This window comes from Oryx dammah, unplaced genomic scaffold (genome assembly GCF_014754425.2).
Source record: "Oryx dammah isolate SB20612 unplaced genomic scaffold, SCBI_Odam_1.1 HiC_scaffold_2, whole genome shotgun sequence".
In the NCBI taxonomy this organism is placed as follows: Eukaryota; Metazoa; Chordata; class Mammalia; order Artiodactyla; family Bovidae; genus Oryx; species Oryx dammah.
In genome coordinates, this window is record NW_024070186.1 from 32372048 (window position 1) to 32444136 (window position 72089).

A 72089-nucleotide genomic window follows, 5' to 3' on the forward strand; every position below is an offset into this window, starting at 1 on the left:
AAGTCTTTTCCAATGAGTCAACTCTTCGCATGAGGTGGCCAAAGTACTGGAGTTTCAGCTTTAGCATCATGACTTCCGAAGAAATTCCAGGGCTGATCTCCAGAATGGACTGGTTGGATCTCCTTGCAGTCCAAGGGACTCTCAAGAGTCTTCTCCAGCACCACAGTTCAAAAGCATCAATTCTTCAGGGCTCAGCCTTCTTCACAGTCCAACTCTCACATCAATACATGACTACTGGATAAACCATAGCCTTGACTAGACGGACCTTAGTCGGCAAAGTAATGTCTCTGCTTTTGAATATGCTATCTAGGTTGGTCATAACTTTTCTTCCAAGGAGTAAGCGTCTTTTAATTTCATGGCTGCAATCACCATCTGCAGTGATTTTGGAGCCCCCTAAAATAAAGTCTGACACTGTTTCTACTGTTTCCCCATCTATTTCCCATGACGTGATGGGACTGGATGCCATGATCTTTGTTTTCTGAATGTTGAGCTTTAAGCCAACTTTTTCACTCTCCTCTTTCACTTTCATCAAGAGGATTTTTAGCTCCTCTTCACTTTCTGCCATAAGGGTGGTGTCATCTGCATATCTGAGGTTATTGATATTTCTCCTGGCAATCTTGATTCCAGCTCGTGTTTCTTCCAGTCCAGCGTTTCTCATGATGTACTCTGCATATAAGTTAAATAAGTAGGGTGACAATATACAGCCTTGACGCACTCCTTTTCCTATTTGGAACCAGTCTGTTGTTCCATGTCCAGTTCTAACTGTTGCTTCCTGACCTGCATACAGATTTCTCAAGAGGCAGGTCAGGTGGTCTGGGATTCCCATCTCTCTCAGAATTTTCCACAGTTTATTGTGATCCACACAGTCAAAGGCTTTGGCATAGTCAATAAAGCAGAAATAGATGTTTTTCTGGAACTCTCTTGCTTTTTCCATGATCCAGCAGATGTTGGCAATTTGATCTCTGGTTCGTCTGCCTTTTCTAAAACCAGCTTGAACATCAGGAAGTTCACGGTTCACGTATTGCTGAAGCCTGGCTTGGAGAATTTTGAGCATTACTTTACTAGCGTGTGAGATGAGTACAATTGTTCAGTAGTTTGAGCATTCTTTGGCATTGCCTTTCTTTGAGATTGGAATGAAAACTGACCTTTTCTAGTCCGTGGCCACTGCTGAGTTTTCCAAATTTGCTGGCATATTGAGTGCAGCACTTTCAGAGCATCATCTTTTAGGATTTGAAACAGCTCCACTGGAATTCCATCACCTCCACTAGCTTTGTTCATAGCAATGGTTTCTAAGGCCCACTTGACTTCACATTCCAGGATGTCTGGCTCTAGATGAGTGATCACACCATCATGATTATCTGGGTCGTGAAGATCTTTTTTGTACAGTTCTTCTGTGTATTCTTGCCACCTCTTCTTAATATCTTCTGTTAGGTCCATACCATTTCTGTCCTTTATCGAGCCCATCTTTGCATGAAATGTTCCCTTGATGTCTCTAATTTTCTTGAAGAGATCTCTAGTCTTTCCCATTCTGTTGTTTTCTTCTATTTCTTTGCATTGATCACTGAAGAAGGCTTTATCTCTTCTTGCTATTCTCTGGAACTCTGCATTCAGATGCTTATATCTTTCCTTTTCTCCTTTGCTTTTCACTTCTCTTCTTTTCACAGCTATTTGTAAGGCCTTCCCAGACAGCCATTTTGCTTTTTTTGCATTTCTTTAATGTGGTCCACTGGAGAAGGTAATGGCAAACCACTTCAGTATTCTTGCCTTGAGAACCCCATGAACAGTATGAAAAGGCAAAATGATAGGATACTGAATGAGGAACTCCCCAGGTCAGTAGTAGGTGTCCAATATGCTACTGGAGATAAGTGGAGAAATAACTCCAGAAAGAAAGAAGGGATGGAGCCAAAGCAAAAACAATACCCAGCTGTGGATGTGACTGGTGATAGAAACAAAGTCCGATGCTGAAAAGAGCAATATTGCATAGGAACCTGGAATGTCAGGTCCATGAATCAAGACAAATTGGAAGTGGTCAAACAAGAGATGGCAAGAGTGAACGTCAACATTCTAGGAATCAGCGAACTAAAATGGACTGGAATGGGTGAATTAACTCAGATGACCATTATGTCTACTACTGTGGGCAGGAATCCCTCAGAAGAAATGGAGTAGCCATTATGGTCACCAAAAGAGTCTGAAATGCAGTACTTGGATGCAATCTCAAAAACGACAGAATGATCTCTGTTCGTTTCCAAGGCAAACCATTCAATATCACTGTAATCCAAGTCTATGCCCCAACCAGTAATGCTGAAGAAGCTGAAGTTGAACGGTTCTATGAAGACCTACAAGACTTTGTAGAACTAACACCCAAAAAGATGTCCTTTTCATTATAGGGGACTGGAATGCAAAAGTAGGAAGTCAAGAAACACCTGGAGTAACACGCAAATTTGGCCTTGGAATGCGGAATGAAGCAGGGCAAAGACTAATAGAGTTTTGCCAAGAAAATGCACTGGTCATAGCAAACACCTTCTTCCAGCAACACAAGAGAAGACTCTACACATGGACATCACCAGATGGTCAACACAGAAATCAGATTGATTATATTCTTTGCAGCCAAAGATGGAGAAGCTCTATACAATCAGCAAAAACAAGACCAGGAGCTGACTGTGGCTTAGATCATGAACTCCTTATTGCCAAATTCAGACTTAAATTGAATAAAGTAGAGAAAACTGCTAGACCATTTAGGTATGACCTAAATCAAATCCCTTATGATTATACAGTTGGTCAATAAGTTCTAGCAACCCTGTTGTTATTAATTAGATCACATTTGCTTTTACAGTATATTTTACTTATCTACAATTATTACACTTGTATTTTCTAAGAAGCAGGCAAATCTTCAAGGAAGCTTATTTATAATAAAGGAATATGTAATATTTCTAATCCTTTGATGTGATTTAAAATTTTAATTCTTGACTTTGACATTGAGCAGGATCCTGCTGGGCCCTCCTGGGTACAAAAGCCCCTCCATGTCTCCTGTTTCTTGTTTGCAGAAAAAGGTTTAATCTCCTAGGCCTTCCCTGAGTTCTAAAGAGCAGGGTCAAATAGTTACTAATTAGGGAAGTGGGAGAATACAGAAACAAAGGAAAAGCAGTAAAGCAAGAAAAGTAATGATAGTGGAAAAAAAAGAGACCTAGTTTTTCCTCAAGAGATACACCTAACAATCTGATGAATATCTTCCTGTTTATCTATACAAATTAAGATCCCCCTACCCAAATGGAAGAAGGTGACTACATACTGACCACAAGCACATAGACCCCTGACTGGTTGGAACCAGAAAGCTGAAGGTTGAGATTCCTGAAAGGTTATGCTGTTACCTCACCACTAACCAATTAGAAGAAAGTCCATGAGTTGAAACCCTCATCCCAAATGTTGCCTTTAGAAACCCTTCCATGGAAGCCACTGGGGGGTTGGGTCTTTTGAACACAAACAGCCCTTTTTCCCTGCTTGTGTCAGTTGCTTCCTCAGTCATGTCCCACTCTTTGCAACCCCATGGACTGTAGCCTGCCAGGCTCTTCTGTCCACAGGATTTTTCAGGCAAGAATACTGGAGTGGGTTGCCATTTTCCTGCTTCGGGGATCTTCTCAACACAGGGATTAAACCCGTGTCTCTTGTGTCTCCTGCATTGCAGGAAGATTCTTTACCTGCTGAGCCATCAGGAAAGCCCTTCTCCTTGCTTGTTAGTTGCTCAGTCATGTCCGACTCTTTGCAACCCCATGGACTGTAGCCCTGCCAGGCTCGTCTGTCCATGGAATTCTCTAGGCAAGAATACTGGAGTGGGTTGCCATTCCCTTCTCCAGGGGATCTTCCCAACCCAGGTCTCACACCTTGCAGGCAGATTCTTTACTGTGTGAGCCATGGGGGTTGGGGCCCTGAAAATAAATACTGTACTTTCCTTTACCACAACCTAGTGCCAGTAGGTTGGCTTTGCTACAAGGCAGGCAAGTGGACCCAAATTTGGTTCAGTAACAACTTCTCAAAAAATAACTAGAGCTTTACTATTTCCTAGAAGACAAGAGAAAGAAAAAAGCCCTCAATCTGTCAAATTGGATAGACAGGTCAATCAGTTTTATTTCTATTCTGAACTCATAGTTCTACTGGCCATACTATACAATTAGATTATACTAGATGATAAGACATCTCTTCAGTTAGTTTCTGTGATATAGAGTTTTATTTTTATTTTTATTTTATATGGAAGTACAGCTAATTAAGAATGTTGTGATAGTTTCAGGTGGACAGCAAAGGGACTCAGCCATATACATACATGCATTCATTCTCCCCAAAACTCCGCTCCCATCCAGCCTGCCACATAACATTGAGCAGAGCTCCCCGTAGGACAGCAGGTCCTGTTGGTTATCCATTTTAAATACAGCAGTGTGTACATCTCCATCCCAAACTCTGTAACTATCCCTGTCCCCCATCCTTCCCCTGGGCAACTGTAAGTTTGTGACTGTTTCTGTTAAATAAATAAGTTCATTTGTGTCATTTCTTTTCAGATTCCGCATATAAGAGACATCATAGGACATAATAAGAAATACATATTTGGCCTTTGGTTCCTGACCCAAAGTTCTAAACACTTGGAATTTCCTGAGCAGACAGCAACACGTGCACCTTTTGTTGTAACACTTGATCTCTTCTCCTCAGTTCCTTAAATCACTCCAGAGCCATCAAGGTGAAGATATCTTATTCATAACAAGCCCCCTTCCCCTACAGCTGGTTCTATGTTAATGAGGTGACTTTTGCAGAGCACCTAAGGATGCTGCCAGGGGAACCAATTCGAACAGAGAATTAGAACTTTCAGTCCCATGCTGTCCTAGGGGAGAGGAGAGAAGAAAGGGACTGGATGTTGAATCAATCATCTATGGCCAACCAAAAGTTTAATCAACTGTGCTTATGTAATGAAGTTTCCACAAAATTTTAACAGGATGGGTCAGAGAACTCCTAGGTTGGTGAACAGATAGAGAGTTAGGACAGTGGCACACTCAGAGAGGGCATGAAAACTTTGAGTCCTTTTCTGATACCTTGCCCTATGCATCTCTTCTATTTTGCAGTTCCTGAGTAATATCCTTTTATAATAAAACAGTAATCTAGTACATAAAATGCTTCTGAGTTTTTTGAGCCACTTTAGCAAATTAAACAAATCCAAGGACGGCACATGATGAGAAGCATAGGTGATAACCTAGACTTACAACTGGCTTCTGAAGTGGGAGTGGGAGTCTTGTAGGACTGACTCCTTAACCTATAACCCAAGGAGTGGGTCCTAGGAGCCTCTGATTTGCAGCTGGTCATCAGAAGCACAGATAATAACCTGGGCTCACAATTTTCTTCTGAACTATAGGGCGGTCCTGTGGGACTGAGTCCTTAACCTGTGGAATCTAATACTGTCTCCAGATACATAATGTTAGAATCGAGTCAAATTGTAGGACACCCAGCTGATGTCAGAGAATTGCTGAGGTGGGGAATGCCCTCCCACATACATACACCCCACACACAGGAATTAGTGACAGAATCTTTAGGTCCCCAAAATGGGACTTTTTAATTATTTGCCTAAAGGGTTTATAAACCCTTTTATAAGGAAAAAAACAAAAACATACATCAACCACATAAGTTTGAATACTAAATACACACTATGATACTCAAACACAAGACATAAATAGGCTTCCTCAGCTGTGGCTGATCTTTATACAATAGGCACAGCAATTAGGCTGGAGATCACGCATATATTTTACCTATACGTGTGGTTTCCATGAAGGGATCTTTACTTAGAAGTCCAAGCATTAGCTACCCAGAAGATGCTGTTGCTCTGAAAAGGGCAGCTGTGGTTCTCCCAGCTTTTTGGCTTGCTTGCTTAAGAGTGAGCATTGGGCTGCAGTTGTTATCATCCAGCAGAGACGGCAGGAACATCATCAGTAGATTCAGGGAGGTAGGAGACACAGAATGTGAGGCTTATGAGGAAAACAGACTATGAAGGAAAAAAGAAGCAAAATTAGTGAACTGTCCTAAAAGGAGTGCTATCAATGCAAAGATAATGTCTAGCTATAGCTATAGGAATTTCTTGTTTATGATCCTTTAATATTTGCTTACATCATATTTCTCACAAACACGTTAATAAAGTTAATATGTATGTACCTGTCTCTCCACAGGACTCTAAGAACCCCAAACCTCAGAATCTTGTACTTGGTGAAATTAGATAAGGGGCACTTCCAGTATGTATGCCAACTCCTAAAATAGAAAATAATATTAATTTATATAGGTTTTGGTTTAATTTTTCAACAGATCTTAATACAGGGTAGTATGTGATCTCTCATTGAACGCTGTTAATTTTTTTGTCTTTGTGTATCTTACTTTCTCTGCTGAAACAAACTGGGGTAATAAAAACCAGAAGTAATAAAAATTTACTAAGAGAAAATGTGCCTCTTTGGATTAGTCTAGTCAAGGCAGAAAACACTTATGGAATACTGCATGTTAATCAGAATTAATATAAATCAAGAATTATACATTACAGTTGCACTTGAGCTAATTTGAATTATTCTGACCATGTCAGAAAAACTATGATTCAATGTTCTCAAGCAAAATCATGGTTTTGATGTTTTTGAGTTTGAGAAGTCTATTTTTATCCATCAGAGCCAACTGTTTGATATTAAACCCATCCTAAAAAATACCTGTGTATAATGTCATTGATTTAAAATATAGTAAAATGAGATTAAGGAGAAGGCAATGGCACCCCACTCCAGTACTCTTGCCTGGAGAATCCCAGGGACGGGGGAGCTTGGTGGGCTGCCGTCTATGGGGTCACACAGAGTCGGACACAACTGAAGTGACTTAGCAGGAGCAGCAAAATGAGATTAAAACGTTATTGAAACACTGAACAGCTTTTAAGAATATACATAAATCAGATAATTAACATTAGTTAGTGGAAGAGTTATAGTTAACATCGTCAAGCATTTCAATTTTAGGTGTCAGAATTGAAAACAGGGAAAAGACCCCATCATTTTGTGATGACACAGGTCTTTCAATTAGACTAAAAGTAATAATTTTCATACATTGATAGATAACTACATGTTTCAATAGCTAAATTAAGCTTAGAAACACAAACGTGGCACTGAAGTAAATGGACATGGAAAATTTTACTTGTATTGAGTTGGCCAAAAATCTTGCTCAGGTTTTTCTTTTTGTATTTATTTTTAACTGGAAGACATTCAGGTTTTTCACAAGATGTTACAGAAAAACCCAAACAAACTTTTTGGCATATCTTTCTCATTCTTTTCCTCTTAACCTTCTTCACCTCAGTAAAATGGTAACTCTCCTAGTAGTTTAGGAGAAAAACTATGCATTGATAGCTGATGCTGCTCCTACTTTCATCCAAACCTTGAGTAAATTCTGTTAGATCTGTCTTTGGAATATATTCAGAATATTCTCATCAACTTTAACCTGGGTCTCCCGCATTGCAGGCAGACTTGTCTGAGCCACAAGGGAATAGCTATCAGCCACAAGCTGATAGCTTCTTTGCTATCAGTTGTCATTTCCAGCTTTGGACTATTACAATAGTATTTAATCCTAAAGTGTTCATTACTTCAATTGTTCATCCATCCACCTATACAACAACTATTAATAAACAATCACTTAACTCAGACACTATTTTAAGTACTTAAGTACACAGAATTGTCTCTTTGGCCTTTCCAGAAGGAATGCCTCTTACTCATCCTAAATTTATTATGATACATTGTTTCAGGCCATAACGATCAGGGGACTAAACAGTCAATAATGAGAAAATTAGTAACTCAGTAAGGAATCATTTTCTAAATCAAGATTATAATTGCTTCTAAACTGGAAAACCTAACAGATATGTCCATTAAAAATATTCTGATAAACCACTGTAAGTAATGATTTTTGGCATACAACATTGAAGGAATAAAAATTATTAAAGGACATTACTGTGTAACATATTTTAACTCCTCTCAAATAAACAAGACATTTTGGCCTTTACATCTCTTAAGTTGAAAAAGAGAAAAAGAATTATGTTGAACTCTGTCAGATTACAGCAATAAATAATACTCATCCATGAAAACTTTACCTAAATAATAAAAAATTCAATCTCTTCAGAAATGTATTTCAATAAAGTATTATTTTTATAATACTCAAAATTGTGACATTTATACTTTGAGCAGATGTATACTAGTAATAGCTGTAACGATACAAACTTTCTTTGAATTGACAATGTTCATAACATTATAATCACAAGATATGTAATAAGTGTAAATACACACACATTTTATGCTGCAGAAAAGAATGCTAAACAATAAAACTTTCATACCTAAAACCTTACTACCTAATAGTGGAATTTTGTAGGTCAGAATTTCTCAATAACACATCACTGTTGACATTTTGGGATGGTTAATTCTTTGTTGCTGGGAATTGCCTTGTACAGTGTAGGATGTTTTGCAATATTCCTGGCCTCTTCCCACTAGATACCAGTCCCTACTCCTTGGTTATGACACAAAAATTGAAACTGAAAGATGAGTCCCTAGGTCAGAAGGTGTACAATATGCTATTGGGGAAGAGTAGAGGGCAATTACTAATAGCTTCAGAAAGAATCAAGAGGTTGGGCCAAAGCAGAAACGATGCTCAGTTGGGGATGTGTCTGATGCTGAAACCAAAGTCCGATGCTGTAAAGAACAATATTGCATACGAACCTGGAATATTAGGTACTCAATGGACATAAATTTGAGCAAACTGCGAGACAGTGGGCTTCCCTTGTGGCTCAGCTGGTAAAGAATCTGCCTGCAATGTGGGAGACCTGGATTCGATCCTTGGGTTGGGAAGATCCCCTGGAGAAAGGAAGGCTGCCCACTCCAGTATTCTGGCTTGGAGAACTCCATGGACTATATAGTCCCTTGGGTTGCTAAGAGTCAGACACAACAGAGAAACTTTCACTTCCAGGAGACAGTGGAAGACAGAGGAAACCCAGTGTAATGCATTCCATGAGGTCGTAGAGGCAGCCACAACTTAGTGACTGAACAATTACAACAATGGCTATAGGGGATATAATAACAACATAATGTAAAACTGTAATTTTCTAAGACCAAGTTCACTTAAAAATATATATATGATGGGTATTCCATTCTATTGTTTTCCTCTACTTCTTTACACTGATCATTGAGGAAGGCTTTCTTATCTCTCCCTGCTATTCTGTGGAACTCCACATTCAAATGGGTGTATCTTTCCTTTTCTCCTTTGCCTTAAGCTTCTTTTAAACAACAGAAAACAATAGAATCGACACACTAGAGATCTCTTCAAGAAAATGAGAGATACCAAGGGAACATTTCACGCAAAGATGGGCACCATAAAGGACAGAAACAGAATGGACCTAACAGAAGCAGAAGATATTAAGAGAGGGCAAGAATACACAGAAGAACTGTACAAAAAAGAGCTTCATGACCCAGATAGCTACAATGGTATGATCACTCACTTAGAGCCAGATGTCCTGGAACACAAAGTCAAGTGGGTCTTAGGAAGCATCACTATGAATGAAGCTAGTGGAGGTGATGGAAATCCAGTTGAGCTGTTTCAAATCCTAAAAGATGATGCTGTGAAAGTGCTGCACTCAGTATGTCAGCAAATTTGTACAACGCAGCAGTGGCCACAGGACTGGAAAAGGTGAGTTTTCATTATAATCTCAAAGAAGGGCAATGCCAAAGAAGGTTCAAACTACTGCACAATTGCACTCATCTCACATGCTAGCAACGTAATGTGCAAAATTCTCCAAGTCAGGCTTCAATAGTACATGAACTGTAAACTTCCAGATATTCAAGCTGGTTTTAGAAAAGGCAGAGGAACCAGAGGTCAAATTGCCAACATCCACATAATCAAAAAAGCAAGAGAGTTCCAGAAAAAAAAAATCTACTTCTGCTTGATTGATTATGCCAAAGTCTGTGTTCAGTTCAGTTCAGTTCAGTCGCTCAGTCGTGTCCGACTCTTTGTGACCCCACGAATTACAGCACGCCAGGCCTCCCTGTCCATCACCAACTCCCAGAGTTCACTCAACTCATGTCCATCGAGTCACTGATGCCATCCAGCCATCTCATCCTATGTCGTCCCCTTTTCCTCCTGCCCTCAATCCCTCCCAGCATCAGAGTCTTTTCCAATGAGTCAACTCTTCGCATGAGGTGGCCAGATACTGGAGTTTCAGCTTTAGCATCATTCCTTCCAAAGAAATCCCAGGGCTGATCTCTTTTAGAATGGACTGGTTGGATCTCCTTGCAGTCCAAGGGACTCTCAAGAGTCTTCTCCAACACCACAGTTCAAAAGCATCAATTCTTCGGCACTCCACTTTCTTCACAGTCCAACTCTCACATCCATATATGACCACTGGAAAAACCATAGCCTTGACTAGATGGATCTTTGTTGGCAAAGTAATGTCTCTGCTTTTGAATATGCTGTCTAGGTTGGTCATAACTTTCCTTCCAAGGAGTAAGCATCTTTTAATTTCATGGCTGCAATCACCATCTGCAGTGATTTTGGAGCCCCCCAAAATAAAGTCTGACACTGTTTCCTCATCTATTTCCCATGAAGTGTTGGGACCAGAGGCCATGATCTTCGTTTTCTGAATGTTGAGCTTTAAGCCAACTTTTTCACTCTCCTCTTTCACTTTCATCGAGAGGATTTTTAGCTCCTCTTCACTTTCTGCCATAAGGGTGGTGTCATCTGCATATCTGAGGTTACTGATATTTCTCCTGGCAATCTTGATTCCTGCCTGTGTTTCTTCCAGTCCAGTGTTTCTCATGATGTACTCTGCATGTAAGTTAAATAAGCAGGATGACAATATACAGCCTTGACGCACTCCTTTTCCTATTTGGAACCAGTCTGTTGTTCCATGTCCAGTTCTAACTGTTGCTTCCTGACCTGCATATAGGTTTCTCAAGAGGCAGGTCAGGTGGTCTGGGATTCCCATCTCTCTCAGAATTTTCCACAGTTTTTTGTGATCCACACAGTCAAAGGCTTTGGCATAGTCAATAAAGCAGAAATAGATGTTTTTCTGGAACTCTCTTGCTTTTTCCATGATCCAGCAGATGTTGCCAATTTGATCTCTGGTTCGTCTGCCTTTTCTAAAACCAGCTTGAACATCAGGAAGTTCATGGTTCACATATTGCTGAAGCCTGGCTTGGGGAATTTTGAGCATTACTTTACTAGCACGTGAGATGAGCGCAATTGTGTGGTACTTTGAGCATTCTTTGGCATTGCCTTTCTTTGGGATTGGAATGAAAACTGACCTTTTCCAGTCCTGTGACCACTGCTGAGTTTTCCATATTTGCTGGCATATTGAGTGTGTAGATTACAACAAATAGTGGGAAATTCTTTAAGAGTTGGGAATACCAGACCACCTTACCTGCTTCCTGAGAAATCTGTATGCAGGTCAAGAAGCAACAGTTAGAACCGGACATGGGACAACAGGCTGGTTCCAAATTGGGAAAAGAGTACGTCCAAGCTGCATATTGTTACCATGCTTATTCAATTTTATGCAAATTACATATTACGAGATTCCAGGCTGGATGAAGCACAAGCTGGAATCAAGATTTCTGGGAGATATATCAATAACCTCAGATATGCAGATGACACTACCCTTTTGGCAGAAAGTAAAGAAGAAGTAAAGAAGCTCTTGATGAAAATGAAAGAGGAGAGTGAAAAGGTTGGCTTAAAACTCAGCATTCAAAAAACGAAGATCATGGCATCTGGTCTCATCACCTCATGGCAAATAGATGGGGAAACACTAGAAACAGTGAGTGGTTTTATTTTTGGGGGCTCCAAAATTACTGCAGATGGTGACTGCAGCCATGAAATTAAAAGATGCTTGCTCCTTGAAAAAAAAGCCATGACCAACCTAGACAGTATATTAAAAAGCAGAAACATTACTTTGCCAACAAAGGTCCATCTAGTCAAAGCTATAATTTTTCCAGTAGTTGTGTATGGTTGTGAGAGTTGGACTATACAGAAAGCTGAGTGATGAAGAAATGATGCTTTTGAACTGCGGTGTTGGAGAAGACTCTTGAGAGTCCCTTGGACTGCAAGGAGATCCGATCAGTCCATTCTAAAGAAAATCAGTCCTGAATATTCATTGGAAGGACTGATGCTGAGGCTGAAACTCCATATTTTGGCCACCTGATGCAAAGAACTGACTCATTTGAAAACACCCTGATGCTCGGAAAGACTGAAGGCAGCAGAAGGGGATGAAAGAGGATGAGAGGTTTGGATGGCATCACCAACTCCATGGACATAAATTTGAGTAAGCTCTGGGAGTTGGCGATGGACAGGGAAGCCTGGTGTGCTGCTGTCCATGGGATCTTAAAGAGTTGGACAAGACTGAGCAACTGAACTGAACTGAACATGGGTATCAAAATACTATGATGTTTACACCCATTGCATACATTTAAAAGAGTGAATTATTGTAGAATTACATTTATAATGTACTGGAAATTACATTACTTTTTAATTACTTAAACTTACGTGGAAGAACTTTGGATGTTAGCTCACAATCCATTAGCCAAAAACATTCAGTAGTTTACAGGATAGGTAGGTAATGTACATTCAGTTCAGTCGCTTAGTTGTGTCTGACTCTTTGTGAACCCATAGGCTGCAGCATGCCAGGCTTCCCTGTCCATCACATTACTATTCATTTACTGATTTCTTTCCCAAACCCTAACATGGCACTTCAAAACACTCTGAGTTTATCTCATATAGCTCTATTAAAAAAGCCTTTTTTCTTCCCCCTTGAGAAATGTATTAAGTTCTAGAAGACTTTCTTTCTTTGTAAAAGTCAGAAAATGTAACTGAAAAGAGTATCAGGGTTTTTAAATAAATGTAAAATATTTAATACAAAGCAAGTGCTTTTCAAAATTCAACCTATTAACAAAATTCAGCCTAGTAACAATTTTTTACTTCCACTCTACAAATGATGCCTCTACAATTTCCAAAGACATGGAAGCTGAGAATGGTCTAAGAACTCCAAAGATCTTTTCTATATGTAAAAACAGTACTTCCTTTATCCCTGATGAACTATGGATGGAGGTTCCTTACATTGTACAGGAGACAGGGAGCAAGACCATTCCCATGGAAAAGAAATGCAAAAAAGGAAAATGGCTGACTGGGGAGGCCTTACAAATAGCTGTGAAAAGAAGAGAAGCGAAAAGCAAAGGAGAAAAGGAAAGATATAAGCATCTGAATGCAGAGTTCAAAGAATAGCAAGGAGAGATAAGAAAGCCTTCTTCAGCAATCAATGCAAAGAAACAGAGGAAAACAACAGAATGGGAAAGACTAGAGAGCTCTTCAAGAAAATTAGAGATACCAAGGGAACATTTCATGCAAAGATGGGCTTGATAAAGGACAGAAATAGTATGGACCTAACAGAAGCAGAAGATATTAAGAAGAGGTGGCAAGAATACACTGCTGCTGGTGCTGTTAAGTCGCTTCAGTTGTGTCCAACTCTGTGCAAGCCCACAGACGGCAGCTCACCAGGCTTCCTCATCCCTGGGATTCTCCAGCCAAGAACACTGGAGTGGGGTGCCATTGCCTTCTCCAAGAATACACAGAAGAACTGTACAAAAAAGATCTTCACGACCAAGATAATCACGATGGTGTGATCCCTCATCTAGAGCCAGACATCCTGGAATGTGAAGTCAAGTGGGCCTTAGAAAGCATCACTACGAATAAAGCTAGTGGAGGTGATGGAGTTTCAGTTGAGCTATTTCAAATCCTGAAAGATGATGTGTGAAAGTGCTGCACTCAATATGCCAGCAAATTTGGAAAACTCAGCAGTGGCCACAGGACTGGAAAAGGTCAGTTTTCATTCCAATCCCAAAGAAAGGCAATGCCAAAGAATGCTCAAAGTACCACACAATTGCACTCATCTCACATGCTAGTAAAGTAATGCTCAAAATTCACCAAGCCAGGCTTCAGCAATATGTGAACCATGAACTTCCTGATATTCAAGCTGGTTTTAGAAAAGGCAGACGAACCAGAGATCAAATTGCGAACATCCGCTGCATCATGGAAAAAGCAAGAGAGTTCCAGAAAAACATCTATTTCTGCTTTATTGACTATGCCAAAGCCTTTGACTGTGTGGATCACAATAAACTGTGGAAAATTCTTCAACATATGGGAATACCAGACCACCTTACATGCCTCCTGAGAAATCCGTATGGAGGTCAAGAAACAACAGTTAGAACTGGACATGGAACAACAGACTGGTTCCAAATAGGAAAAGGAGTACGTCAAGGCTGTATATTGTCACCCTGCTTATTTAACTTATATGCAGAGTACATCATGAGAAACACTGGGCTGGAAGAAGCACAAGCTGGAATCAAGATTGCCGGGAGAAATATCAATAACCTCAGATATGCAGATGACACCACCCTTATGGCAGAAAGTGAAGAGGAGCTAAAAATCCTCTTGATGAAAGTGAAAGAGGAGAGTGAAAACGTTGGCTTAAAGCTCAACATTTAGAAAATGAAGATCATGGCATCTGGTCCCATCACTTCATGGGAAATAGATGGAGAAACAGTGGAAACAGCTTCGGACTTTATTTTGGGGGGCTCCAAAATCACTGCAGATGGTGACTACAGCCAAGAAATTAAAAGACGCTTACTCCTTGGAAGAAAAGTTATGACCAACCTAGACAGCATATTTAAAAGCGGAGACATTACTTTGCCGACTAAGGTCCGTTTAGTCAAGGCTATGGTTTTTCCAGTGGTTATGTATGGATTTGACAGTTGGACTGTGAAGAAAGCTGAGCGCTGAAGAATTGATGCTTTTGAACTGTGGTGTTGGAGAAGACTCTTAAGAGTCCCTTGGACTGCAAGGAGATCCAACCAGTCCATTCTAAATAAAATCAGTCCTGGGTGTTCATTGGAAGGAGTGATGCTGAAACTGAAACTCCTATATTTTGGTCACCTCATGCGTAGAGTTGACTCATTGGAAAAGACTCTGATGCTGGGAGGGATTGGGGGCAGGAGGAGAAGGGGATGACAGAGGATGAGATGGCTAGATGGCATCACTGACTCGAGGGACATGAGTTTGAGTGAACTCCGGGAGCTGGTGATGGACAGGGAGGCCTGGCGTGCTACGATTCATGGGGTCACAAAGAGTCGGACACGACTGAGCAAGTGAGCTGAGCTGAATCCTCTAGATAAGTCTTGGGTGCCTGCTCAGTCGCTTCAGTCATGTCTGACTTTTGTGACCCTGTGGACTGTACTGCACCAGGCTCCTCTGTCCATGGGATTCTCCTGGCAAGAATACTGGCGTGGGTTTCCACGCCCTCCTCCAGGAATAGTCTTGCATTATACTTCAATTCTCTCAGCTTAATCACTGGCAATAATTCCAGTGGAATCATTCACTCTAAATAAAAATATAAAATATATGTAGTGTTTTTATTGCTTTAAAGCAATTCCACATATATCCTCTAGTATTAATTGAACATTATCTAATGACAGGAAGAAAGTATGTTAGGGATAAGAATTTAACAGTTTAGTAATAACTAGCCCAGTTTACAAATCAGCAAAGACAGCAGCAGAGCTGACATCTCCAGACCAATCACATCAAACTCTCAATGAAATCCTAATTGGAGATATTGTTCATAATTCTACATTTCATGAAGTTATGGGATGCTCTGAAAGTAAGTTGTTACTGCCAAAGGCTTCAAAAAATCCTTAGCGTTATCAAACTTCTTCAGCAGTCACTTTGTACAAATTTGAAGAACTAAAACTGCCCAATTTGTTTGGAGTCAATGTAACATCATTTAATAGTCAATTCTACGCTGAATATATTTATTAATTCTACAAGTATGTTTTTTCCCCCAAAGTTTGAATTCTTGTATCAGGAAGGTCAAAACACTGACTACAACAGTACTTCTGGAGTATAGCTCTTCCTTTTACAAGTAAACAGTGTTGAGGACACCACAAAGAAACCAGTAGACTTTTCTCTTTAAGCCCTTCTAGAGTTGATTTCTATATGCCAGTGAATGGGTCTCCTAAACATCATCTCCTATCATTAACTCGGTTAAAACCCAGATGTTTTAACACCGCATAAGGAATCACTTGTCCATCAGAAAAACTACTCATTTTAATTACTTTAGCGCTATAACTGAAAAGCATTATAACTGCATATTTCAGCTACTGTAGAGTCTGGGTTCCCTTAAACTTCTACCAAAACAAGGCGCTGGAGCGAGTTATTTCCGAGTTATTTTTGCAGTCGTGGCGTGAAGCTGAGCCAAGGTGCAGGTGTGGAGCACCAGGCAGCTCGGGTCCCCATGGCTACTGTCACAGCAACGCGTCGCGGCTCTTGGGGCAGGCCTGAGTCCGAGGAGGGAAGTAAGGGCCCGCCCGCGCCTCAAGGGAGGCCCTGGGACAGACTCCCCGGAGTTGAAGAAAACGCCTTCAGTGGAAGGAAACCGGCTGGGGAAGCTGGCGGGAGCAAATTAGCTGCTAGTCCCAGCTCCTTCGCAGTAGCTAGGGCAGATTTCCCGGCGACGCCAGGCCGCGTCTGTTCTCTCTTCATCCTACTTTGCCATTTTTTATCACGCTGCCTCGCAGACTTCTCTTTTCTGGTTACCACTCAGCTTTAATTTAAGATGCTTTCACAGACGTGACAGATGCCGAAGGTGAAGCCCCTAAACAGTCCCGCCACAACTCACGCCTTCTCCCACGTTTTCCTCGCAGGCCCGCCCCCGGACTGAGCGGCGCGCGGGACCGGGGGGGAGGCGAGCTCCCGCCGCGGCCTCGCCTCGCCCCGCCCCCGGGCGCGCGCCCCCACCCATATAAGGCCCGGAGAGCCCGCCGCCCCGCCTACTCGGCCTCCACCCCAGGCGCGCCGTGCGGAGGGCAGGGGTTTGCAATGGGCTTCTGCGCCCCCTTTATTTTTTCCCCCTTAGGTGACTGTTTCCACAACGGCAAAAAACAGGTCCTAGGAAAAAGGCAACAATCTGAAAAGAGTAACTGTTACTAAAAGTATTAAATAATTTCACTACAGGAGCTCGCGAGTTTACCCCGCCTCCAAAAGCTCGAGCTCCGCCCCGTGGAGCAACCCTCCCCCCACCACAAAGCTGCCCCCGGGAGCCCACGCCGACGCTCTCCCGGCGGCGCGCTAGCTCCGCCCCGCCAGCCCCGCCCCCCCTGCCCCCTCGCTCTCCCTCTGGAGAGTCAGCGCGCACGAACCGGGGCGTGAGGCGTCAGGGACGCGCGGGCACCTCATCCTTCCCACCTTCCTACACTGTTGCTACTTTTCGGTGTGAGTCATTCCAACCTCTCTTCCCCTTCCGTGAGTGCCTCCTTTTCTCAGAGACCCCGCTTGTCCCGCAGGCGGCCACCTCCGCAGCAGCTCTCGCGCCCCCAGCGAGTAGTGCGCGTGCGCGCACGGCGGAAGCGGGCGCGCGGCCGTCGAGTCCCCGCGCTCCCTCCCTCCTCCCGTGGCTGTATAACTTGACTGGCTTGGAGGAGGCGCCGCCGGAGTCGGAGGGCGGGGAGCTCGGAGGAGGGAGCTCGAGAGTTGTGGAGACTAGTGACTGGGAGAAGTCGCAGCCTGCTCGGGCCGGCTGCTTCCCGCTCTCCGTCTCTCTTACACACCTACTCCGCTTCCCGCCCCAGCCCGCGCGCCTTGCTCCTTCTTTCGCTCGGGGGCCCCTGCCGGTCGCTCTCCGGCTTTCGGCGCGGCGGGGGCGCCCCGGGGGTGCCCTCGCCCTCCGGGTCCTGGCGGACGGGCGGCGGGCGGGATGTGGCGCTTGGTGCCCCCGAAGCTGGGCCGCCTGTCCCGCTCGCTGAAGCTGGCGGCGCTGGGCAGCCTGTTGGTGCTGATGGTGCTGCACTCGCCGTCGCTGCTCGCCTCCTGGCAGCGCAACGAGCTGGCCGACCGGCGCTTCCTGCAGCTCAATAAGTGCCCGGCGTGTTTCGGAACTAGCTGGTGCCGCCGCTTCCTCAACGGGCAGGTGGTGTTCGAGGCGTGGGGCCGCCTGCGCCTGCTGGACTTCCTCAACGTGAAGAACGTCTACTTCGCGCAGTACGGCGAGCCCCGCGAGGGCGGCCGCCGCCGAGTGGTGCTCAAGCGCCTCGGCTCGCAGCGCGAGCTGGCGCAGCTCGACCAGAGCATCTGCAAGCGGGCGACCGGCCGGCCCCGCTGCGACCTGCTCCAGGCCATGCCCCGCACCGAGTTCGCGCGCCTCAACGGCGACGTGCGGCTGCTCACGCCGGAGGCGGTGGAGGGCTGGTCCGACCTGGTGCACTGCCCCTCGCAGCGCCTGCTCGACCGCCTGGTGCGCCGCTATGCCGAGACCAAGGACTCGGGCAGCTTCCTGCTCCGCAACCTCAAGGACTCGGAGCGCATGCAGCTGCTGCTGACCCTGGCCTTCAACCCCGAGCCGCTGGTGCTACAGGTAGGCGCGGGGTTCCGGTTGGGAGTGTCCTGCCGGGAGGGCCGCACGGGGAGCGGGAGTCGGGAGAAGCGGCCCCGCCCGCGCCGGTCGCCCTGTCTGGACCCGGCGCGGCGCGGCGGCGGGCGTGGGAAGACGGCGGCGCAGGGGGACCCGGGGCGCAGTGCGGGGTCGCGAAGGGCGACCCGCGTAAGGGTGAGTCGGCTCCGGTCAGCTGGACGCGGGCGCATCTCCGATCCGACTGCGGATACCTCAACGCCAGAGGGAGCGAGTCTCTCTTTCGCTCCCAAAATGTCTATTCGGCCAGTTTCCTGGGGCTCTTCTCCCTCCCTGCCTTTCTGCTTTGATCCGCCCGGGCTTGCGCTTCCGCGGCGCAGTCTGCTCAGGAGCCATTGGACCTTTTTCTTAGTTCTCGAGCGTTTCTTGCTCTCCTCTTTAGTACCCCGCGCCGGCTGCCCTAACTTCGGCTCCTAAGTCTGCCTTTGTTTTATTCCTTAGCTCATTCACCTGGCACACCATCAGGGCAGACTGGGAGGATGAGGTTGGAAAATGGGGACCGTGGTCGGGGTGGGGTTCATCCTTGAGTCGTGTGCTTTGGTTGGGATTAGAAAGAAAAAAAATAAGGCACGTTGGAGTTGAGACTGCGAGGGTGTCAGGACGGACATTTTCATGCTGATCCGGTCGGTGACCTTCTCTGCTCGTTTGGTAATTTGGCCGCAGGGAGGAGATGAAGTGTTAGGCCAGGGCAAGAAACGGGGAAAGAAGAGTCACCTCTCTCCTAGTTGACGTATTGGCTCTCTCGTGACTTAGAGATAGGCTGTGATCTTTTTACTGGCGGTGACAGCCAAAAAAGAAAACAGAATCCCTCAAAACTGTGTTTACCTTGGGGAAAGTTATTGAGTTTAAACACATTCCCATTCGCCTTTAGTGCGGTGTCCTTGGACAGTGGTTACAACTGTGGGGGTGTGATCGCCTGATAACCGCAGGGAAAGTTAACCTTGCTCCTTCCCCATACCAGTTGTGCTGTATTTCAGATACAAAGGGTGGGGGCAGGGGGAACATGACATAAAACTAATCCCGAGTAATTTTAATATATTTCACGCCCTCTCTGCGCTGCTAAGACTGTCACCAATGGCTAGGAGGTTTGTACAGGGTTGCATTTTTTTTTAAATCTAAAGTGAATGTATAGAAATGTCCACTATTCATTTATATGGCTTGCTTTTCTCAAGTTTTTCGCTGCCCAACTTAGCCAAAAGAAACCAGCATCGTTTGATTCGTGTAGCCAAATAATTTTAACACAAAATAAGTATTTGCCTCAAACAAAACTGCAGTAAATTTTAAGGAGTCATAGGATGTATGTAATGGGTCATTTAAAGTACAGATTGTATATTAAATGGTGCTCTCTTATCAGTGACTAGGATATAAAACTGGTTAAACTTCTCTTGAAGAAATTATTTGGTAGTTACAAAATTAGTCAGCCTCTAAAGTCTAAGCCCATATTTAATGCGTACATTTTGATTTAAAACTTTTTTTTCCATTTAAGCTGCCTTTTCTCTTTGAGAATTAGATGTTTATGTTAGCAAGTTTGGTCTCTGGAGACAGCTCTAGCAATATAGTTTGCTGAGTAGTCTGTCAAATTCTCTGGAATCCAAAAATTTAGTAGAGATCTACCTTAATAATACACATTTTCTGCACCTATAATAATAGCTGCATATTAAAAGGTTTTTATCAGATGCTTTTGCTAATGTTAGAACACTTTAAGAAGGTTGTATATGCAGTTCTATAAATGTATGTCATTTTAATATGAGAAATATTGACATTTGGTTTGTACTGAGATAAATGCTTTATTTAGGAAACACATGTTTTTGAAGCTTGAAGTTGTCTTGCCATTTGCTATTTACTTTACAGTTGAGATTGTCAAATATGTTTTCTGATTAACTCTTCCCTTAAACTTTTTCTTCTCTTTTCATCTTTAGTGATAGACAACTTGAAAAAAAAAAAAAAGATCAGTTATATTTTTGTAATTTAAACTTACTGACACAATCACTTGACCATGTGGCTAGGTGGATTATAGGATAAGAGTTTGTTTTTAGCATATGAGGAAATGCATGTATCGACATTATTGATGGCTGCTTGTAAATTGAAATGTTAATTTAGTTTTATAGCTAGTTACACGCTGTGTGAAATACAGATTTGAGGCTTTTAGTACCAGTCAATCATAGGAATGTTTATTTTTTTGACTCTATTTATATATATTTTGGGGTTCATGTGTTTTTAAAAAATATTTTTAAAAATACAAGTTTGTGCTTTACAGCTTAACGAGGAACTCCTTTTTTTTTTTTTTTTTCTTTCTCTGTTTCCAGGAGAGGGAGCTACTTATTGAGTTTCTGGACAGTTGGTGAAAAATTAGACTTTTTTTTATATTGCCCCAAAATTAACTACTTGGGAGAAAAAGTATTTTAAACTGAATTCATCAAGCTGTTCTTAACAATAGTTTCCATGTAGTAAACATGCTTCCAAAAATAAACATTTAAAAATCTCTTGATAAGGTATTAAAGAACTGAAAAGTATGTGTGAATTTAGCCCATTCAGTTTGCCTCTTCAGATTTTAAGAAACAGTAAAAAACCTAAGTTTCTATTATGCCTTGAAAGGAGACATGAATGGTATTAAATGTCTGCAAGGTATGATATGGACCTAATTTATCTGTGTAAGGCTGACAGATTTGTAGTATAAATTTCCCAATGTGGACTGATACAGAAGTATGACTCTTTTCCCATTGTTGGATAGTTTTACTAGCTTACAGCAGCTTATCTAGCTCTAAGGAAAATATAAGCATCAACAGGATAATGCTAAAACCTTTATCTTCTACTCTGATACCTTCTTTTCCTCTTTACAGTTTTACTTTACCTATAGGTATATTTCATAACAAGTTTGCCATAATCTTATTGGGAAAAATGCAGAGAGGGACTTTGTAATACAATGTATAGCAGCATTCTTGGAATAGTTAAAAATGAGAGGTTGAAGTATTTCGCAAGATAGCAAAATGTTTTCTGTTACTGATAAAATTTTTACCAGTATTTGTACTTAACCTATTCTTGAATTTATAAACATTGTGAGTGTGTGAGGGAGAAAAATGCTGTCTGGATTTCCTGAAGCTCAAAATGTTCTCTCTGACTTTATAACTCAGAGATAGTAAAGATGGTCTTATTTATAGAAATAAGAAAGCTCTTTGTTGTTTTAAGGGCAAGGATGTGGGAATTTGTCTTATTTGCAGAATTTTGTCTTAAGTTTTCTAAATCATGTTTTTAATAGGATTTCTTTAATTTTTAAAGATGTAACTATCATTGTTTAAGCTATAGATTTTAAACCTTCAGTTCTTGTAAATCACATAATACATGGAAAGCATTTTATATAGCGCTTGATGCATAGTAAGTACTCAATAATTAGAAAGTGTTTAGATATTAAATAAGTAAAAGTAACTTTATTATCTGATGCATTTGGTTAACAGTTTTGAAGCTTGTCTGGAATATGGATCACCTTAAAAATAGTTATGTTTTTGAATATCAACCATACCTTTACTTCACTAATTTAGTCCATTCCTACATTACAAGGTGAATTTTTACAATTAAACTTGGAGTGAATGTTGTGTCTGCCTTTAAAAATAATTTCTGTAGGTGAAGAATGTATCTTTAAGATGTACTAAGAGGCCCTTTTTGACGTAAACAGATTATGACCATTTAGCTGATTTTTTTACTTTGGACTGTTGGTAAACTTTTTGTGGGACTCCCTTTACTTATCTATAAAATGAGACTATTGGATTAGATCCTTTCCTTTTCAGTCTCAACACCCTGTGACTCTTACACTTCAACCTGAAGTTGTCACTCTGCTTCTGAACTTGAGTTTAACTGGTGGGTTTAAGCTCTTCTAGAAGGGAGTCAGAGGTTTGGTACTTGATTGCTGCTAGCATATATGGGTCAGAGGCCAGATTAGCTAGTCCTGTTTCAAGCTTGTCTTCCTAGCCCCAATTTTTACACAGATGAAATCAGATTAAAACAAATCAAAATTCGAGACTACCTTTAAAGGAAGATAGTCTGGAGCTAAGGGTAGCTAAGGTTCTTGTGGGGCAGTGGCACCTAGAAAGGATGGTCCAGACTTTGTCTCAGGAGTTTCTTTTCAAACCGGAGTTTAAGGGGCCACCTACTTCTCTACCAATGATTGCTGCTGTGGTAGCCACACTCTCAGATTTAGGCTTCAGAGATATTCCTGACTAGGTAGTACTGAATAGGTTACTTTTTAATCTAATAAGTGAATAAGCTTATATCTAGAGGTTTTTTTTTTTTTCCCTTCTGTTGTTCTTCTTTTTAACAGAGGTTTTATTGACACTTGATTGAGCTTAATGACAGAGCAAACAAAAAAATAACATCTTGTGTAACCCAGGTCTCAAAAAGGAGACTTTCATTTTAGAAAGATTGTAGAAACAGATGATCATCCATAGGAAATCGCTCCATTAATCCACTTCCAGATCAGTGGAGCAAAACCATTTGATACCCTGGCCTATTTTCTGTTTATATTCATATCTTTTGGCCATTATTAGTTCTGAAAGTACAGAAATATGTTTTTCATCTAATATTTGAACTGTTTTCCCTCGTATTTCCGTTGCTGGGTCAGCACATATTCCTCTCATACGTTAATAGGGAGTCAATTTTTCAGGGAATCATCAGACTGGTTTTTATTCTGATTTTCTGGCCTCTGGGCTCTGGCTCCTTCCTATATTGCTGTTATTGCTGCTTATTCTTCACAGAATGTTGGCATGTTTTCTTTCTTTACTTTTCACACTAAAGCTAATATGTCCTTAGAATATAAGCCCTATACCTACTGAACTTTAGTAAATGATTGTAAACTGTCTTAAAACAGTAAATTCTTGGCATAAAATTAGGATAGTTATTCACCCTGATCATAGACTTTGAAAGATTTTAAATTATGTAATCAAATTTTTTATCCACATTTTATGTCTTTTTTATAGATTGCAGGAGTTTATCTGTGAAGCAGCTGGAAGCTCTTTGGACTTATAGCCCTGGACTTAGAAGAACTGAATTTTGTTTGTTTGCTTGTTTGGTAAATAGTCTATTAGAAGGCATTTGGATTGAAAAGGCCTTTCTAGGCAGCAAGTAGCTTAGCTGTGTGTAGCTGACAGGTATAAAAATGACTAATTAAAATCAGTATAGCATAATTAGCCCTACCAATAAAGATACTATGCACCCTGTCAGATGACTCATTTAGGGAGGGACATCTAAGTGTACCTTCATAGATGTAGATACCAGGGAGGATTTCACAGAGGAATTGAGTTCTGAGGATAAATGGGGTTATTCCCACGGGGACCAGGAGGTGTGGTGATGGCAGTATTGAAATAGCATTCTAGACCACCACAAAGTTGTAGGGTGGCAATGAGCAAGTCACTTGATGGTTCAGACCCTGAGTTTTTAAATGAGTAAAATGGGAATGTTAATACTTAACAATGAATTGTTTTAAAGGAGAGAATTATTCAGATAATATATGTAAAATATCCTTAATTGTAAAGTTTTTACAGTATATTATTACTTTGCAAATCAGCTTATTTCACTTTTAGAGTGAAGTTCCTTAGTACACCATGACATCTGTCTTAGAAATGTATAAATTTTACTCTTCCTATGGCAAATGTTTAAATGTCATTGTCTTTACATATACATACATACATACATCATAAATACCTATGTAGATGCTGCTTCAGGCTGTGGTTTTTTTGGAATAGTAATTAAAAGGGCATTAAGGATTTGACCCATATGATGATGACTATTGTATAAACATAGTTTTCATAAGGATTCAGTAATATAAACCAAATAGTTTAATTTTTCTCTGTAAGTCATAAAGTTAATAATTCTATTTAGTAATTAGTAAATAATAATTTTAAAAATAGAGGTTAAGACAAGGTTTTTCTTGGCATTCTTAGACTCTGAGATGGAATCTTAAAAGATGTATCATCGGAGGGAGATCTGACAGGCATTGTGTTGCATTGACAAGTAGTACTGGGAACTGACCTCTATACCCTTGGGGTATAGTAAAGATGACAGGCCAGGGCACAATTGTGGATTCTTTGCTTTCCGGGGCATTAGATATAGGCAGCAAACAAATAAAGAGCAAGGTAATCTTAGATTTTACATACTATAAAAAGAACAAAGCGGATTCCTATAATGGAGAATTGGATTAGAGATACAATTTTAAATTCAGTGGTCAGAAGTCAAGAGTAACATTTTAGCTGAGATGTGAATGATGAAAAAAAAGCCAGTGGTACAAAATTCTGAGGGCAAATCGGAGGTTCCAAAGCAGGATCAAGCATGGGAGTAGAAAAGTCTGGTAGAACACAAGGTCACAGAAGTAGGCAAGGTCCATATTGTGGGTGACCTTGTAAACATGCTTCTTGAGTTTAGAATTTTGTTTTCAGAGCAGTGGGAAACAATAAATGTGTTTTTAGCAGTGCGTGCTTTGTGGAGAATGGTTTAAGGAATCAAAGGCTTTTGCCCTGGTTTGTGGGAGAAAGGTTGGTATGTATTAAGGTGGTTGCAGTGGAGGTTATGAAAAGCAGCTAGACATGGTATGTTTGGAGAAATACCTGATAGGACTTGATGATGGGAATGGGTTCCTGTATGAAAGAAAGAAACATAAAGGATATCACCAGGGTTTTTGGTCTAAGCAACTAACTACTGCTGAGGAAGCCCAGAGAAGGAATGGCTTTGGGGGAGGGAGAACCAAGAGTTTTGTTTTGGTCATATTAAATTTAAGACAAAGGAATACACATTCAAAACCAGGCACCAGGTATTTAATACAGAGAGATACTATGCTCCTAGCAGATACTGTGTTATACTTCTGAAGGGCTGTGTTAATTCAGTTTGTGTTTTAAAGGGAAGAGAGGAAGTTAGTACTATTCTATTGACAGATTATTTAAAGAAGTCAGATCTTGACTAAAGAAAGTATGAAGTAGCATTCTTAGGTTATTGGGTCTAAAAGAAGCTGCTTTTACCTTTTCCCCCCATTATTTGATAGTTTATTAGAAATAAATATTTGAGTATAGTATTTCTAGGTATATCTTTCAACTTAAAAACATAGATCACAGTTGCTAGTTCTCATGAGTTCAGTTGAGACTAGTAAATACATATTTAAAATTTGTAGCCAAGCAATTTTGGTTTCTTTCTTTTTTTTTTTTTGGTGGTATGGAAGAATATTTCTTAAGATTTTTATTCTAAAAGATGAGTTGTTTCTATTAAACTTGGTAGGTTTTTTTTTGTTATTGGTGTGTTTTGACATTAGTTTCCTATTTTAGATACAGCTGTTGGGCACGATATTCAGTGAAATAACACAACCTTGCTATTTTCAAGACATTGCTTAATATTGTTGGAATTCTAGGTGGGTAGAAATGGCATTCAGAAAACTACTTAGTGAAACAAATGGAACATATCCTGTGACTTGAAAATCTTGAGATTATTAAGATTCTACAGTCTTTGCAGTGGATTTTGGCTACTATTTGGCAGTATAAATTAAGAAGCTGAGGTCTTAAAGAAATTTTAGCAAAAATTAGGTAACCATTAAATCATTCCAGTAATTTTACTGTATTCCCCCTCTAGACAGTTCACAAAACTGTGAACACATTAGTCTGTCACCAGAACATTTGACTAATCTCTATGAACAGCTGTTATAACATGCGTTACTACAATGGGATTTTGTTCAAATTTTGGCTTTTAAAAATAATTTTGAAGCTCAGATTGAACCTCTAAGCATTTTGTATGCTTTTGGTAATTTACTCTCTAGAAATGATCTCAAGTTTAAATTGTGTGTATGAGTAGACATGCCAGTTCTTTAGAAAACCTGTAACTAGATTTTTAGACTATATGTTTGATTATTTATGAGTGTTTTTTCAAGTCATTATCTTTTTACTAGGAATTTTCTCCTTAAAAAAAAATCAGTCTTGCAGTCGTGTAATACATTTCCTTTTTAGGCAAACGGCAAAGTTATGTTTTTTTTAATGTCATGTTATGAGATAATAAATGGCTATAAAATATTTTATATTTTTTGTATTAAAGGAATTACGATCTTTTAAACTTATATGCAAACCCCACTTTTGGTCATGTAAAGAGAGTAAAAGATAATAGAACATGAACATTTTAGAGTTGACTTTAGTTTTTTTTGTCAGTTTTACTTACACATCCCATGTCTCCTTTTTTCAGGACTGTATTCTTATATAATAGAATAAAATGATCTAATTAATATGGTAGGACAGTGGCTGTTGATTAAAGGTTATATACCACAGGATATTGATTAACTCCAGTGAGTAATATGTTTCTGAATGTTAAAGATTTGACACATGTTTGGTGTTTTCATGGCATGTAGACTGTGTTGGGGAGTTTGTGTTTTATTCTGTAATTCCCAACATGATCGTGATCTGATCTCTACCTCCCTCTCCAGACCTTATTACTTCAAGCCATTCCCTCCTCATTTCACTGCAGCTTCTTTGGCCGTTTTTTTTTTTTTTTTTCCTTTCAATTCTGAAAAGACAGTTTCTGGCTCTAACATATTCCTGCAACATTCTTCCTGCCTCATCCCCAATCTGTGTAATATTATGCTCAGCATTTAGAGCTCTGCCTAAGTAGCACTTCCTTAGAGAGGCTGTCTTTTACTATACAATTTAAAATAGGTCCCTGTTTTTCTTTCTCAACATCTTCTGTACTTTTCTGTGATTTGTAACAAATTCCAGAATTTATCATTTATATATGTTTATAATCATCTTCCCAACTCAGGCTAAAAAGCCTTGCTAAGAACAGGATTATGTTTTGTTTGGAACTCTTAACATTTCTGATGGAGTTAGGCTTGATATAGGATTTTTTAATTCAGGATTTTCATTCCACAGTAACTCTCATTGCCTTTTACTCCAGCTTCTTGTAGTAGTCAGTGAAATGTGAGTTGACCTTATCTGCAATTCCAAACTTAAAAAGTGAAGAGAAATAGGCCTTGTCAAGTTAAAAAACAAATGTGAAAACACATGAGGTTATTCATGTGCTTTATCCAACTTGGGATGAATAAGCTTATGGTGTTTTTGCAGTGAAATGTTCTCTTGTGAGGTTGCATCCCAAAGTCCTTGAAGCATTGCATAATATGAGTGTGAAACATACGTACTGTCACCTTTCCAAAATTTGAAAGCTTCTGAAACAGGGATGTTGGGATTGAGGGATTGTATTAGCCTGACTTCACCTCTTAATACTTGCCTGTGTGTATGTATGCATGCTCAGTCATGTCCAGCTCTTTGTGACCTCACAGACTGTAGCCTGCCAGGCTTCTCTGTCCATGGGATTATCCCAGCAAGAATCCTGGAATGGATTAACCATTTCCTCCTCCGGGGGTTCTTCCCGACCCAGGGATCAAACTCGCGGCTCCCCATGTGTTTTGTGGCTCCTGCGTTGGCAGGAGAATTCTTTAGCACTGAGCCACTAGGGAAGCCCCACTACCTTTGTGACTGGAGGCAACTCACTTAAGGTATATGCTGATAAAGTTGAACTGTATTTAAAACTTGAGTACCCTCCAACTCTAGAATTTTTAGATTGCACATCCCATTTGGTCACATGAAGGGTCCACAAAGCATTGTGACTTTTGGTTTTGATCAATAGATGTGATAGATATGTCAGCGTTTAGAATTTACTTTGTGGTACTTACCTATTATAAATGAAAATCAAATTACAATGCTGTGTGTATGTATATACATATTACCAAGTTTTAAATCTTCTGTGTATTTACTGCTTGTAGACATCTCTCATAGCACCGAGCCTTTTTACAGTTTAGCATTTCATATTTTTTTCCCTTTGATGGCCCTGATGAATCTGGGGCAAGTATTATTCCAGTTTTACAGAGAAGAGACTAAAGCACTAAAAAATTTTGACTTTGCCACCATCACACAGCTAGTGAGATGCAGAGGTAAAGGTGAAACTTAGAAGCTAGACTAGTGATTTCAAGTCCACTTTCTGCTTACATACGTTTTACCCTTTAAATATAGAAAGTTTATAAAATATTATGTATCTTAAAGAATATTAAATATCTGAATTGTCTCTTTACTATATTGATTGTATATATTTTATTTTCTCATAAAATGAAGATGATCCTAGTAGTTTCTGAAACCTTGATTTTAAGCTAAAAGATACCTAGACATAATGATATATCGTAGGTTTCATATTCAAAATACTATGTCAGTTAACAGTGAAAGCATTTAATATTGCTTTAAATCTTAGAGTTAAGCATTTTTGACTTGATACTTAAATTTCCATTTTAAATTATTACACTGGTGGTAATACTCAGACTTTTTCTTTGGGTGGTCACCCACTTAATGTAAAAAAAAAAGCAGTAATAGAGTAATAAATATGTTTTTTAACCATTTTGTGTCTTTGTGTAATCTTAAACTAATACTTAGTTATAACTTTGCATACTGTATGACATATTCAAACTTGATGAAAAACCCTGAACAATTAATTGGAGTGCCTCCAATCCAGTTAGAATTTAAACCATTCCAAGTTTAAAGACTCTCTTTCAGATGAAAAGAATTTAAATGCATTTTTTCACTAGTAAATAATCCTATAAAATACACACATTTTCTCAGACAGCTCAACAAACAACCCCATCAAAAAATAGAAGATCTAAGCAGACATTTCTCCAAAGACCTACAGATTACCAAAAGGCACATGAAAAGATGCTCAGCACTATTACTAGAAAAATCAAATCACAACTGTAATGACTTACCACCTCACACTGGTCAGAATGACTGTCATCAAATAGTCCACAAATAATAAATGCTGGAGAGTGTGAGAAGAATAGGGAACCCTCCTATACTGTTGGTGGGAATATAAATTGGTGCAGCCACTATGGAGGACAGTATGGAGGTTCCTTAAAAATCTAAAATAGAGTTGCCATGAAAGAAAGTAAAAGTGTTAGTCACTCAGTCGTGTCTGATTCTTTGAGACCCCATGGACTCTAGCCCATCAGGCTCTTCTGTCTGTGGAATTCTCCAGGCAAGAACACTGGAATGGGTTGCCATTCCTTTTTCCAAGGGATCTTCTTGACCCAGAGATCAAGCCCGGATCTCCTGCATTGCAGGCAGGTTCTCTGCTGACTGAGCCACCAGGGAAGCCCACATGGGAAGCTGCCAGGGAAGAGTTACCACATGGGTCTGCAGTCCTGCTCCGAGACATGTATCCAGAGAAAACCATAATTCCAAAATATATGTGTATCCTGTGGTTCCTTGCAGCACTATTTAGAATAACCAAGACATGGAAGCAACCTAAATATCCACCTACAGATGAATGGATCAAGAAGATGTGGTATATATACACAATGTGATATTACTCAGCCATAAAAAGAGTGAAGTAATGGCATTTGCAGGGACATGGATGGACCCAGAGATTATCATACTAAGTGAACTAAGCAAGACAAAGCCAAATATCATATTAATATTGTTGTTTATATGTGGAATCTTAAAACAAAGGATACAAATGAACTTATTTCAAAAACAGAGACTTGTATGCTTTTGAAAACAAATTTATGATTACCAAAAGAGAAGTGGGTGAGGGATAAATTAGGAGGCTGAGATTAACATATACTCACTACTATATATAAAATAGATAACCAACAAGAATCTACTCTAGCGTAGGGAACTATACTCAATATTTTGAAATAACCTATAAGGGAAAAGAATAAAAACTCAATTGCTGTGCTGTACAATAGAAACTAACATAATATTGTAAATCACTTATACATCAATAAAAAGTAAAGTAAAAATAGAAGTAAAAAATGAAACACATTTTATTTCAAGTTACTTGAAATTGTGTGCCTGTTGTGTTAGGCAGTTTGAAAATCTGCCCAGCACAATGGGCAGATTTTTTAAGATTTTGTTTAAAGAAAAAAAATGTGAACCTCAGCAGTATACTTCTTATCCTAGCTACTGTGTTTTATGCACTGTGGGAGTTTGGTAATAAGGAAGTAAGATGTTTTGTTTCTTATTGCTTGATATATTTAATAAATCCAAGTGGTAACATCTTAAAATTTTTGTCTCTCAAACTCTGCTTGATCATGGTACATTTGGTTCTAAGCCAGAATTGTTTTAAATACAAATTATAAATATTTTGGCTTCCTTGGAGCATTTTCAATAGAACGCTCAGTAGAATTCTGTTCTTATTAATGAAGTATGACTTTTGATTATTCAATGAAAAATTCTTTTCATATGAGCAAGTGATGTGAATTCATTTGTTAAAGTTCTTCCAAAAGATTTGGTAGCAAATTACATGAAAGAATTGTTGTGCTCTTCTTAAAATGAGGCATAACATGGTTTCAGCTAACATTGTCAGAAATTGCTATATGAATATAAAGTTGCTCAATATGACATTTGTTCATATATTTTATTCTCTTCCATGAGGGACTTGAGTAATGAGGTATATATTTGACTGTCGTTCACTTGGAAAGGCTCCAAAAACAAGGAGGCATTTGTACATGTGCAGATGTTGGCAGGGTTCCCCTTTCTCCTGTTGTCAAAGACCATTTTAGTTTCACAAAGATATGTTTGTATCTGTTTGACAATATGGCATGTGAATAATATGCCAATAGTGTATGTGGAGGAGTTCTTTATTTTTTGCACTGCAAAACTGTATAATTTCACATACTTAGTTATTTTCAGTGCTTTTGTTTTCTATATCAGATTTTATACATGAATACTTCTGAGAAATAGTTAAATCTTTTGTAATCATTTTGCCTATAAATTTTCAAGATTATGGAGGTATTTTAAGTTGGGAGGAAAAGCTCAAAATAACGTGTGGTTAGCAGTTTTTGCATGTCACATTGGAAATGAGCAATCTGTCACTTTCCCCAGTGCCCACAAGAAGTTTTAAAATCTCAGAGAAGATTAAAAATGTACTTTCCTCTAATTACTAAAGAATCAGTAGATATTGTCTGTGAACAAAATAGAATTAATTCATTTACTATATTTAAAGATTCATACTAACATATCTAAATTTTTAATTTACATAATTAGTATTATATCCCAAAACTGCAGATATTGAAATTTAAACAGAAAAGGTGTATATACAAAGAACAAATACAGTTATTGTACATTTGATAGAGTTAAAAGGAAGCACAAATGAAAATATGAAAATAGGCAATTACGGGTGAAGTATGACTATAAATCTTTTGTTTTAAAGTTGATAAAAGTTTTAAAGTAAGAGTGTTACTGAGTTTAGTCAATTTTATAAAAGCTCAGAGTAAAATTAATATCACCCACCTACTTTCTTGAGTTCCCAGAAGAGCCTCATCTCTGGCTCTTATGCAGATTGTTCAGTTTTTAGCAATAGAAGTAGGCTATATTTATATTCTGTAGTGTTTTGCTTTGTTTCTCCTGCAATCTGTGTAAATATCATCTGCCTCTAATTTAAGGAAAGGGACTATACTGAAAGGGCTTACACAGTGGCTCAGCTGGTAAAGAATCTGCCTGCAATGCAGGAGACCTTGGGTTCCATCCCTGGGTTGGGAAGATCCCCTGGAGAAGGAAACGGCTACCCACTCCAGTGTTCTGGCCAGGAGAATTCCATGGACTTGTATAGTCCATGGGGGTCACAAAGAATTGGACATGACTGAGTGACTTTCGCTTCACTATTCTGAAAAATGCTCTTTAAAAACACCTCTGATCATGTGATCTTCCAACAGTTGTTTAAAGCATCACTTCCCACGCTTTTGCTCTTTTTTCAACCTGTAGCTGGGTGTTAACGTACTGCAGAGTACTTTAGAATAAGCCTGCCAGTTTACTTAGGTTGAAAATAACTTGTTCATAATCCTGGAAGACTTTTGTTTTAGGATGTTAATCTTCCTAGTAGTTAAAAAATCCATTAGAAAATCTTGGCAAGATTAGGAGAATAAATAATTTTGAAGTTGGATTTAAGGTGAATAGATAATGTGGTGACATTGGAAAGGGAAGCAAAGCTAACTTGGCATCAGAGATACTTGGAGTGGAGATTGCATTGTAGGTTATCAGACTGCTCTTTACCAACCTGTGGGTACAGATTAGAAGACATTTCCCAAGAATCTTTCTCTGCCTTCCTCTCCTGCCTGCTTCTGGACTAGATGAGGTCCCTATTAAAGACACTTAGGACCAGAACCATTTTTTAGTAACTAATACTTAATTACACTCATAGTTATTTGTTTGGTATTTGTCTTCTAAAATTTTTATTTTAGAGACAGTGTAGTTCACTCTTACTGCAATCATAACAGAGTGCCTGATGCCTGGTAACACTTGCTGGCTAATAGGTGTGCAGTCCTGTTCATTCAAAAGAAAGTTTTGGTTGATTGTACATACATGAGTCAAAAAGATAAAGGAAAACATCTCTACTTTTAGATCTGGTAATAAAGAAGGTGTCTTGTGTTTTGTTGATCAATTTGATTCTGAGATTACAATAAGCAAGACTTATTTTAGCTTTATAATGTGAGGTAATCTATTAAAAAATTTCAAGTCCATAGTAATGGTATGAGTTAAAAAAAGAAGTAAAGTTACTCACAGACCTAGAGAACAGACTTGTGTTTGCCAAAGAGAAGGGGAAGGGTGAGGGAGGGGTGAACTTGGACTTAGCAGGTGCAAACTATTACATATAGAATTGGATAAATAACAAGATCTACTGTGTAGCACAGGGAACTGTATTCAATATCCTAAGATAAACCGTAATGGAAAAGAATATTCTTTTAAAAGAATGTATATATACATATAACTGAATCACTTTGCTGTATAACAGAAATTAACATCACATCTTAAATTAATTATACCTCAATTGAAAAAGCGTTTATCTCTTTTGAACTATTGAATATAACAAAATCCAAGCTCATGCCTAGCAGAAATCTCTACTGTGAGGATCTGGGAATAGACCTAGGATATGCTCATCAGAATGTCTTGTAATAAAGATAATTCTTTCGTAGAGTTTTCCATCTGATGAAGGTTGGCCATTTGCAAAATATCTTGGAGCTTGTGGAAGAATGGTGGCTGTTAATTATGTTGGAGAAGAACTGTGGAGTTACTTTAATGCACCATGGGAGAAACGAGTTGACCTCGCTTGGCAATTAATGGAAATAGCAGAGCAGCTCACAAACAATGACTTTGAATTTGCACTCTACCTCCTGGACGTCAGCTTTGACAATTTTGCAGTTGGTCCTAGAGATGGGAAGGTAATCATTGTGGACGCTGAAAATGTTTTGGTTGCTGACAAAAGGTTAATCAGGCAAAGTAAGTATATAACTTGTAGGTTTTTTTTTTTTTTTCTGTGTCAATGTTTACATTTATATGATGCAGATTTTTAAAACTTCCTCCTTAGAAAGCAGCCTTGCATCTTTGTTTGTTTTATTTGGCTGGTAAACAAATACTGAGTTGTTAGAGTTGTACTCTTAGTCACAGTTTGTCCATATATAGTAAAATATACTTTAGGTTCAAATGGACCCAGATATACTGTGTGTGGGGGGTGTGTGTACACGTCTTTTCCATACTGTCTGCTGTGTGCTGTGGTTTAGGACTCTAATGCAGTATTAAGTTTTTATTTAGTTAAAGGCTACCAGAGAGACTATACTGCTTTTGTAGAGTCTGTTTTTTTGTGGATTCTCTTACAGTGATATTCTGTGTTTCATTTTTCTGTGAGGTCCCTCCAGGGATTCTTTTTTCCCTTTGTAACCATGTAGATGATTCCTAGCACTGCAGATCTCTAACTTTGGTTTGACATTAAACTTTGCTTGCATTTATTTATGAGCTCTTCACTGGATAGGTGGGCAGAATGTCTAAAGTGTTTTGAAAATTAAGTGTCATAGGAATTTTAGCTTCAAGGAGAAAGCCTGTGGTTCTGTAACTAAGGTACTTAGTAAAAGAAGCTGAAGGGTTGTTGTTCATGGTAAAAGCCTTGTATTTTTAATCCCTCCTGTCATGTGGGTCTGTTGAGGAAGAGACCAAAAGTTTGTGGCACCTGTGGAATGCAGTGACTGTAACAGCAATGTATTAGGTTGACACATTTTACATTATCTCAGCTTATCTTGTTAAATACTTGATTTTTCTCAATGCCTTGTTCCAGTTCCATACTCACAAAACTACTTTCTGATTCTTTCTTATCTGCCATGCCGATCCTTTCACAGGGAGTGGATGCCCTGCTCTGGAGTACATCATTCCCCACTTAACCCCTTTATATATTTGTGGAAGCTAAAGCAGCTTAAATTGTGTGTTTTTTTTTTTCAAGTGTTCAGTTTTTTTTAATATATATGCTCACAGAGTTGTGCAACTTGCCTAAACTCTACAACATTATTCCAGTATTGTAAAAATAATTTTTTTGTAAATTTTTTTTTTTAACATGGACATTCCTGGAATACAATTTTGTACCAAATAATTCCTGACCTTGAATGAATACAATATAGTTTCTGTATTTTTGCATTTCACACAACGAGCATTGCTCCAGTGCTTTTTTAGCTCTGGCTACTTCTTTTCAAATGTCTCATGGTAGAGCTGGCTAAATAGACACTTTGCAAAAGGCTGTATTTCTTTATTCACCCTCTTTTCTTAACTCTTTCTAGTAAATGACCTTTACAGGGAAATTGTGGTTTTGTTGTAGCAACTCCCTTAATGTCCTTCCCTTTATCATCTAAACTAGTAAAAGTAATACACATTTTTTTCAGAGAAAATAGATCCTTCATTGAGAACTTGTTGCATCAGTTAGTTTCTTCAATTTCCCACCCTCCTTCTTAAAATCTAGGTTTTCTTACTTTCCCATAAACAAGTATGCATAAGATTCTTTCCTGCTTTCCCTCTATTTTTAAAAGTTGTTTACTGCCTTTCTCTACTTCCTCAACATCCATTCATTTATCAGCCCATTAAACCTGACTTAGAAGATCACGTTACTATTTGAAGTCACCTAATTGGCAAATTTGTGAAGTGACTGATTAGTAACAGCTTTCTGAAATTATTTCTTCCTTTGGTTTCCTTCTACTCAGGTAGTTCGTTTTTCAAAACATAAATCTGATCTTAGCACTCCCTTCCTTAATCCTCGTAATGACTTCCAGTGGTTTGTCGAGTAAAATTCGTACACTTTACTAGAGAATAATCTATGTGGCTGGCCCTGTTCTGCTTCATTTTTAACATAACTCCAGTGCCCTTAATGCTTCAGCTACAGTGGCCTTTTAGTTTCTTGAGTGAATCCTTCTACTGAACACCTCACAGCTACTGTATATTATTCTGTATGTATAAAATATTAGTATTATCTTAATAGTGTCTACTTTGTCATCCAATTAGAACCTCAGACTTTACTGTTAATTTTTGTATCAAGTGTTTCTACAATCTGACTTTTTCCTGGACCTTCTTTAGTCGTTGTCATCATCCTAACCTCCAGGCTTCAGCCCAGAGTTAGTTTCTATTAGGCGGATCACGGTCATGACCACAGGAGATACAGCCTCCTTCTCTGCATTGTCTGTGCCTCCCCAGTCACCTGTCTCGTGCTCTGGCGACAGTGAGTTTATTTCCTGTGCCAGCTGTGCCAACCCCTTAGATCCATGCCTTTGTACTGTACCCTGGGCCTAGCATGCTGTTTTCCCTCTTTTCAGACTTGTTTATCTTTCAAAACCTAAGTCAGTTGTTCCTGTGCAGCTTTCTGCAGTCTCGGGCACAGGTACTGCTCCCTCTGGACTCAGGTAGCACTATGTCAGACTTGCACGTGGCACTTTCTCTGTACCATGGAGAGTTTCACTCTAAGCTGAACTCTTTGGCCTTTAGTATGGAGGGACTTTGTCTGATCCTTCTCGCCTTGCTGGGCTCCTTATAAATGTCTGTGTAGAAATTAATAGATTTAAATGTTTAATGTAATACAGTTTTAAGAACCAACATTACTGCGTTCATTAGTCAAATGTTACATTTTGGGAAACAATGAAAAGCCTTCTAAAATGTATTTTTCTTTCTCCTTCTTTCCCTTTTCACAGATAAGCCTGAAAATTGGGATGTATGGTATGAAAGCAAATTTGATGACTGTGATAAGGAGGCTTGCTTATCATTTTCAAAAGAAATTCTTTGTGCTCGTGCCACTGTGGACCACAATTATTATGCTGTTTGTCAGAACCTCTTATCCAGACACGCCACGTGGCGTGGCACTTCTGGAGGACTCCTCCATGATCCACCAAGTGAAATTGCCAAAGATGGCCGCCTCGAGGCCTTGCTGGATGAGTGCGCCAACCCAAAGAAGCGCTACGGCAGATTCCAGGCTGCGAAAGAATTGCGTGAATATCTAGCACAATTAAGTAACAACGTGAGGTAGTCTACGGTGAACTTGTCTTTGCTTTTCTTCATTTACATAGCACTGGCTAAAACGAAAACTACCAAAAACTATCTGGAAAAATGAAATATGGAAGTCATATTTCCAAATGCCTGATAAACTTGCACTGACAGAGCTTATGGTAACATCCACCAAAATAAGACACGATTTCAGAAATCACACGATGCTTCTGCTGATAAGTTTGTCCTTAAACTTTGGAGGCTTGAGCTCTCGTTGACCGCTTCAGCCCCTGAATGCCTGACTGGATTAATGAGTATTGTTAAGCTATTGGAAATGACTCTGATAGTTACATTGGCTTGTGTATCAAAGGGTACTTGGTACTTGACTTAGTTTGCATTACTGTCATGATTTTGTGAATCTCTTTTATTTACTTTGAATATCAAGTTAGATTGGCCTGTTTTATAGGCTACTTTTTCCTTCTGATATGTAGGGTTTTTTTTTTTCTCCCATTTTTATGTTTTTTATTAAATTTTACACATTCAGGTTACTATAGGTGTTCATTTACAGTTGGGCTAGTTTTCATTCAGTGCTATGCGGTACCTATTTACCGTTAGGATTCCCAGGTTTACTGTGTTTTTCTGAAAAAACAGAATTCAGTTTTCAGAAAACTGAATATTTTATTGTGTAAATACTTATATTTCTTCCCACTTTCTGTGGTTTCACCATTGCATGAGATCACTTAAGGTTATTTAACAGTTACATCCCTCTATGCCAATAAATTATAACTGTACACTAAATATGAACTTTGGCATATGTTGCAAAATGTCATCTTTGTCCCTTAAAATGCTGTAAGAGTATACTAGCAATCTATACCTTGATGTTAATTTGAGAGGAAAAAAATAATAAAACAGTATTTTTTAAATGCTAACTTGTCCAGGATAATAATGCATATGCCAAAGAAATATTAGACCTAGTCTTAGATTTTAAAATTGGTCACCTACTTATTCTTACTATCCTACTTCCAGTACTTTGAGTCTGTCATTATTAAATTCATATCTTCCTGGTTATTCTTTAATGTTGAAAAATTGTGCTACTACTTCCAAATATATGTAGCTTCAGTTACATTTCTGTAACTTCGGTGTGGTAGTTTCGCAAAAATCAGTGTGGTAGTCATTGTTTGAGTTTAATCTGGCATCATAACTTTTTAAATTTATTGATGGACTAGTAATTCTAACTATAAATAAAGCAGACAGGTTTAGCCAGTCTGTCCAACTTGGTCTCCATTACCCAACTGTTAACTATCAACAACATCAAATTTAAGTATGTGGATAAAAATTAACAAATGTGTGAAATTTCTCTCAGCTGTTTTTTAAAGTTAAAATATATGTATATATAAATTGGCTAAAGCTAACGTAGGTGATATTCTTCTGTTTGAAATCGTAACTTTTGTTTACAGCAAAGTTTGATGTAGTGTGCAGTATTTAGTTCTAGACTGATCTTATTCTAATCAGAATGTGATTAAAGTATGCACAACCAAAGCCAAGTTTTTCTTTTTCATTCATTCAGCAACTATTTATTGAGCATCAACTCTGTGCCAGGTACATTACTAGCTGCTACACACTGTCTGAACATGACATATGGTTAAGTAACTTTACAATGATTATCAAAGACTTTAATGTGGCTATTTCTTAAGTTGAAGTAGCATTCATTAGGATGTTGCTTTCATGTTCTTTTATTGTTGTGATGGATGTTCTACCTGTACTATCTATAACGGTTGCTAAAGAAAGAGCAGGAGCAAATCAATAAAGTTAATCCCAGTTTAAAAACTGGAAGAAGGGTAAGATCTCTTTCTTATAAAATACATTGCATTATGTTAATTTTATACATAACATATGCCAACTAGCCCTCAAAGAGATATTCAAGTGTTGGAAATTTTACTAAGCTGACTTTTTACAGCTTTGGAAAACTTTTGAGGAGAGTAGGTAAAATTACTTGTCAGACATTTGCCTCTTGCCCAAAACTTCGAATAAAATACACATTTCAAAATGGAGCACCTTTTATATTTGTATAAGTATTCATTACAAACCTTAGAATGCCAGTCATTAGAGCAGTTGTCTTACTGTTTAGCAAACATTAATCTTACTTTTTGGAAGGGTGACTGTGATTGCAGAACAGGAAGTGAGAAAACACTGCCAGCAGTGATTGCTTCTTGAGGTAGCTTTTGATAACTACCATTTCCCCCGTGAGATTATGTGGAATTTCTTTTATCTTTGGAAAAGTTGAGAAGATAATAAAAGAATTAGGAATTTTAAATTACAGGGAAAAATATATATGTGAAAAGCAATAAATATTTTGTTCACTTTGCTATCGAGATGTTCACTATCAGATATTTATTATACAGTAGCAATTTATATTTTTAATCATTGCCCATTAATAGACACAGTAAAATATTTTTGAATCAGACATTTGGGGTTTGTATGTGCATTAAAATTGTCTTTTGTACTGTAAGTTACTGTTTAATTTGAATATTTTATCAGAACTGTCTCCCTGTGCCTTTATAATATAAAGTTGTTTCTACAACTTTTAATAATCTTAATAAAGAATACTTTAAGAACCACACTTTTCAGACTATCTCTTAACTTCAGATGTACAACTTTTTCTTGAATGTAAAGCAAGATAATATAGATAAGTTTTTTTTTTTTTCTCTTGCATGTACTTTGATATAATTTTGAGAAACTATCTGGCTGGGTGTGAGCTGGACTTAGGATATGTTTGTCTTCTGTTTTTCTGTAATAGTTGGTCACTTTTTACAGTTTTACTAGTAAAATGAAATTAAAAGCTTCATTATGGAATTTTTCAAATGTATACAAGAGAATGATACAAGGAACAATAATAAACTGTGCTTATACTAATTTCAGAAGTTAGCAATGGGTAGCCAAACTTGTTTTATCTATACTCCAGCCTCCTTGCCCCAGCTTATTTTGAGAGAGATCATTTGATTCATACATGCACGTTAGGCACTTTCTCCTTCCAGCAAAAATTTCACGTTGGAAAAGTTAATACCTAAGTATTGCCAAAGCAAGAGAGCTTTCAGAAACTTGAAGATGTTTTCTCAGAAGCCCAAGATCCAATGAGGGATTCTAAACAACTAGTGATATATGTGGAGTACTTTGATGTTCATTAATAAATGAAATGAAATGCTTTGAATATGTAACTTATGCATTCAAAATGATAAAAGAGGGCAAAAACAAAACAAACTCAACTCAGTTACCTTTGGAAAGATGTTGAGGAATTATTCTGAAAACTGGAAATCTGAAGAGAAAGAAGAATTTATCTTGCCTTATCCCAGGATAATCAAATAATTGAGGGGAAGAACAGAATTATTGTAGTTAATATATGGAGAATAAGTGTTAGAATATCACCATTTTAAAATTCCAAATAAATTGACAAGAGCTAGGCAGTGCTTATCCGTGGCTGCTGAAGCTATTAATTGAAAAGCTGATGACGAACTTTGGATGAAATGGCAGCACCTGATGAACTCATTGGTTAATCTTCATGATGTGCCTTATTGGTTAATCTTCATGATGTACAACTCAATTGAAAGTGCCCAGCACCATCTATGACTTCCCTGGAGGCTCAGACAGTAAAGCGTCTGTCTACAATGGGGGAGACCCAGGTTCTATCCCTGGGTTGGGAAGATCCCCTGGAGAAGGAAATGGCAATCCACTCCAGTACTATTGCCTGGAAAATCCCATGGACAGAGGAGCCTGGTGGGCTACTGTCCGTGGGGTCTCAAAGAGTTGGACACGACTGAGCCACTTCACTTCAGCACCATCTATGGAGTGTTTTGATGGGGGCGGGGGGCTGGGGACCCCGAATCTGATCAAGCCTCCAGATCTGTCCATTAATAGCAAATGAACAGCACAAAGGGACATGTTGCAGAACATCATAGGAATACAATCAACAAAATCCAGAATAGGGATAATTCTACAGGGTAAATGTCTTGGCCTTGTTAACAAATTGCAAGAAAAGGGAGGGGGACCCTTTAAGTTAAAAGAGACTTAAGTGACACAAAGTAAATACAGATAGCACCTTGTATCCTGATTTGAACAAATCTATTTTAAAACCAAGTGGAAACATAAATTTGAACAACTGAACAATAAGATGGATGTCTTGAGTAATCTCATCCACTTTTAATTTTGTGCTTGCTTTATTATGTGGAAAAACCATGAAACTATGCTGCTGCTGCTAAATCGCTTCAGTCGTGTCTGACTCTGTGCGACCCCATAGACAGCAGCCCACCAGGCTCCCCCTTCCCTGGGATTCTCCAGGCAAGAACATGAGTGGGTTGCCATTTCCTTCTCCAATGCATGAAGGTGAAGACACTTAGTTGTGTCTGACTCTTAGCGACCCCATGGACTGCAGCCTACCAGGCTCCTCCGTCCATGGGATTTTCCAGGCAAGAATACTGGAGTGGGGTGCCATTGCCTTTTCTGAAACTATGCTAAGTGAGCTATATATCTAAATTTTGAATAAAGACATTTTAGTTCTCTTTCTTTTGAAGTTATTTGCCACTGGTCACAAAAATAGTGGCAGATCTAGGGCTCACCGTTGATTTTCTCGTTGACTTCAGCGTTCTCTTTGCAATGTGTGTGCTCATTTGCTTGGTGGTGTGTGACTCTTGTGACCCGTGGACCACAGCCCACTAGGCTCCTTGCTCATGGACTTTTCCAGGCAATTCTCCAGGAAAGAATACTCAAGTCGATTGCCATGTCCTTCTCTAGGGGATCTTCCCAATCCAGGGATTGAACCTAGGTCTTCCACATTGCAGGTGGATTCTTCACCATATGAGCTACCAAGGAAGCCCATGAATACTGGAGTGGTTAGCCAGCCTATCCCTTCTCCAGGGGATCTTCCCAACTCAGGAATCAAACTGGGGTTTCCTGCATTGCAGGCAGATTCTTTTACCAGCTGAGCTACCAGGGAAGTCTAGGCAAACTGTTAGTGGGCTGCTGTTTTCCAGGGGATCTCCCTGACCCAGGGATCAAACCCACATCCCTGGCATCTCTTTTCATTGGCAGGTGGGTTGTTTACCACTGAACCACCTGGGAATCCCTTCTATACCATGTTGCAACTTTTAAGAACCAGAAGGATATAGTTGAAGATGACCATATAAATATAATTGCATAGAACATTTACATGCATTCTCAATTTTTAATAAATTAGTGGAGGGAAAGTTTTGTGAGGGCAAGGAGAAGTAGAGAAATCCAAGTTAAGATGCAAATCCAAGATAAGATGCAAGGTTAAAAAAGTTAGGGTTAGGAGAAAGACTTAGGGAGAAGAGTAGAAAGAGAAAAGGGTAAGATCTTTGCTTTGACCTTGAAATGTTAGACCTCTCATAGGTCTATATAGATTACTTAGATTACTCTTGCCAACAAGAGTTTACTAATATATTGTCAGCAATAAACTGGCACTTGCCATCTACCTCTACAAGGATTAAATCATGTGCTTCTGCAACTGCTGATTTTCAACAACCCCTGAAAGGAGTTCAGAGTGGAGAGCAGAAATGAGGCACTCTGTGCTGAGGAGAAAACTGTCAGGACAGGTCTTCAGATATTTTCAGGAGCCCATTTTATGAGCCTAATTCTTATATCACCTCATATCTAGAAAAGCACTGAAGTCCTTCATGATGACAGTTGTCCAGCGTGACTGACAGAAACCCACAAAAAATATGTACTCTATTGATGTATTTCCGCTTCAGCAAATCAACCTGTATACTGACCTCCTCCCTGCCTCCTTGGAGCAGTTTCTCAGAGCTATCTGAAATGCAGTCTCCTGGCAGATAGTCTCCACTTTACCCCAAATAAAACAACTTGCAACTCTCTTGTGCTTTTTATTTTTTTAGCCGACAACATTCTGTCTCTGGGACCTACCTCAGCCTTTCAAGGTTATTTATTTTTTCCACTTTTATTTATCCTATAGATAACTTGAAACTGTACATCATGTCTTACACTCCAGGTTCTAAGAATACATAAGGTCTGCCTTGTAAGGTGACAAACCATTAAAGTAAGCTCAACCTTATGCAGTCAGGCCTGGGAGTTAATTTTAGCTTTCCTTTTAGAAGTTTATCTCAGGTGTTTAGGTAACAAAATCCCAAGGGGTCACCTATAGGCTTTTGGATGAAGATAGAACACGCAGAAGCAATACTCTGCTTGCTGCTGCTTCTGCTGCTAAGTCGCTTGTTGTGTCCGACTCTGTGCGACCCCATAGACGGCAGCCCACCAGGCTCCCCCATCCCTGGGATTCTCCAGGCAAGAACACTGGAGTGGGTTGCCATTTCCTTCTCCAGTGCATGAAAGTGAAAAGTGAAAGTGAAGTCACTCAGTCATGTCCTACTCTTAGCGACCCCATGGACTTCAGCCCACCAGGCTCCTCCGTCCACGGGATTTTCCAGGCAAGAGTACTGGAGTGGGGTGCCTTGGCCTTCTCCAGTACTCTGCTTGTTTCTCTTTAATCCTGGAACAAAGTCAGTGGCCCTTCAATGACATTGAGTGGTCTCACTGTTTTTACATTTTTAAAATTTTATACTTAAAGACATTGATTATTGGTTTTAGTTTTTTGTAAAATGTATTCATTTTTTTTTCCTTTTTTTAGCTACCCAGATGACTTAATTATACTTACAGTCTTCTAAGGACTTCCCATGTAGGTTATCTACATTTTTTTAAAACAATCACTTGGTAACTTTGAAAGGTGTGTTTTCAATTGTCTCATCAACAATTCTAGAAGTCAATCTTTTAGAATTTTTTTAAATCAATGCCAATATTCTTGAGTTACTTTGATTTTTTTTCCTACTACTACTGGGACCGTATATTATTGTGTTCCTTTTATATGATATTTTTCAGACATAAATTATTTTCAAATATTGGGGAAGTAGAATAAGGTAGCAATTAGGAGAAGTTACAGGCAGATTTTGGTCTTAAACTAGTTAACGATACAGGTGTACTCTTAGACGTAATGAAGATTTGAGTATAATTCGTTCCTGTCTTCCTCTGTAACTAATATTCTCATTTAAAAAGTCATTTGCTGTTGCTAAAGCCACAAATAGAAATCTCAAACACTTAACACATGTCCCCCGTGGAAAAATAATTTCTCTGGTGTCATCTGAGAAAAGGCCATGAAAAAGAGAGACAGACTTCTTTGAACTGCTAAAAATGTATACTTAGATGTTTCTCAGACAGTTTGAGTATCTTCCTTGACACTTTGCCAGTTGTTCTCCTGGACAGATTATTTAACATCTACGAGATAGCGTTCACATTAAAGAAACACAGAATGTCCTCTCCGACTCTTTCTATAAGTTTACTGGCCAGATGCAGTAATGTATGGGAAAACACTTTGTAAGCTGTAAAGTTCTGTACAAGTGCATGGTAATAGCAAGCACTGATGGTTTGCCCAGAGAGAAACACGGGGCTTCATTCAAGGATTAAATAATTGGCTTCTTGCTAGCTGGCAATGCACAGGCACCCATGCCTTTCAACTCTTTATAATGTAAGGCGCTTTTTTTTCCCATGATCCAGCGGATGTTGGCAATTTGATCTGGTTCCTCTGCCTTTTCTAAAACCAGCTTGAATATCAGGAAGTTCATGGTTCATGTATTGCTGAAGCCTGGCTTGGAGAATTTTGAGCTTTACTTTACTAGCATGTGAGATGAGTGCAATTGTGTGGTAGTTTGAGCATTCTTTAGCATTGCCTTTCTTTGGGATTGGAATGAAAACACCTTTTCCAGTCCCGTGGCCACTGCTGAGTTTTCCAAATTTGCTGGCATATTGAGTGCAGCACTTTCACAGCATCATCTTTCAGGATTTGAAATAGCTCCACTGGAATTCTATCACCTCCACTAGCTTTGTTCGTAGTGATGCTTTCTAAGGCCCACTTGACTTCACATTCCAGGATGTCTGGCTCTAGATGGACTGCAAGGAGATCCAACCAGTCCATTCTGAAGGAGATCAACCCTGGGATTTCTCTAGAAGGAATGATGCTAAAGCTGAAACTCCAGTACTTTGGCTACCTCATGGGAAGAGTTGACTCATTGGAAAAGACTCTGATGCTGGGAGAGATTGGGGGCAGGAGGAGAAGGGGATGACAGAGGATGAGATGGCTGGATGGCATCACTGACTTGATGGATGTGAGTCTGAGTGAACTCCGGGAGATGGTGATGGACAGGGAGGCCTGGCGTGCTGCGATTCATGGGGTCGCAAAGAGTCAGACACGAGTGAGCGACTGAACTGAACTGAACTGAACTGAATGTAAGGCTCTAAACTAGTTTTAGCAGGGGGAGAGGAAGCAGATATTTTTAGAAAACATCCTGTGGTTTAGATGAAATTGCCAAAGATATGATTCAGCATGAGAAATTTGAGTTTCCAGGTTCTTATGCTTCACATGTGTGTGTCCTTGGTTACTCAGTCATGTCCGACTGTTTTCGACCCCATGGACCATAGCCTGTCAGGCTCCTCTGTCCATGGGATTTTTTAGGCAAGGGTCCTGGAGTGGGTTGCCATTTCCTCCTCCAGGGGATCTTCCCAAGGCAGGGGATCAAACTTGAGTCTCTTGCATTGGCAAGTGGATTCTTTACCACTGATCTACCTGGGAAGCCCTCTTATGCTTCATAGGATAATTATAATCAAAAGGGAAAGAAAGATCACCAGCTCTCTTGGGGGGAGGGGAATTGTTTCAAGACTATTTGTTAAATTATCACTTTTGAAGCTTAATTTTTGCATCTTTCCTTGAAATATCTAAAGTAAGAAAAATGTCAATTACTTAAATAAATCTCAGTTATAGAAAAAAAAATTATACTTAAGGTATAGCCACTTGTTTTCAGCTCATGGTTTTACTTAGAATTTTCTTTATCTGATCAAAATTAAATGAAACCAATATAGTATATATAACTTGAGCCTTACGGTTTTCAAAAGAAATACGGTGGTGCTGATATGAAAAAATATGCAAATTTACTGCTAATAAATAATGGACACTTCATCCCTATAGTACCAGTAAAAATGGGACAGAATCAGATGAGTTTTTCTACTTGGCTTTGCACAACATGAGTCTAGAGCAAGGATTAAGTCAAGGGATAGGGATGCTGGAAGGCAAAGAGAAATTGCTTGATAGATCCAGACATTTTCTTTACCCTTTTGAATGCCTATGTAAGAATTTCCAAAAGTAATACAAGAATATAAGCCCATTGAAATCACCCCTCTCCCCCTACCTCAGCTCTTCTTTCCTTCAAATAAGCAACGGCTTTTTTTGCTACCTGTGTTGAATTGCATTGGTGTAACCATACATACAGATTTTTATATAATGAAGATCATACTATGTAATAGGCATTATACTAGTCTTCAACTGGATTGTGTGTGTGTGTGTGTGTGTGTGTGTGTGTGAATCAGAACCTATCAGTCTAAATCTACTTCATTTTTCTAAATCAGAGGTTGGCAAACATTTTCTGTGATACTTTGTAGGCCATGTGGTCTTTGTTGCAATTCCTGAACTCTATCCTATAGCACAAAAGCAGCTGTAGACAATACAAAAACTCCTGATGGTTGTGTTCAATAAAGCTTTATTTGCAAAAACAGGCCAAGTTTGGCCCATGGGAGGAGTTTGCCAACCCTGTCCTAAATTGTTATATAGTACTTCTGCTAAAAATAACCATTCTTCTGAAATCATACCCAATTTTTCTCTATTAAACACAACTGTTTTGAATATCTTTATACAAAGAACACTGTACATATTTAAGTATTTTTGTAGAAGGTGAATACCAGCTCAAAGATATTTGCATTTAAATATGAAAACATAGCTTCCAAACTCTCCAAAGACTTACCAACTTACACTTCCCAAAACTGTATGAGAATGGGCTTCGTACTGCCTGCCAACACTGATTCTTTTTTTTATATTTACGTATATTTTTGGCTGTACCACACAGTTTGCAGTATCTTAGCTCCCCAACCAGAGATCAGACCCGGGCCCCAGCTGTGAAAGTGCTGAGTCCTAACTATTGGACTGCCAGGGAATTCCTGGAGTCCACTGTTTAAAATTATCATCCTAGCCCTCAACATTATCACTTTTATCTGACCTACCCTAAATTATTTGTGAATATGTCTATACATATCCATGAAAATAAGTTGAATTTAAGGAAGGAAAAAAAATGTATCATGGGCCCAAGAGCAGGACCTGATCTCATAACACCCAGGAATAATTTGTAAGTATAATGTACCAAGTTCATTGTCCAGAGTTCTTTATTCTCATCTGGAAAAAGAAAAATGAAAGAAATTGTGTTCATATCACTATATTCCATTTCAAAAAACACTTGCAAATGCTATAAGGAGTGATGGGCCAAGATAACATCATAGTTTACCTCTGTGCCTTTGAGGTTGGAGAGCCCCACTTTGTAGCTCAGATGGCAAAGATTCTGCCTGCAAGGCAGGAGACACAGGTTTGATCACTAGGTCAGGAAGATTCCCTGGAGAAAAGAAAGGCTACCCACTCCAGTATTCTTGCCTGGAGAAATCCATGGACAGAGGAGCCTGGAGGGCTACAGTCTATGGGGTCGTAGAGTGGGACACAGCTGAATGAATAACACTTTCATTTTTCTTTTCTTTTTTTTTTTTTAAATTTATTTATTTATTTTTAATTTTAACTTTACAATTCTGTATTGGTTTTGGCATAGATTGACATGAATCCACCACAGGTGTATATGCGTTCCCAAACATGAGCCCCCCTCCCACCCCCCTCCCCACAACTTCTCTCTGGGTCATCTCCGCGCGTCAGCCCCAAGCATGTCATATCCTGCATCAGACATAGACTGGCATTTCGATTCTTACCTGATATTATACATGTTTCAATGCCATTCTCCCAAATCATCACACCCTCTCCCTCTCCCTCTGAGTCCAAAAGTCCGCTATACACATCTGTGTCTTTTTTGCTGTCCTGCATACAGGGTCATCATTGCCATCTTCCTAAATTCCATATATATGTGTTAGTATACTGTATTGGTGTTTTTCTTTCTGGCTTACTTCACTCTGTATAATCGGCTCCAGTTTCATCCATCTCATCAGAACTGATTCAAATGTATTCTTTTTAGTGGCTGAGTAATACTCCATTGTGTAAATGTACCACAGCTTTCCTATCCATTCATCTGCTGATGGACATCTAGGTTGTTTCCATGTCCTGGCTATTATAAACAGTGCTGCAATGAACATTGGGGTACATGTGTCTCTTTCAATTCTGGTTTCCTCGGTGTGTATGCCCAACAGTGGGATTGCTGGGTCATAAGGCATTTCTATTTGCAATTTTTTAAGGAATCTCCACACTGTTCTCCATAGTGGCTAGAGAAGGGAACCCTCCTACACTGTTGGTGGGAATGCAAACACTTTCACTTTTCAAGGGAGGTTAATGGTTTATTTTTTTTTTAATGAGTATTATGTGCAAAATACTATTTCCCTTACTACTGATCCTTAGCTGATGAAGCTTGAGAGAGCTAATAATATCCTTTTACCTTCCTACCTTATTTAGAGTAAATTGAGAGACAGATGCTGCAATCAAAAAGATAGAGAATATTGCCTATGCTATTGAGAAAGCTGTTGGACAACATGACCTATATCCCTCATAACAACAGCTTTCTGAATGCTATATCCTATAATGAATCTTCCCCACTTTTAGCAGAGTTGGAAAATGACAGAACTTCTGCCATTGGTAGTCTCTCCTTGGAAAACATCTCAGAGAGTTTGCGATTCATAAGATAGTCATATCCCATAAGGAAGGAGAAAGAGAAAGTGTCTGAACCACACATAGCCAGTTCCCTTTCCTAACTCACCAGTTAGATGAGTCACTGGGGAAGGGGAGAAGACCGGCCAGGAGTGTCCCTCTCAGTCAGTCCTTCCACTTGGAAATGAGTCAATCAATGTCTTGCTCCAACACTATAACTCTAGTCCTTGCATTTTTGATGGCCATGTAATTGTTTTGTGAACTGCTTGCTGTTATCCTTTGACCATTTTTAAAAAGCTGGTTCATATTTTTCTGTTGATTTATAGGAGTGCCTCATCTTATTAAGGATATTAATCTTCGGCTATTAGCCACAATGACTGCATTTATCAAATTTAAGCTGCCATTGCTTGTAAGATGCCTTTATTTTATATATTCATAAAGGGAGGGAGGTTAAAAAAATATTGCTGATGAAGCTGTGTCACAGTAAATATTATCACTTAGAATTTTTTTAAAATGTATTGAAAGTGCTTGTTTAGACGTTTTGAGTGTGTACTTAAAAGGGAAAATATAAGCAAAATTGATTGGCTAAGGGATTTGCCAAGTCAAAATTCATTTACTGTCTAGACTGACTTTTCTCTACAGTACCCTCTCTGTGTGTGTTTTTCCACACTACTTGTCATCCTTTGTGTCATCAAGTACATTGGTACAGCCACATTTCTCCAAAGAGTGCTTTGGTGCTGGGTCCAGAATTTTTTTCCAAGTCATAGCCACCAATTCTTTAGGTTTTGATACTGGAACTTTCTTGAGCTTACCAATAGAAGTAACGGGATTTCAGACAAAAAAGAAAAAGACTCATATTTTTCTCCTTATATGGTTCTTGAATAGTGTGTCAACCGAAGTGTTAGGAGATTGCGCCTTTTCAATGATAAGGAGAGTATCAACCACATTTGAACATGTGCAGCAGTGGCTCCACTTCACAACCACAGCCTGGTAGACAGCAAATGTAAGACACAGAGATGGTAAAATGAATGTTGATTCAGATAAATTAAAATTTAAAGACATGCTTGTGTTCTAACTGGTGAATTAGAGTGCTTCTTTCCAATGTGCCATGACTTTTTTTTTTTCTTTCTGTGGTAAAATATATAAAACATTTGTCATTTAAGTATTTTAAGTGTGCAATTCAGTGGCTATTAATTACAGTCACAATATTGTGCAGCCATCACCAGATTTTTAAAATGTTACATCATCTCAAGCAAAACTCTGTACATAATTAAGCAACAGCTGCACATTATCCCTTTCCCCAACCCCAGGCTTCTAATTTACTTCCTATCTGTATGAATTTGTCTATTCTAGATATTTCATGTAAGTGGAGTCATACAACATTTGTCGTTTTGTGTCTGGCTTCCTTAGCTTGGCATAATATTTTTAAGGCTCACTCGTGTGGTAGTGTATGCTGCTGCTGCTAAGTCACTTCAGTCGTGTCTGACTTTGTGCAGCTCCATAGATGGCAGCCCAACAAGCTCCTCTGTCCCTGGGATTATCCAGGCAAGAGTACTGGAGTGGGTTGTAGTATATAGCAGACTTTTATTCCTTATTATGAATGAATAACATTCTATTGTGTCTCTACAGCATCATCTGTATATGTTGATGCATGCTTGGATAATTTCCATCTCTTGCCTACCGTAAATAATCCTGAATGGAACGTTGTTGGCCTATAGGTGACTGATTGAGTCCCTGTTTTCAATTTTGGAGGTTATACAGGAGTAGAATTGCTGGGTAACGTGGGATTTTTATTTCTAACTTGCTCAGAGATCTCCAAACTGTCACACATCTTTTAATTCTTATATCTGGTTGGCACTAAGGAGGAGAATAGAAAGCTGTTCATTGTTGTCCCAGAGTTGGTAAGGGTGTAGCAATTGCTCGGAGGAAACCAGGAGCAACGTCAACAGTTTCCACAGAGGTGTATTTCTTACTAAGTGCAAGAGTGCCCAGAGGTTTCTTAATTATATCTTTAGAAACAAAGGGATTAGCCATTGTAAATAAACCTAAGGAATAAGCCTGTACCCAGAGTTACTAAACAATTCGTCTCTTGAAAATTTGGAGCAGCAGATGAAGAGCTAAATGGCTCTGCCTAAGAAAAGAGAGAGACAGAAACCACAGAGATGACCTGGAGCTTGCTGAGAGAAGCTACCAGAAGGAAACAGGGAGAGAGAAGAAAGAATTGATTTAAGTCTGTTAACATCATTTTAAACGCGGGTCCCCAGAGCACATACTAAGTGATAGGGTTTGTGCTTAACACTTTAAATCAAATCTTTTTTTTTTTTTTTAAATCAAATCTTTAAGGCAAGACAGATAGGCTGTTTCCTTTTTACATACTGGAAACTATGGCCTTAGAAGTTAAGTGTCTGCCCAAGGCACAGAGCTAGTGAACTGCAAAAATGGGGTTTGTCCCTCTCCTGCAGCCCTTTTCACTCTGCCACTCTGGCCCTGCAAGTTCCATATTTGAGAGTCTTTCTTTCACAACCACTCTTCCCTGCCTACCGTTGTCAGAAAGGACAAGGCCTCTTGTCCTTGCCTTGCCCTTCCCGGGACTCGCTGGCGTTCTGCGGTGATCCTGCCCGGAGCTGTGTGGCTCCGTCAGTGTGCCTAGCGTCTGGTTGTGTGCTGTGTGTTTGCTCAGTGTGTCCGACTCTCTGCGACCCCATGGTCTGTAGCCTGCCGAGCTCCTCCGTCCATGGAATCCCCCAGGCAAGAACACTGGAGTGGGCTGTCATTTCCTAACCAGGGGATCTTTCCAACCGAGGGATCAAACCCACATCTCCTGCACTGGTAGGTGGACTCTGTGCAGCTGGGTAGCCACCAGGGAAGCCCCTGGTGTCTGGTTAGTGACACACAAAGCTTCATTGCTAAACTCTTAAACCATCCCTTGCGCCGCGGGTGTGAATTTGCTTTAACTTCCTCTGTCGACTTTTGTGCATACTTCCAAGTCCTATCTCTTCCTGCATGTTGGAGCCACCTATTTTCACAGGAGAAAAGATAATTTATGCACTACCCTTCTAAAGTGTACCTACCCACATATTCTATCCCCGCCCTCTCAGGAGACCTATTTCCTATTTATTTATTTATATTTCAAAGACTGTCTCTCCTAAGAGCCATATTAAGGGATTCTATGTCCCTGGGGTCATATCTGCCGCTTCAGGGGGGTCTCAGATTTGTCATAATTTCTTTTTCCTGTTACTCTGAGTATTACCTTTACAAAGCACACACATGCTATACTAATTTGGTGATTAAATGATTGTCATAATAATATTCTCCAAAACCCAACTTCCTCTCACTGATTTCCTCCTCAAGTGATTTAGTCACTAAGTCATGTCCTGCTTTATGGACTGTAGCCCACCAGGCTCTCTGTCCATGGGATTCTCCAGGCAAGAATATTGGAGGGGGTTGCCATTTCCTTCTCCAGAGGACCTTTCCGACCCAGGGATCAAACCTGTATCTCCTGCATTGGCAGGCAGATTCTTTACCATCTAAGCCGCCAGGAAATCCTCCTCAAGAATTTGCACTTATTTTCTGTTTTCCAAAATTTCCTCCCAGTTCTCTCCTCAAGACCTATAGGGGACAGGAGCACCAAGAGCAGGGGTCCTTAATTTAGTGTGGGGCTTCAGGGCACAGAGGAAGCTGATTAGAGGTCCTAACTCAACACCAAGCGCAAGTACTGGGTGATATTGTAAAAAATTTAGAAAAGCTAGACATCTCTTTAAGGGATTAATTGATAAAAGGATGGTCCATCTCTGCAGTCAAATACTGATACCTTCTGGCACTTAAAATGATAATGCAGAGATACATTTATTCACATGGAAATGGGTGAATCCAGATATGTAGGGCCTGAAGTTTACAGAATTTCTTTAAGAAGATAGATTCAGATACCTGTAAAAGGGGTCTATGCTTATGGGAGCTTTAAAGCTTAAGTTTCATAAATATACTTTGGGGGAAAAAACGGGTTTCTGAATAGCATGTAAAACTTTGTTCTTATTTCAGAAAAGCCTAACTGGCAACGTAGAGGGTTGCTAGCTGTCATTATCTGTTGTATTTTTACTTTTAGTATATTTTCATTTTGTATACTTGTAATGGCACCCCACTCCAGTACTCTTGCCTGGAAAATCCCATGGATGGAAGAGCCTGGTGGGCTACAATCCATGGGGTCGTGAAGAGTGGGACACGACTGAGCGACTTCACTTTCACTTTTCACTTTCATGCATTGGAGAAGGAAATGGCAACCCGCTCCAGTGTCCTTGACTGGAGAATCCCAGGGACGGGGGAGCCTGGTGGACTGCCATCTATGGGGTCGCACAGAGTTGGACATGACTGAAGTGACTTAGCAGCAATGTGATTATATATATGTGTATATGCATATACATATATGTGTCATTTCAAATGTATATGTGCTTTATATATATATATATATGAATTCCCTGGCTATCCAGTGATGAAAACTCTGTGCTTCCACTGCACGGGTCCTGGATTTGATCCCTGGTTGGGGAACACAGATCCCACTTGCTGCATGGTGTGGCCAAAACAAACAAACAAAAACAAAACGAATATATTGTATTGTTTTTCACTTGAAGACCATGAGTCATCCAGACTTCTTTAGTCCAAAGGGCTAGGCAAATTAAGAGACTCCAGGTCCTAGATCGTAGGATAGAAAGTTGGGAAAGCAAATGTAAGTAAGGTTTAAGCCAGAGAGTAGGAGCCAGAGGAATTCTCCAAGAATTGGTTGCCAGATATGTTTTTATTTATTTATTTTTAAATTGAAGGGTAATTGCTTTACGGAATTGTATGGGTTTCTGCAAAACATCAGTAAGCTTTATTAAGCTTCCTAGAGTTACAGAAAAGTTGCAAAGATAGTACAAGATAGTTCCTGTATAACCCTCATCTGCTTTCCCCTATCATCAGCATTTTTCATCTCAGCAGTAATTTTGTCAGAACTAAAGACCCACTAGGTGCCCACTAGGTGCTAGGTGCTCAGTCGTGTCCAGCTCTTTGCAACCCCATGGACTGTAGCCTGCCAAGCTCCTCTGTCCATGGAATTTTCTAAGCAAGAATACTGGAGTGGGTTTCCATCCCTCCTTCAGGGAATCTTCCTGACCCAGGAATTGAAACCGTGTCTCCTGCATTGGCAGGCGAATTATTTACCACTGAGCCATCTGGGAAGCCCAAGGACCCAATGTTGGTATATTGTTAACTTGGTTCCATACTTTACTTAGACTTCACTAGTTTTTGCTTAATGTCCCATTTCTGTTCCAGAATGTCACATTACTTTTAGTCCTCATCTCCCCAACCTCCTCTCATCTATGACAGTTTCTCAAACTTCCCTTGATTTTAATGTCCTTGGCAATTTTGAAGGGTACTGTCTGATGTTTTCCTCATGGTTAGACCAGGGTTATGGAATCTGGGGAGAATGACCAGACAGGTGTGGTACCATTCTTGTCACATTAGGGTTGATGTTCATACCAAGAGGTCATGTTACCAGCATGACTTATCACTGATGAGTGTCAACCTCGATCACCTGTTTTAGGTAGTTTTTACCAGGTTTTTCCACTGTAAAGTTACTTTTTTTCGCTTTCCTATTCTATTCTTTGAAAGCAGGTCACTAAGTACAGACTGTTCTGGAGCGGCAGGGAGTCAAGCTGCATCTTTTAGAGGAGAAGTATCTTCATAAATTATTTGGAATTCTATCATATGAGAGATTTGTCTCTTCTCCCCCGTTTGTTTACTTATTTAATCATTTATTTATATCAGTACAGACTTCTGGGTATTTATTTTATATTTTAGTGACAACCCAATACTATATTATTTATTGTATTGTTTAAATTGTTTTAGCTTTGGCCATTGAGAGCTCTTCAGATGGGCTCCTGTGTCTTTTTGACATGATTGGATCATTTGTTTTTTGAGCATTTCCTTACGTGCTGGCACTACAAAGCCCTCCAGGTTCATCTCTTGTACTCCCTGCCGCAGCCCTAGAATCAGCCATTTTTCCAAAGACAACTGGTTCCTTAACTGGAGAATGATACAGAAAGCAACATATGGGCCCTCAGTAGGACTGTTGCTACTGGAGTGTCATTGCTTCTAAGCCTTTCAGTGCACAGAGCTAGGAAATGTATGCATGTTTATTAACACACACGTGTTGTTGTTGTTTAGTTTCTAAGTCATATCCATGTTTTTGTGACCCGGATGAACTGTAGTCTGCCAGGCTTCTTTGTCCATGGGATTTCCCAGGCAAGCATACTGGAGTGGGTTGCCATGCCCTCCTCCAGGGAGTCTTGCCAACCCAGGGATCGAACTTGCATCTCTTATGTTTCCTGCATTGGCAGGCGGGTTCTTTACCACTAGCGCCACCTGGGAAGCCCAGCCTTTGGGAGAGGCTGTGTTAATTTCTTTCTTCCTGCCATCCACAGGTGGACAGGGTCCTGAACAAAGGCTTTTGGGCTTAATATTCAGACAGAGGGGCAGGGTGCCCTGAGGCAGGTCATTATGTGTGGACAGTATCCTTTTCATGAACAAAACCAGCAGGAAGGAAAGGTTAAAGTAAAAGAAACAGATCCAACATGGAGTCAGAATTGTCTCTTCCCTGCAACACTGCCTTGGTTTGAGTCTTCTTTCATGACATAGGCCTTGGCTTTCCAGGTGGCTCAGTGGTAAAGACTGCCTGCTGATGCAGGAGACATGGGATATGTCAGTTTGATCCTTGGGTCAGAAAGATCCTTTGGAGGAGGATAGAGGAGGAAATGCAACCCATTCCAGTATTCTTGCCTGGGAAATTCCATGGACAGAGGAGCCTGGTGGGTCACAGTCCATGCGGTCTTAAAGAGTCGGACATGACTGAGTGACTAAGCACCTTGGCCCTTGCAATTCATATCCTACTTCTCGTTTGATCTGCTCCCACTCAATAAACTTCCATAATTTAAGTCCACATCACCAATATTGGAGGGTCTCTTACTCATATTGTTCTGTTAAGGTATGTCTAAAATGGATTTGCTTTTGATGCACATAGTGCTAGGATGATGAATATTAAAAAGGAGTAGAAAATAAAGGCATGAGGCAATGTTTTTTTAAAAAAGATTTATCTCATTTTTAATGGTAGCCACAATAAAAATTTAAGGTAGAAAGATATAGAAGCATCGTTAAATTTCTTTCTCAATTTTAATTTTTTTCTTGTGATGTATACAGGTATTTCTGTCTGATTTTGAGAAAATAATCTGGTCACTCTTAATTGGATTCATAAAGCTAAGTTCTCAGTTTTAAGTATGCTGTTACCATCTCTAAAATCTAGATGAATCTTGGCAATTATGGGGAATATAGTTAATCTCTCTAGATCTTTAGCAATACTTTTGTTATTCTGACAAGCTATCCAGACTGTCAAAAACATATCTAGGTGATTCAGTCCCTGAAGAAAAATGTATTTATGTCATACTTTTGGATGAATAAATTCCTTAAGAAAACATTATAGTATTTTGGGTCCCTTTAGAAATTCCTAGCAATTCTTTCCCCATAAGTGTTTTTACTAATTAAGAAGCATTTACTTACTGTCTTTTTGGTGTGTTATAGAGGGATAAAGGGAGAAGGAAATGGCACCCCACTCCAGTACTCCTGCCTGGAGAATCCCATGGGCGGAGGAGCCTGGTAGGCTGCGGTCCATGGGGTCGCTAAGAGTCGGACACGGCTGAGTGACTTTGCTTTCACTTTTCACTTTCATGCTTTGGAGAAGGAAATGGCAACCCATTCCAGTGTTCTTGCCTGGAGAATCCCAGGGATGGGGAGCCTAGTGGGCTGCCATCTATGGGGTCGCACAGAGTCAGACACGACTGAAGCGACTTAGCAGCAGCAGCAGCAGCAGAGGGATAAAGAGTGATTAAAAAACTATGAATTCAAGTCATTCGTTTTTCATTTACCCTTCCTGCCTGGTTTTAATAAAAATTCTGAGTTTTGGCCACTGCTACAAAGTAATGTTCATATCTGTTTTGTGTTTCCTTTTAAAATACTTTCAAGTCACATGTTAGGAAATAACCCATCAGTTGAGATTAGCTTTTGAGTTTACATGCCACCTCAGATTATATTTAGTGCTACTGGCAAATGATTTTATGGGTCTGCAGATCTTTCAACTTTGTTCAAGTTTTTGGCAACCTTTTTTTCTGTGTGTGATATTTGTTTCCTCTTGGCAAGTTTCTGACAACTTGATGCCTTTAAAAATATATGTCTCTGATGTGATCTTCAATACTTGCCTTGCACCATTTTATATTTTGACACTAAAAAGTTAGTTTGTACCAGGCCTTGAGCTCAACAAAATATATGCTCATATGTGTTGCCACATTTTAAGAGGTTGTCCTTTCTTTGGAGGACATTTCTGTTTGTGGATGAATGTGCAGAGAGTTACATATATGAGAAACTGGGAAAAAGAAGAAGAGTTGTGGACCAGGGAACTCATCCTTCACCTAACCGCCACGTGTCTTCAACAAGACCAGAAAGCAATGATGAAACAGTTTTCAGCCTGTTTGCAAAGAGAAGGCTTTTGAAAAATCATTCTTAAAGGCAGGAAAAGCTTAATCTGAAGAAGTAGGACACATTCTTTTTTTTTTTTTTTCTGTCTGTTTACATTTGAAATCTTTAGAAGAGCAAATTCATCTTTACTGCTTTCAAGTGATTTAAAAGGACATCAGAATGGGCTGTCTCATTATAGTAAACCATTAGTACCTTAGTTTACTGGGTTTCCCAGGTGGCACAGTGGTATACCACCTGCCTACCAATGCAGAGATGCAAGAGATGCAAGTTCCATTTTCTCTGGGTCGGGAAGATCCCTTGGAGCAGGACAGAAAATGGCAACCTACTCCAGTATTCTTGCCTGGAAAATAAAATGGACAGAGGAGCATGGTGGGCTACAGTCCATGGAGTCACAAAGAGTTGGACACAGCTGAGCTCTCACACACACACCTTAGTTTACTGTAAGTTAACATTTTTGGAAAATGTTGAGTTTCCCCTTTTCCCTCTGAGCAGCTGCCATATATATATATATATATGTGTGTGTGTGTGTGTGTGTGTGTGTGTGTGTGTGTGTATATATGTATATCTGCATGCCTGGGCAACAGTGATGCTGGTGGAAGCAAAGAGAATGTTTAGGACATTTTCTTTGCTCTCTACTGAGGAAAAACAAAATTCAATTGTGTGCTTTACTCTGTAGGATGCCAGGAGGCAGTCCTTGACAAAACCTCCAATGTAATTTCCATAGGGAAGCTGTGATCCTAAAAGAACTCTCTTATAATGTTCCAGATTTGAATTCCATCTGTACCCACTTTTTAGTTTTTTTTCTGTCACCCCAGAGCTGAGACACTATGAATAATCTCTTCATCTCTGAGGTTAGGTCAGACCTGGAGAATGACATAACAAAATGCCTCATCCTTAAGGTTGAATTAGCTCTTTGGCTTTGAGAACAGATGTTCTTTGCTGAGAGCTACTACAATGTCTACCTGAATGTCTTCATCTTAGACAGTGTGGCATCAAGATCAGGATGGCTGCAACCTCAGGGTGAAGGCTGTTTTTATTTCTGTTAAACATCATTTGGCAGAGAAGACTTGAATGCTGCTGTTTAGCTATGACAAAGCTAGTGACGTCTATGGGTAAATTTAAGGATATACATTCTCAGAACATACTTAAGCATTTTAAGGATACTTTGTCCAATTCTTTAAAAAATACAGTTTGTCTCTTGAATTGTAATAGTTCAGAATATTAAATTTTAAAATTGAGAGCATTTGCTGAGCTTTTGAGAAAGAAGATTTAGATGCCTGAATATTTATGAGTGAGGCCTCTCTTTACCACTACTGAGCTGAATAATCATGGGAAAATCACTTCTCATTGATTTTCATCTTTTTCCTCTTACAAGGAAATAGGATTAAATTATTCCTAGGGATATTTGCAGCTGCAGTTTTTTATAATTTCAAGTTCTTATGAGTTGACTGTGGTCTTTATGATACACTTAAGTATCGTATCTTAAGAATTCTCTAGAAATCCTGTTTTAAACATAATAACTACTCTGTGTTCTGAAATAATATCTACTATATCATTGGATAAGTCATATTGAACAAGTTACTAAAAGGTTGTTAAAATTTTAAAATACTCTTCTGATAAACATTACAATTTTAAGGAACTAGAAGTCTATCCAGCACGATGGGAAGTAAACACGCATAACTAGAATGTGAGGCAAAATGGTTGTATTAAAAGCTTCCTGGAGAATTAGATGTGTTTTGTAAACTTCAGTGGGTCATAGCAGACTTTGTGTGAAAAACAGGTTGGTACAGAAAGATGAGACCAAGGGATAAAGTTCTTCTCAGATCTATTTTTCCATGTTTTCCTGTGAGTAACTTTACTAACTTAATGAAATATATTTGCTTTCGTAGACATTCATGTATGTGTGATGTGTGCTTTGTTGGAGGAGCTGTGGTGTTGATGGAGATGAATGTGGATGATCTTGTTGCTAAATAATTTGGTAAAGCTTTTTTTATCTATAGGAACTGTTTTTAAATTTGTATTTATTTTTAATTGCAGGATAATTGCATTATAATGTTGTGGTGGTTTCTGCTGTACAACAGCGTGAATCATCTGTAAATATACATATATTCCCTCCCTTCTTGAGTCTCCCTCCCACCCACTTCCCATCCCACCTTTCTAGGTCATCACAGAGCACCAAGCTGAGCTCCCTGGGCTATACAGCAACTTCCCACTAGCTATCTATTTTACATATAATAGTGTATGTGATCATATCAGTGATACTCTCTCAATTTGTCCCATACAGGAACTGTTTTAAAGCATTATAACATTGTGTTTCCTTTACACATTTTTTAAGTCTCTAAATAGCTGTGTGTTTTATTAGATCCTAAATATTAAAAGTCTCATCAGATTTCTCTCAAATATTTATAAAATAAAATCATACCCATATTTAAAATAGAACATGAATGTTCCCCTGTGGAAAAGATGCATTAAATATGACTGAGCCCCTTCCTTGGTTTATTTTTCTCGATGACACTTTTTATAAGTAGTATATATTTTAGTTGCTTATTTTCTTATTTTCACTTGCAAAACTGGCTGCCAGCATCTCAGCCCAGTGTGTTGGGGGACATTTCAAAGAGAATGGGGTAAATGGGCTGGTCTGATGCTTTGAAAATACGTATATCTGGATGAAATTGCCTATTTACTAGATTATTCTATTATACACCATCTACGGGCTTTAAATACTAAAATATGAACACATTATATCTCCAATATCTCCTTTTAGAGTTCCCATTAAACATCACTTATCTAAATGTGATTTATCTTTTAATTAAAATATTTATTGGCATAATTAAACTGTAGATGGATTGCTAAAATCATCTTAGAAATAGAACCTAAGGATCATTTGTTTAAACTAAGAAAGTGACTTAAATGGGTAAATCTTTCCAATAATTGTTTGTTTCCAACAATTCTTCTATTGAAATTATTCCTTATAAGTAAAAGTGGTGATGGCTACTAAAAAGCAGAATTTGTATTCTCAGGAAAACTTTTTCTTATTAAGAACAAATTCCAAATTATTATCATCATTTTTTTTGTGTGAAATAGTTTCTAATGCTTCTTGCCCTGTAAAGTTTAGCATCTATTCCTGATTTTGCTTTTATTATGTATTTGTGCTGTGTTGAGTCCGTGATGCCATCCAGCCATCTCATCCTGGGTCGTCCCTTTCTCCTCCTGCTCCCAATCTCTCCCAGCATCAGAGTCTTTTCCAATGAGTCAACTCTTCGCATGAGGTGGCCAAAGTACTGGAGTTTCAGCTTCAGCATCATTTCTTCCAAAGAACACCCAGAGCTGATCTCCTTCAGAATGGACTGGTTGGATCTCCTTGCAGTCCAAGGGACCCTCAAGAGTCTTCTCCAACACCACAGTTCAAAAGCATCAATTCTTCGGCGCTCAGCCTTCTTCACAGTCCAACTCTCACATCCATACATGACCACAGGAAAAACCATAGCCTTGACTAGGCGGACCTTAGTTGGCAAAGTAATGTCTCTGCTTTTGAATATGCTGTCTAGGTTGGTCATAACTTTTCTTCCAAGGAATAAGCGTCTTTTAAAAATTTCATGTCTGCAGTCACCATCTGCAGTGATTTTGGAGCCCCCCAAAATAAAGTCTGACACTGTTTCCACTGTTTCCCCATCTATTTGCCATGAAGTGATGGGACCAGATGCCATGATCTTCGTTTTCTGAATGTTGAGCTTTAAGCCAACTTTTTCACTCTCCTCTTTCACTTTCATCAAGAGGCTTTTTAGTTCCTCTTCACTTCCTGCCATAAGGGTGGTATCATCTGCATATCTGAGTTTATTGATATTTCTCCCGGCAATCTTGATTCCAGCTTGTGTTTCTTCCAGTCCAGCATTTCTCATGATGTACTCTGCATAGAAGTTAAATAAGCAGGGTGACAATAAACAGCCTTGATGTACTCCTTTTCCTATTTAGAACCAGTCTGTTGTTCCATGTCCAGTTCTAACTGTTGCTTCCTGACCTGCATACAGATTTCTCAAGAGGCAGGTTAGGTGGTCTGGTATTCCCATTCTTTCAGAATTTTCCACAGTTTATTGTGACCCACCCAGTGAAAGGCTTTGGCATAGTCAATAAAGCAGAAATAGATGTTTTTCTGGAACTCTCTTGCTTTTTTGATGGTGATGGACAGGTAGGCCTGGCGTGCTGCGATTCATGGGGTTGCAAAGAGTCAGACACGACTGAGTGACTGAACTGAACTGAACTGTGCTTAGTTGCTCAGTCTTGTCTGGCTCTTAGTGACATCATGACTGCAGCCCACCAGGCTCCTCTGTCCATGGGGATTCTCCAGGCAAGAATACTGGAGTGGATTCCCATGCCCTCCTCCAGGGGATCTTCCCAACTCAGGGATCAAACCCAGGTCTCCTGCACTGCAGGCGGATTCTTTACCATCTGAGCCACCAGGAAGCCCAAGAATACTGGAGTGGGTAGCCTATTCCTTCTCCAGAGGATCTTCCCAACCCAGGAATCGAACTAGGGTCTATGTGAGATTAAAATTGATACAGTCTCTATGCTCAGTCATGTTCAACTCTTTGCGACCCCATGGACTGTAGCCTGTCAGGCTCCTCTGTCCATGGGGATTCTCCAGGCAAGGATACTGAGTGGGTTGCCATGCCCTCCTCCAGGGGATCTTTCCAACCCAGGGATTGAACCCAGGTCTCCTGCATTGCTGGCAGATTCTTTACCATCTAAGCCACCAGGGAAGCCCTTAGATCTCTGATATACTGAACTAAATTAACAAGTAAGAAGGAAAATGTGACATTTCTTTTACACGTAATTACTGATTGAAGAATAGAGCATTGGTATTTTGCTACAACAGAACCAATTTCAAAACTTTCAGTGCTATCAAGGCAAACATAATAAGATTTGTTAAAATATTTATAGGAAAGAAATGACTCTAATGTCAAAATGAACATTAAGAAAAACATGTAAACATGACAGAATCAGGAAAATGACACATTATTATTAAAGTGCATAGCCATCAGATGAAAGATATGAAATAAACAGCAGCTGGGAAATTTGAAGGCTAAATGCTTCCAGTATTATATTTGGAAAATAGTACAAACGACCAGCATCTAAGAAATGACAGACTGTCTAGTGAAACTTCTCTACTATCAGGAAGAAAATACATGAATGAGAAAGTGTGGTCACACATCATTATGTTAAATCACTAGGTGCAGAGTTCAAAACTGGCATTAAATAGAAATTCTTGCCTGCCAGAGGGAAAAGTGGAGGGGATATTATGGTTAATATCCTTTGATTGTAAGTAATTCAACCTAGCTTGTGTGTGTTTTTCTTAAAGTATCGATTATAAGTGGCTCATATGCCGATGGCATGACTGTGGCTAGGCTTCAGAAAGGAAGTAACTCCAGGAAGTGGGAAACATCAGTTTCTCCTCATTTCTTGTCTCTCCTTCTTCCTGTAAGTGTGCTGTGAGCGCAGATCGAATTCCTGGCTAGGAGGACATTCAAAGACTATGTATACATAAACTGACAGGATAAAGCTAATGTGGTTCTTGTAGTGTTGATCATGAACAGAAGGTTGGACCTGGGATGGTGACTCTTTGAACAAATTTGAGAATCCTTCAGGCTTATGATCAATGTGAAGGGAACCTGGGGTTAGAACTAGTGTGTCATAGTAGGGCAGATTAGAAAGTAAATGTTCACGAGATCTAATATCTGGGAGGTGGAGGCTCTAGAAAAGGACCAGGGGCTTGGCTTGTCCTTCTTGTCCTTTTAATTGAGAGAAGATTCTTCCCTGGACTCCTCGCATGGCTTGCCTCCTTCTGCCTCAGTACAAATGTCACCTACTCAGAGGGGACTTCCCTGTCCATTCTATTTAGTGAAACCCCTATACCACATTTATGATACTCTTCCATAATTACTGTGTTCTTCTCCTTTAAAGCTTTATTTTTTTGAAATTGTCATATTTGTTTACTCATCGTTTGTCTGTTCTCATCTTCTTCTTCTCTTTGTGACATCTGAGGCCTTTTCTGAGTTGTTCTCCTTGTATCTCTATCATCTAGAACAATGCCTAGCACATAACAGGTGCACAATAGATATCTGTTGCATAAATGACTAGGAGCATATTTGCTGTTCTAGAATTAGAGCTAGCAGTAGTATGTGGTACTAGGAGCTGGGGATATATAGTATCTTGATTCTGCAGCAGAGTGAAGATTTCTCTGGTCCAATCAGAGGAGAGTCTGCCCTTACAAGTTATTGGGGCCTTAAAGTACTTATTTATTATACCTATGCTTTAGGATGGTTGGGAAATCAAGACTTATCAGCTAAGCTGGGGCTCAGTCATAGTGTAAGAGAGGACATTATGTGCTCAGAGTGTAAAGGGGCCTTAGGTACATCAGACACCTCTGTGCTTTATGTCTAAGATTCAAGGAAAGAGAAATGCTGGTTTGGAGAAAGAAAGAAGTGCTTGGGGCTATTACACTGAATTTCTAATAGAGACCTTGGAGGGTGTTAATGAAGCAAGAATTTAAGTCACATCTATACATTTGAAATACTTGAATTAGAGTCTATAAGAAGGTAGGATATCTGCAGGTAAGCTTGAATTTTGGTGTTAGGATGCCATGGTTTTCCTCATAAAGTTTATCAATGTCTTTAATTTAGGACTCAAACAAGGTAACATAATTGTACAGTTTTCTTCCTTTAGTCTTCCTTTGGATTGTCTTTCTGAGGAATGCATTTCATGAAAGGATAAGATGTATGTCCATTTAAAGAAGAGGATATTCCCTGAGAGGCAAATTGGAGTGAAATTTGGACAACGGTAGGGAAGTTGGTCACTCTCAAGGATTATCTTTTTCACTAGAGTTCAGTTCAGTTCAGTCACTCAGTTGTGTTGACTTTGCGACCCCATGAATTGCAGCACGCCAGGCCTCCCTGTCCATCACCAACTCCCGGAGTTCACTCAAACTCATGTCCATCGAGTCAGTGATGCCATCCAGCCATCTCATCCTCTGTCGTCTCCTTCTCCTCCTGCCCCCAATCCCTCCCAGAATCAGAATCTTTTCCAATAGTCAACTCTTTGCATGAGGTGGCCAAAATATTGGAGCTTAAGCTTTAGCATCAGTCCTTCCAAAGAACACCCAGGATTGATCTCCTTTAGAATGAACTGGTTGGATCTCCTTGCAGTCCAAGGGACCCTCAAGAGTCTTCTCCAACACCACAGTTTAAAAGCATCAATTCTTCAGCACTCAGCTTTCTTCACAGTCCAACTCTCACATCCATACATGACCACTGGAAAACCCATAGCCTTGACAGACCTTTGTTGGCAAAGTAATGTCTCTGCTTTTGAATATGCTATCTAGGTTGGACTTTCCTTCCAAGGAGTAAGTGTCTTTTAATTTCATGGCTGCAGTAACCATCTGCAGTGATTTTGGAGCCCCCAAAAATAAAGTCTGACACTGTTTCCACTGTTTCCCCATCTATTTCCCATGAAGTGAGGGGACCAGATGCCATGATCTTTGTTTTCTGAATGTTGAGCTTTAAGCCAACTTTTTTACTCTCCTCTTTCACTTTCATCAAGAGGCTTTTTAGCTCCTCTTCACTTTCTGCCATAAGGGTGGTGTCATCTGCATATCTGAGTTTATTGATATTTCTCCCGGCAATCTTGATTCCAGCTTGTGCTTCTTCCAGCCCAGTGTTTCTCATGATGTACTCTGCATAGAAGTTAAATAAGCAGGGTGAGAATATACAGCCTTGACACACTCCTTTTCCTATTTGGAACCATTCTGTTGTTCCATGTCCAGTTCTAACTGTTGCTTCCTGACCTGCATATAGGTTTCTCAAGAGGCAGGTCAGGTGCTCTGGTATTCCCATCTCTTTCAGAATTTTCCACAGTTGATTGTGATCCACACAGTCAAAGGCTTTGGCATAGTCAATAAAGCAGAAATAGATGTGTTTCTGGAACTCTCTTGCTTTTTCCATGATCCAGCAGATGTTGGCAATTTGATCTCTGGTTCCTCTGCCTTTTCTAAAACCAGCTTGAACATCTGGAAGTTCATGGTTCACGTATTGCTAAAGCCTGGCTTGGAGAATTTTGAGCATTACTTTACTAGCATGTGAGATGAGTACAATTGTGTGGTAGTTTGAGCATTCTTTGGCATTGCCTTTCTTTGGGATTGGAATGAAAACTGACCTTTTCCAGTCCTGTGGCCTCTGTTGAGTTTTCCAAATTTGCTGGCACATTGAGTGCAGCACTTTCACAGCATCATCTTTCAGAATTTGAAACAGCTCAACTGGAATTCCATCACCTCCACTAGCTTTGTTCATAGTGATGCTTTCTAAGGCCCACTTGACTTCTCATTCCAGGATGTCTGGCTCTAGGTGAGTGATCACACCATCATGATTATCTTGGTTGTGAAGATCTTTTTTGTACAGTTCTTCTGTGTATTCCTGCCACCTCTTCTTAATATCTTCTGCTTCTGTTAGGTCCATACCATTTCTGTCCTTTATCGAGTCCAGCTAGAACTTTGACTCAAATGGCAGATTTTGGTAACATTGCTTTGAAAATATGTTGCAAGTTTGTCTATATTATAATGTGAAAATCTATTTTAAAAATCTTTTTTATATACCGGTCACTACTTTAATTGTTTTTATCTAAGAATAAACTTGTTTTTGCACCACCAGGAAACTATGTTCCCTGGATGCCAATTTCAGCAATCTCAGACTAAACAAATAAGTCTAACTTTAGTAACTCGTGGCTTTTACCACAGTCTTTCTCCCTATATTTATGAATCTCTGATTTATATTCTTTCTGGAGGAAATTAAGTAAGACAGTTAAGATTTGCTTATTCTAGAATGTGTTAGAAAAAGTGATATTTTAGCTTAATCTCTCCTGAATTCTCCCCTTAGAGGAATTTGCACCTTTAGCTCATCTGCGCTTCTCAGAGTTGGTGTGAAAACACATTCAAGAACTTCAGGCCTTCACAGGTTAAATGTCATGTCCTAATCTTAAGTCTGAATCCTCTGTTTCAATTTCTGTTGAAACTGCTGAGTGAATCTCCACTGGCTTTTCAGAAAAACCCAGGTCCTATACGGAGGAGTAGGACCTAGGTCCAGTATATGCACCTTTCCGAAAAGCACATTTCCCTTAGGCTGAGGTATTCTAAGAACTGGTGAAGGTGGGGTCCAGGGAGACAAGAAAATGTAGTTAATGGTGACTATCAGAATGCCAGATCCCACTGAAAGGTAGACTGGAGTAGGCAGATATAGGTTTTTTTTTCTCTTCTGTCTGTACAATTTCCAAATCTAGTTTCTTTCAAGATTTTTTCACCAGACTTCTGCTTCTAGCCAAGAGAGAATACAGAGATTGAATTTAATCTCCTGCTTTAAACAAACAAGAAAACAAGACAAAAATATATGAAAAATAGTTTTCAAGACAGTGACATAAGCAAAGACAGATAAGCAAAGATCTTTGAAAGATGTGAAGCATGTGAAGTTAGCTGTAACTGTACTTTTACTCCCTGAGAGAGTTTCTAGGCCTTGGTGAAGAAAAAGGACACTGAGGCAGAGAACAGTGGACTCTCTGAGATAAGGAGATGCTGCCCAGAGTCCAGAGAGATTATGGTAGGTAGGGTTAACAGGAAGAGTTCACAGTATTGAAAGGAGAGAACTGCATAGAGCGAGAGTCTCGGAAATCGGCAGAATTCTCTGGTATTCGAGAGTACTAATCAACACATACTGACGTCAAGGAACAAATGTGTGTGCTGTGTTCAGTCATGTCCAGCTCCTTTCAACTTCATGAACTGTAGGGCACCAGGCTCCTCTGTCCATAGAATTTTCCAGGCAAGAATACTGGAGTGGATTGCCATTTCCTGCTCAAGGGTATCTTCCTAATCCAGGGATGAAACCCACATCTCCTTTGTCTCCTGCATTGTAGGCAGATACTTTACCACTAAGCCATCCAAGAAGCTCAAGGAAAGAACTATTAAAAAAAAAAAATTAAATGTGATAGAACCTGGTATTCACACACTGCTAAGAAGAGGGCCTGATTTTACTAGCCACACTCAATAAAATCTCACAATTCAGGGCACTGACTTATGGAGAGTAATTAATCGGCCCTAAACTAAATGTTACTCTAGTTCTACTTAACATATCTTAAAAGCAAAGTCTAAAAATATCAAAATTTTCCCAAATAACTGCATTGAAGAAGAAAATTTGAGAACATACAAAAAACATGCAGCCTTCAATGATATAAAAATCACAATGTCTGGCATCCAATCAAAGATTATCAGGCACTTAATGAAGCAGAGATACATGACCCATTATGATGTGAAAAATCTATCAGCTGAAGCTGACCCAGAACTGGATTAAGATAAGGACATTAAACTATATTCAAAAAGCTAAATAGAATATCTTTAAAAGACTCAAACTTCTGGAGATGAAAGCCACAAGGACTGAGATTTTAAATATGATGAATAGAATAAACAACAGATAAGACATTACAAGAAAGAAAAAGGTTAGTATACTGGAGACATAACAATAAAATATATCTAAAATGAACCATTGAGAGACAAAAGGACATAAAAGAAAAGTGCATTAGTGAGCTTTGGGACAACTTCAGGCAGTCTAATATGATTGTCTTTGGAGTTTCTGGAGAAAGGGAGTGGGGCATAGAAAAATATTTAAATAAGTAACAGCTGAATAGTTTTCACAGTTGTTGAAATTTTAAACCCGAAGATCCTAGAGCTCAATGAATCCCATTCACAAGAAACATAAAGAAACTATACCGTCATATCAAGATTGAATTATTTAGAAGGAGTGATGAAAAGGAAATTTTAAAAACAGCTAAAAGAGAAAAGAACAAAAAATACTATAGATGAATAAAGGTAAGATTGACACCAGATTTATCAGCAATGATGCAGGACAAGGATGTCCACACTGATGTGGAGGTTTTTGTTCCCCGCTTTCCTTGACACTGTCACAGAGAGGGTTTGGGGCATCGCATTATAGCCTCACAAGGCTGGGTCCCTTGTTTAGCCTGCCCACTCCACTTTTGAAAGTTTGTGTCACCCCTATGTTGTGAGCAAGTTTCTCTGTGCCGTTTTTCCAACAGTGTTATTTCTTAATTAACGTATATACATTTTTTTAGACATAATGTTATTGGACACTTACTGGACTATAGTGTAAACATAGTTTTATATGCAATGGGAAACCAAAAAATTCGTGTGACTTGTTATTACAGTATTCACTTTATTGCAGTGGTCTGCAACCAAGCTCACAATATCCTTAAGATGTGTCTGTATACTTAAAAAAAATAATGATCTAAAATAATGTGAACTCTATCAATAAAATTTTATATGTGTTAAACATGATTAGTCAGATTCATATTAAACTCCTAAAATTGTCCTGAAAATGTAATTTATTTTATGTGTCCTTGTTTTAAAATGATTTTTTTGGCCCATATTGGACATTAACCCTCAATGAGATTTATGATTTGGAATTAATTATATTGCCCTCTAGTGCTACAGGCATCACATGATTTGGCTTTCCCATGGAAGCACAAGACATAAAGCCTCTGAGGACAAGGTTCTTGTGTTTGCTTGCATAGCCTTCTCTTTTTTCTTTATATGTTCACTCAAAAATATGTGCCAAGGAGGGATGGAATAGTAATTCCTGGAAAATAATTCCTCTTTGTCTTTTTCCTTTGGCATTGTGACTTTCATTTCTACTGACTGGAGAACAGTAAAAACTAATCTTTATTAATAATATTCTTCAAATTGCATTTTTACAATATTTTAAGAGTGTCATTTGTGTTAAGAAGTCCATATTAAGCACTTTTGTAATTTTAATATAAACTCTCATAAAATATCCTTAACTGCTCGTCTGTGTTTCTGAAACATTTTCTTTTGGATTTAGAGAATTCTTTATGTCCCTGAGAAATTCCACTCAGAGGACAAATCTGCAGGTAATTTTTGTGACAATTGGTATAATTTAAATGGTTTTGTTGGAATTGGGAGTGACTGAAAACTGTTGGTGGGATTGACAGCATATCACCTGAAAATCTGCATACAGATGTTTATAGCAGTTTTATTCATATCTGCCCAAACTTGGAAGCAACTAAGGATGTCCTTCAGTAGGTGAATGAATGAATAAACTGTGGTACCACCAGACAATGGAATATTACTTACTGCTAAAAAGAAATGAACTATCAAGTCATTAAAAAAAATGGGATAAACTTAAATGCATATTACTAAGTAAAATAAGACGATCTGAAAATGCTATATACTCTATGATCCCAACTATATGACACTTTGGAAAAAGGCAAAATTATTTGGAGACAGTAAAAATAACAGTGGTTGCCATGGGTACAAGGGTGCAGTAATGAATAGGTAAAGCACAGAGGATTTCTAGGGCAGTGAAACTATTCTGTATGCTATAGTGGTGTGTACTTGAATTGTGTGTGTGCACGTGTGCTAAGTTGCTTCAGTCAGTCCGACTCTTGGTGACCCTATGGACCGTAGCCCACCAGGCTCCTCTGTCCATGAGATTCTCCAGGCAAGAATAGTGGAGTGGGTTGCTGTGCTGTCCTCCAAGGGATCTTCTGGACCCAGCGATGGAACCCACTCTCTTAAGTCTCCCTCATTGGCAGGCAGGTTCTTTACCACTAGCACCACCTGGAGAGCCCGGTGCTTGAACTGCATGTATATCAAAACACATGAAATGTATAACATCAAGAGTGAATGAAGGACTTCCCTGGTGGTGCAATGGTTAAGAATCCGCCAGCCAATGCAGAGGATGCAGGTTTGACCCTTGGTCCGGGAGGGATCAACTAAGCACTCTGGGCCACAAATCCTGAGCCTGCACACCTAGAGCCCAGGCTTTGAAACAAGAGAAGCCACCACAATGGGAAGCCTATGTTTTGCAATGAATAGTAGCCCTGCTTGCTGCAAGTAGAGAAAGTCTGTGTGCATCAGGAAAAACTCAGTGCAGCCAAAACCAATAAATAAATAATTTTTAAAAACAGTGAATCGATAGAAAGAAACATACTGCTCTGATGGGGAATATTGACAGTGGGGGAGGCTATGCATATGAGGGGACAGAGGGTATACAAGAACTCTGTACTTTCAGTTTCTATTCGGTTTCACTGTGAATCTAAAATTGTTCTTTTTTAAAACAAACAAACATACTTTTAATTTAAAAAATTGTTGGTGAGCATTTGGAACTGAGATTCCATTTGATGCAATGAAAATAACATGAAGGCCCTTGAATCTGACAAGCATTATTTGAAATTTTATGATCATTAGTCTGAAAACTTTGTGAAGTTTAACTTTTCTAGGACTCAGTTTTCTTGAGAATAAGTTAAGTGAATAATATTTATCATGTAGAATTTATATGAGGAGGAACTTAGATAACTCTCTACATGCTCAATAAATAGTAGCTATCATTTGTAATATAATATATTTCAGATTTGGGGCCAAGGGGACTCATCCTTCATACCAGTGGGAGAACAAGAAAGGCAATAGATAAAACTACATCCTTTCAGAAGCAGTTTATGGGAGACAGAGAAAAGATTAAATTTGACCAGGCTCAAGTATATTGTATTTAAATTTTTTCCTCTTTTACTCTAGCAGTGATAATGTGAGATCTCTTTTGATAAATTGTTTGTATCTTGAAAAATATCATGCATACTCCCCCTAGAAAAGGTATTCAAATGATCTAGTATTGGAAATGGTGCATAGAAAGCCATTATTTCTTGATGAATTTGCCCTCCAAATATTAGAAATGACTAATATTTCTAAAAAATTATTGTTGTTTAGTCGTTCAGTCATGTCTGACTCTTTGCGACCCCATTGACTGTAGCCTGACAGGCTCCTCTGTCCATGGGATTTCCCAGGCAGAGCTGGAGAGGGTTGCCATTTCCTTCTCCAGGGCATCTTCTTGACCCAGGGATCGAACCCAAGTCTCCTGCTTTGGTAGTTGAATTCTTTACCACTGAACCACCAGGGAACCCCATTTCTAAAAATAGAAGAAAGGAAAATACATACTTGAAAAAAATTGCTAGGAAAAAGTAGTAACAGTATATTGTATCCTAGTCAGTAATCTTATTGAGAAATTAAACTTGCAGTTGGGCTGATAAATGGGGAGTAATGACAGGACAAATATCTTGAAAAATACAAAAAGGAAAACTGAAGGCAATTAGGAGAAGTAGGTAACTATGAGAACTGTCAGATAGCTTCTTTTTCATTTTCTCTTTTACCCTACACCAAAAATCCTCACTTAAGAAAACAAAATTATGTCCGGTGGCAGAGCTATTGGTCTGCCACAGCATCCATTCCTTCCTTTTTTCTTCGTAACAATCCCCTACCCCTCCTTTTTGTTAATATCTCCCCTTTGTCCCTTGAAGCCCATAGGCTTCAAGTAAGAAAACTTTCCCTGGTTCTAGGGACTGGGATCACTGACTACTCATAATCCTTCTTTGTCAGTGATTGCTGCAGAAATGAGCATGTGATGTGGCCCAGTTTGTGCCAATGAGATGTAAAGAAAGGTTTGCTAAGTGCTTCAGGGAAAGACATTTTCTTGCTCTTAAGAAAGAGCTGCTCAAAAGGGTTATTCCCCCTTTCTCTGGTCATCACAGAGGTGCAGATAAAAAGCTCAGAACTGCCACAGCCCTTTTTCCACCATGCTGAAGCTAATCTAAGGATGAAATGAATTCACAGTGGAGGACTTAGTGAATTACAGAGAAATAGGACTGGAGTTACTGGCTTGTTCCAGACCTACACTATGCCTTCCTCTGGAATTCTGGGTATGAACCTATACATATTCTTATCCAAGATAGCTTAAATTATAATTTAATTTGCAGCTGAAAGCATCCCAGCTAATATCTGCTGACTAATGAACTATTAGAAATGGTTATTTCTGATGTGTTGGTTTTTATTAACACTGTACACAAAAATGTTAACAAAGATATGGTATGGTAAGACTTT

At 39.4% G+C, this 72089-nt stretch overlaps 1 protein-coding gene across 1 annotated transcript; it reads left to right on the plus strand.

Annotated features, from left to right (window-relative positions):
• The first annotated feature begins 17520 nt into the window (after window positions 1-17520).
• On the plus strand, window positions 17521-39406 carry DIPK2A (divergent protein kinase domain 2A). Its single transcript, XM_040234282.1, has 3 exons — window positions 17521-18463; window positions 33477-33780; window positions 36498-39406. Exons 1-3 carry the CDS (start codon window positions 17807-17809, stop codon window positions 36827-36829), a joined length of 1293 nt encoding a protein of 430 aa, XP_040090216.1. The 5' UTR covers window positions 17521-17806; the 3' UTR covers window positions 36830-39406.
• The last annotated feature ends 32683 nt before the right edge of the window (window positions 39407-72089 follow it).

What these genes read in the sequence shown, in the direction of transcription:
- DIPK2A (XM_040234282.1), top strand. Translation starts at nt 17,807, where the DNA reads ATGTGGCGCTTGGTGCCCCCGAAGCTGGGCCGCCTGTCCCGCTCGCTG. An exon ending in CCGAGCCGCTGGTGCTACAG is followed by an intron (nt 18,464 to 33,476) that starts GTAGGCGCGGGG and finishes ATTCTTTCGTAG; the next exon opens with AGTTTTCCATCTGATGAAGG. An exon ending in CAAAAGGTTAATCAGGCAAA is followed by an intron (nt 33,781 to 36,497) that starts GTAAGTATATAA and finishes CCCTTTTCACAG; the next exon opens with ATAAGCCTGAAAATTGGGAT.